This window comes from Musca autumnalis, unplaced genomic scaffold (assembly GCF_047663935.1).
Source record: "Musca autumnalis isolate F117 unplaced genomic scaffold, ASM4766393v1 scaffold_1, whole genome shotgun sequence".
Taxonomy (NCBI): domain Eukaryota; kingdom Metazoa; phylum Arthropoda; class Insecta; order Diptera; family Muscidae; genus Musca; species Musca autumnalis.
Window position 1 is genome coordinate 117,324,969 of NW_027411644.1, and position 72,089 is coordinate 117,397,057.

The 72,089-nt window shown below is 36.1% G+C and overlaps 3 non-coding genes across 3 annotated transcripts; all 3 read right to left on the reverse strand.

The window, feature by feature from the left end:
- Positions 1–1,400: 1,400 nt before the first annotated feature.
- On the reverse strand, positions 1,401–1,473 carry TRNAV-CAC (transfer RNA valine (anticodon CAC)). Its single transcript has one exon. It is a non-coding gene; the product is annotated as a tRNA-Val (tRNA).
- Positions 1,474–16,648: 15,175 nt separating this feature from the next.
- Positions 16,649–16,721, reverse strand: TRNAV-CAC (transfer RNA valine (anticodon CAC)). The gene has a single exon. It is a non-coding gene; the product is annotated as a tRNA-Val (tRNA).
- Positions 16,722–17,309: 588 nt separating this feature from the next.
- Positions 17,310–17,382, reverse strand: TRNAV-CAC (transfer RNA valine (anticodon CAC)). Its single transcript has one exon. It is a non-coding gene; the product is annotated as a tRNA-Val (tRNA).
- Positions 17,383–72,089: the final 54,707 nt, after the last annotated feature.

The following is a 72,089-nucleotide window of genomic DNA, read 5'->3' on the forward strand; positions in this document are numbered from 1 at the left end:
AATTACGTATTTTTAGTACTTTAAACTAAAATTACTCCTCCGGTATAAGCTATGGGCTCTTGATATTGTATGTTAAAATGCGGGGGAAGTCTACGGCTATAGTAAAGTGCAAATAAAATGACATATAGGTCCTTAAATACATGATTTTGGTTTACCTCTAGAAATTTCATGGTGTCTGTGACCCCAGTGTGGAGAAAATTTACTAAATTACAATGGTTAATTTAGTAAATCGAAGTAACTTACAATTATCTAACAGGATTTGTTCCAATCAAATCTGCGTGTTGCGTGTGCGTTCAAAAATACAAAAACAAAATACATGTATTTCAAATTGAAATATTTTATTGGCTCGTCTCTTACCACTAGCAAAACTTACCAACAAGACGTCAACTTTGTTCAATCAGTTTTGAGAAAAAATTTCAAAAAGTCATAACCCTACCCAGCAAAAATTTGGATCCGTTAGTCATTACGTAACCCATTACAAAGTAATGTAAACTAGCTTCTTTTCGCATTACAAGTAATCTGAAAAGTAATGGGTTACTTCTTAAAAAAATTACAAGGCAAACCTACTTACTTTACTCCTCACTAAGTAATGAGGACGGTGGTACAGTGTGTGTGTGTCCGACTATAAATCCTAGGGTTGTGTGTTCAACGTTCACCGTCGGCAAGCGAGTTTTTGTTAATTAAAAAAATAACACATGTGCACATGTGCACTGCACATTTAAGTTCTTAAGCAACCTTTAATATTCGTGTGCGTGGCACAGCGGTAATGTCTTTGGCTAGAAGTCAGAGGGTTCGTGGGTTCAATTCGGGCAGACAGCGAAATAAAATAAAGTAAAAATAAAAGTAAGAAGTGTGATGAAGTTAAAAACAAAGTCCTCTACAACAACTGTTCTAAAAATATAATTTTTTCACCTTACTTTTCAACTTCTAGTGGCCACAGAATAACTAGTTATTCTAGTGGTCATAAAATAACTAGAAACTGAGTGCGACATGCCCTTGTAAAAATAATGGGAAAGAAAGGGGGTTTGTGAGTAGTTACTGCTGCCAAAAATCTCTTACAAAACCCATGATTTTGGGAGGACTTTTTTTGCTGGGTAGTATTCATTTTGTCAAATAATGTAGGAAAATATCTAGTTTTAGGGAAAATGTATGAAAATTTTTAAAATTTTTTTTTTAATGCAAGGATTCCTAGGATTACTAACTCGAATGTTTCCAAAAATGTACAAATAGGGGGAACATCGCCGACGCATTTAGGGTACTTCCCGACGTAAACATTCAAAACGCCGATACACGTGTCTTCTATTTTTCCTGTCCTCTTTCATTGTTTCTTGTAATTTTGAAAAAGGTTGCATTTTGTTGTACAGTGTTTTCTCTGTATTTATAAAAAGATTTGATTTGACTGTTTCCGCCCGGGTTCGAACCGGGGACCTTGTGCGTGTGAAGCACACGTGATAACCACTACACTACGGAAACTCACGTCGTTTATGGTTTTAAGAATATTTGCATGGTTTGAATATGCATATTCTTTATTTTTTTTATTATTTTTATACCCTCAGCCTTTAGGCTAAAGAGGGTATTTACACTTTGATACGACCAAAAATGTGCCTCATCGAAATAATGGTTTTAGACCCCAAGTATGTTTGTACGATATCCGTTTCAGACAATTTTGAGTAGATCTAGCAATGTCCGTCCGTCTGTCTGTCTGTCCGTCTGGCTGGCTGGTGCGCACGATAACTCTCGAACGGATCAATCGATTCGGTTCAAATTTTGGGTATCGAAATATTTTGTCCAGATTCGATTTAAGTTCGAAGATGGGCCATATAGGTCCACTCCTTCAGGTACCTCCCCCACAAATGTTCAAAAATTGTCGCAAAACTTGTGCGCACGATAACTCTTGTAGGGAATAACCGATTTGGTCCATACTTTGCACATCGTGTAATTTCTACCAAACTTAGATGAGGTTCCAATATGGACTCAATCGGTCCACTCCTTCGGGTACCTCCCACACAAAAATTCGGATAAGTTCAGTTTAGGGCCTGGTCTCGAATCGCTTTGATATTTGTTTACGCAAGTTGTATTCGCTGTCCTCTATACGACGCTGTAAGTTTCATTAGGGGCAAGTCCATACTTCTTGAGAAAATAGCCTGAAAGTTACAAAAAACCCTATGACACCGTGTGTAGTGGTTGGAGCGCAAGATAACTCTCGAACGGATCTGCCGATTTGGTCCAAAATTTGGCTTCCGTAATATTTTGCCCAAACTTATTTCAAGTTCAAAGATGGATTATATCGGTCCACTCCTTCCGGTACCTCCCCCACAAAAGTTCGAAAATATTCGGAAAATTTGTGCGTACGATAACTCTTGAAGGAAGTAACCGATTTGGTTCACACTTTGCACATTATGACATTTCTACCAGACTTAGATGAGGTTCCAATATGGACGCAATCGGTAAACTCCTTCGAGTACCTCCCTCACAAAATTTCGGAAAAGTTTAGTTTAGGACATCTTGTATTCGCTGTCCCCATACCAAGGTACAAGTTTCCTCCGGGGCAAGTCCATACTTCCTGAAAAAATAGCCTGAAAGTTGAAAAACAAACCCTATGACACCATGTTTATGGGTGGAAGCGCAAGATAATTCTCGAACGGAAATGCCGATTCCGGCCAAAATTTGGCCTTCGTAATATTGTTTCCAAACTTAATTTAAGTTCGTAGATAAGCCATATCGGTCCACTCCTTCAGGTACCTACCCCACAAAAGTTCAAAAATATTCGGAAAAATTGTGCGCATGATAACGCTTGATGGGAGTGACCGATTGGGTCCATACTTTACACGTTCTCATAATGTCTACCAGATATAGATCAGGTTCGAATATGTACTATATTTGTCCACTCCATCCCGTACCTCCCAAACAAAATTTTGGATAAGTTCACTTTAAGACCTGCTATTGAATCACTTTGATTTTTGTTGAAGCAACTTACATTCGCTGCCCCAATTACGATGGTAAAAGTTGTTTCAGGGGCAAAAAAAAAGTTGAGAAAACAGCCCGAAAGGTGTAAAACCACCCTATGGCACCCCATGGTCTATGTCGGTCCATTCCTTTAAGTACCTATTTCCGCAAAATTTTTGAACTTCAATCCTAATCAACCTTTTTGTCGGTTCATAAGACCAAAATTTTGAAAGTGTTTCAATTTGCACAGGCTGAGGGTATATCTCTATCGGCATAGCCGACTGATACTTTTTTACTTGTTTTTTTATTATTTTTTAATCTACATTTTAAAATTTTTCCTACATTCGACTTGTTTTGGGGGTCGAAAACGGCAAAGTGCGAAAATGGGTTTAAATAAATATTTTTCGGCTGATACTATTTTATAAGACAACAAGCCATATATATTTAAGGATTTTTTCAAACCACAGGAATGACATAGACACAGGAAATGATATTTAAATATTAAATTTTGTAAGATTCATATGTCCTCTCATTGTTTTAATCAACTACAACCCTGACTTTGAAATCGGTCTATTTGGATATAGCTCCCAAGTACAATTTAACATACTCGCACTGGTGTAGGGCTCGGTCGACATGATCCTTTCCTTATTGACTATTTACAGTCTGTCTAACTATGTCGAAACTCGTGTATGATTTTTAAATTTTGTAGTTGTTTTAAAGCAAACACAAAGTCAATATTGCCATGAAAACCAAAGTTTAGGTGTTTTTCGTTCGCAATCATTTTCTTTCGACATACAATAAATTTGGAAATTATAATATAAATAACGGAAAAAATACTCCCCACGGGAATGAAAAAATTTCAATAATATGCACAAAACACACTAAACAATTCAACAGTTCTCAAACAACTGACTGTATTTTTCACTTCTGTCGATTACACTGCTCAACAAAATTGAAAAAGTTGAATGTTTCAGACAAAGTTGCAGTTGTTTCTAGATGAAATCGGCGAGTTATTTTCAAATCCGGTCCCGGTTTTTCTACATCAGCTCTTGTTTTTGAGATATAGCTCACAATCGGTTTTTACGAGTTTAACCCAGACTTTCGTTATTTTCGGATACAAACAAATATTTTTTTGTGGGTTTTTCGACATTAATATATTAAGGAGATGTTGTACGCTCGATACAAATCGTTTTTGAAATAGTTATTGTGAGAATATATCAAAAAAATATTGAAAATATACGACGGTCCTTGTAAAAATTGCTTATTTTGAGTATTTTAAGCTGTAATTACGTTATCGGGGGAAGTCATAGGATATTCATATGGTACTCCGGATATGCTTAGGGTGTCTACTATATAGTCCAGTATTCAAATATATAATATAAAGTTCATAGCGCCCATGATTCGGCCATAACCTAAAAATCATCATGAAGACTGCCATTGAAAAGTAAATGGCTTATGTGGTAATGATATCACTGGTAAATTATTTCCCTTTAGCAGTCTTCATGGCGATTTTTAGGTTATGGCCGAATCATGGGGGCTATGAACTTTATATTATACATTTGAATACTGGATTATATAGTAGACACCCTAAGCATATCCGGAGTACCATATGGAGATCCTATGACTTCCCCCGATGACGTAATTACAGCTTAAAGTACTCAAAATAAGCGATTTTTACAAGGTCCGTCGTATATTTTCTATATTTTTTGATATATACTCACCATAACTATTTCAAAAACGATTTGTATCGAGCGTACAACATCTCCTTAATATATTATTGTCGAAAAACCCACAAAAAATATTTGTTTGTATCCGAAAATAACGAAAGTCTGGGTTAAACTTGTAAAAACCGATTTTGAGCTATATCTCAAAAACAAGAGCTGATGGAGAAAAACGGGGACCGGATTTGAAACTAACTCGCCGATTTCATCTAGAAACAACTGCAACTTCGGTTGAAACAAAAGTCCTGTTGACCAGTGTTATCTTTAAAACTAACGGGAATTGTCGCTACATTGACAGATTAAATGTAACCAAAAACACATTGACCCACGGGAATGACAAAAAATAGGGACACGACTAAAATGTCTCAAAATCATAATTTAAAAAATATATATAATTTTATTTTTTAAATTATGAAATTAATATAGACTTTGTTCATTTTTCTAGAATAACACGGCGTACTTCATTTATATAATGATTTTCGATCCTTGTTTAAGGATATTTTGTTTTACTTATTCCGTTTCTAAGAATTTAATTTTTTTTAATATTTTTAACCCTAAATGCGTCGGGACAAATATGTTACAAACTAAAAAAGGAGATTTTGGACCATAAAAATGTCAAATCGTCATTTTTCAATTTTGTGCCAAAAAATCGTCAAATACGGCAATACTGGATGCATTACGGTACACCACGAACTGAAAGGCCAAGGCTCCGATGAAATAAACAAGTGGAAAACGAGACCGAAAAACACGGTATTTCAAATTGGAGAAGTAAAGCAACAAATAGAGAGGAATGGAAATCTTTACTACGCATATCGCTCATTTACTCAAAGAGTGACACATCTCAAAAAATGCAGTATCGAGAAAAACGCGTTTTAAGTTGGCGATTAAAATTTAACTTCCCAACATAAAAATAATATTACACAAAAACTAAAATAACTACTTGAACCCTGTTTTGTAAACAGCTAGCCAGATATCAATGCTAAATTTCTGTGCATGATCAAGCATGATTTGATGTGTTTTAGTGCTTCATAAACTCAAAAAGCTTTTGTGTTGAATTATGCGAAACTCGTAGTAAATGAGCGTTTACTCGTCGAGTTTTAGAGATATCAGCATGAAAATTTGACACAAGATAAAATGGAAGTCATACTTAGTTCCAATTATGAAAATATTTTCTGTATCAAGGTGACCTCTTGCTTTCTGCTATCGTTCCAATTAGCGTCGCTGACTCCACAGCTGGGTATCATATATTATTATTTTTTAGGGTCTTTACAATGTTTAACAGAACGAATTGTCAAACTAATTGAAAACAATTATGTAATTGCTTGATTATTCCGTGAAGTACCCAATTGCAGACAATAACATGAATATTAATTTTTGTAATGCAATATTATAAATTTTATTTGTTTTTTATGAGCCCTGGTACACATAAAAAACATCTGCATCTTTATTAGCCACTTCATTGTGCGGGTGGCTCTTTGAAGATGTCATCATTTGAGTTATTTTCTTTTTTGCCATTTTTTCTCTCCACACGCTCTATTTAGTCGCTCAAGTTTCCACAGCTACTAGTCTATAAATTGTCTCCCAACTCCTCTAATTACAATTATGTAAGTAATGTTTGTGAAGACATTTTATGGGAACATAACTTTCATATGGCTCGAAACGAATTATTAAAATGGGTTTGGAATTGGAGCACTCATTCCTTCAACCAATACTGTCACAACAATCGCCCGCCCACCAATTATTAAAGCACGAATGTCAAAGTTGTGTTTATTCCCTGTGGCGCCAAGTTATAGTCGGTCGTTATTACCCAATTTGCTTATTATGTATTTGACAGCATCAATAAGTTGATTGGTAAACGGGGTTTGTCAATTTTTGCAAGAATGTTTTGAAATGTTGTGTTAACTAATTTTGGTAATATTCGTTATGTTCTGCCATTAGTTAAACGGGTCAATTAAGGAATTAATAAATTAATGATTTATGTTTAATACATAATTTGTTTGATGACTTTCGTACAAAAAGCATTATTTTATTACATAAACACTAGGGGATATTCTTTCACGATATATGTTTCAATTAGTAAATACAATAAATATTTTGATAGTTGTTATAAGTGATTATCCAGCAAAAATTGTGCAGCGTTCACCAGCCTCAAATTTTATGTGTCCATTACTTTTATTATTGCAGAACATGTATATTCGGTTGCTAAGACTCCCCAATATAATCAGTGGCGCTAACTTATATTTACAATTTTAGTTAATTGATCGTAACAATCCCAAACATCATTCGTAATCGATGCAAGTGAGATGCTCCTGGAATGTTTTTGACATTTTATCTTGCTATTAAATATTATTGAGGGTGACGTAGGGGATGAAAGATACCGAACAACAGCCCTGATCGGCTTTAACATGGTAAAGCCCAGGACTTATCTTTCATCTCAAGTGGACACTGACACCTGTTAAAAGTAGTGAGCTAACATGCGTTTACCCATAAGAACGCTTAAAAATTTGGGATAATAACCCAGAAAAAGAAAAGCAAAGTTGACAAACGCCGCAAATGTTTCAAGGACCATTAACTACGAATCTGCACCTGGAATGTTCGGATTCTTTATAGAGAAGGTGCAGCGTACGGGTTGGCGGTTGTACTTGCAAATTGCAAGGTCGATATTACTGCCATACAGGAAATACGATGGATTGGGAAGGACGTCACAACAACTGAAGAGCACGAACAGACCAAAAACCATTTTACGAGCGCTTTGAAGAAACCAACGCCCATTGACCTGCCCATGCCATTAAAATTATTCTAGGCTTTTTTAATACCAAAATTCGAAAGGAGAATATCCTTGGCCCAACAGTCGGGAAATTCAATATCCACAGTGAAAAGTCTAACAATGGCATGAGGTTGCTAGATCTCGCAGCGGCAAAAATATAACAGGTAGCAGCATTGCCAGGTTTAAGTATCTGGACATTCATAAGGGCAAGAACAAGATAGATGGAAGACATTCGTCGAGCGTGTTCTGAGTTGCAAACACCGACTCACCACTTTGTTGCAGCAACGGTACGTACACGATTAAACGAAGCAAATAAAGTGCAACAGACATAACTCGAATGTAGGTCATAGGTAACCTGCAATTACAACTGACATCCACAGCATATTCCAATAAACTAGCCCAATTGTTTAATGAATGCACTATCGTTCCGATAACATAACAACGCAGTGGCAAAAGCCGCAAAATCCATACTTGGATACCAGAGACCTCCACTACTCTACAATTATTAGCAAGGCGTAATTCATCGGGAGAAAAGGAGATAGGTGAAACGTCTTTTCCGCAGGAAACAGAGAGAGAAGTGGAAAAGAGCGAGTGTGAAAAAATCGAGATGTGCAGAACCCACAATGAAGTTCGAAAATTCTACCGAAGAGTGAAAAATGTAATTAAGAAAGCAGTGAACCCGGTAAAGAATAATATGCCGCAGAAGCCTAAGGCTTGCCAGCCGAGTTGCTCAAGACCGGAGGCGACATACTGATAAGGTGTAAACATCAGCTAGTTAACACCCTCTGGCAGGAAAAAAAAGCGTACCCGACGATTGGAACCTGTAGTGGAATTCTGTAACTCATTTTTCGAGTTACCGACAAATACACTGTGGAACAAAATTGATCTCAAAATCTGGGGGTGGAAAATTCCTTTTGGGGATGAAAGCCCTTGGTGAGGACATACAGAACCCCGAAATACAGATCCGCCGTGAGTCGAACTTCTGAGTTATGGCGTGATGAATATTTTGCTGGAGACCCTATGAGCCGTTTGGAACCAGCGCTATATCTTTGTTCGCTGCTGTTTAAGCCTATTTTTAAGAAGACATGTGTTCAGTCAAATCAAATGAAGATTGTTTTTGTAGAGCATTTCGATCTTCTAACTCGCTTCCTTCAATGTCCTTTTGGTCCTTTATTTCAAGAACCGCAATAAAAGTACCACAAGATGACATTTTACAGCTTGGGAATGTTCTTCAAAAATATCGCTCGGAAGATTTTAGGTACGGTTCCTAACAAAATCGATAACATTTTCTTTAAGCGGTCGTTTTTCACTTTTACCCGAATCTGGCTAAGACAACCCTATATCTATTTATTACAATATATTCTTTTTAACCTACTGATGATCTAGAATTCTCGCAGTCATTACCAATATTGAGCGCAATTGGATCTCGCTTTGCCGAATTCGTTAATATCATTATTTTTTGGAATACACATCCGGATATCCTAATTTTGGAACCTGTTGAAAGCTATTATAATTGTCAATCAGATACGATTAACATGAGTCATACATATTATTCGGTTATGGCGCTGGAACAAGAAACCCGTATTGTTGAAACGCATAAAAGGATACATTTCAGTACGTGAAAAAATTACGATCTGGTTCTGTGGGGTTAACAATTCCTTTTGAGTTTCAGAGATAATCTTGAGTATATTTAAAACCCCGAAGGACTGATCCGCGTGAGTCGAACTTTTGAATTATGGCGGATCTATCTCTGAACCTTAAAAGGAATTGTTTACCATGCGACAAATCCTGGAATAGGCCCAAGATATGCCATCTTTTTGTCAATTTTAGAAAAGCCTCCGGCATTCCCTTACGTTCAAAGGTATTACATGCCATGTTTGATTTTGGCATTCCCGCAAAGCTCATTCGGTTTTAAAAGATGACATTAACTGATATCCCGTCCTCAGTTAAAAGAACCTCTCCGAACAGTTTAGTACTAAAAGAGGTTTCAGGCAAGAGGACAGCATTTCGTGTAACCCATTCAACATTCTGCTGGAGAAGGTTATACGAAATGGCACAATATACACCAACAGCCACATGTTATTTGGTTATGCTGACGATATTGACATCATGGGTCGATCAGAAAAATACGTAACCTTTAAGAAGTTCCAATTAAAATCTCCAAAATGGGTCAAGACAAAGTTGATGGTATCGACGTCCGCAGAAGTCGGAAATTAGTTCCTATAATTTTGAGGTAGTTAAGGACTTCGTCTATCTCGGTACCATCATAAACACAACAAACAACATCAGTTATGAAATAAGAAGAAGAATAGTGTTGTCCACCAGATGCTACTTTGGACTAGGACAGCAGAGGCGACGGGATTAGCAAATCAGCGTGATGAGCTTCGTCGAGACAACCCCAATGACCCCAGAGTCAGAGAGCTGACACTGGAAGTTAACAAGCGGAACAAGTGGATAAATCATCTGAAGAGTTGCAACATTGGTGCCGGCTTAAGTGAATTGTGGGCAACGGTTAAGTCACTCTCGAACCCCGTAAGTAAGGAAGATAGGACCTCAGTCACGTTGACTGACCCGAAGAGGTGCGCAAGTTGTTTCAATCGACAGTTTGTGGAGTACCCTGGTAGTTAGAGGGCGAAGAGAAGAGTACTATGTCGCATCAGACCTCTTCCTGCCGAAGATGAAGCACCACAGTTTACAATGGATGATGTTGCGAATGTCATCAGGAACGCTAAATCATCCAAAGGGTAGGGCCCTGATGGAATCTCCATGGTAATGCTGAAACAACTGGATGAGCCGGGAGTGGAGTATCTCACTAAAGTTCTCTACCTGTCGCTAGCCACCTTCTTTGTTCCCGAAGTCTGGAAAATGGGCAGGGTGTTCCCGCTACTGAAGCCAGGGAAGGATGCCAGCAAAAGTGATCCGTACAGGCCGATTTCGCTTTTGTCGCCTATAGCAAAGACTCTTGAGGCCTTAGTCCTCCCCAACGTCAGAAATAGCTATCTAGTTGTCGATCATCAACATGGATTCCGTAAGCAGCACAGCACGACAACAGCGCTGCACGCCATCTCCACATATATTTGTCGAGGATGTGATGGTGGCGCTTGACTCATCAAAAGACGTTGATACTGTCAGGCACTCCACGCTGTTTAAGGACATTGAGCAGACAACCCTCCGGTCAAGTCTGAAACGTTGGATAATCAATTATATGTGTTGACTCCAGTCGTACGTGGAATTAAGCAACAAGAAGTCCAAACCGTGTAGAGTAAAACAAGGAGTTACCCAAACTGTTTAACCTCTACCTTTCTTGCATTCCGCCCCCTCCAGACGCCATTAATATAGTAACGTATCCGGATGATTGTACGATCCTGGCGTCAGGTACCTACCCTGATGACATCTATGAGAGACTGAACTCCTATTTAGCCGATTTTACCACCTTTTTAAAGCAAGTAATATGCAGATATCCGCAACAGGGTGCCTCCTCAAGGAGGCAAAGATTCTTCCAGTCCAGCAACACAATGAGATGCTTTCGTTGCAGTACTTGCTCGGGTGTTACCAGGCATATCAGGAAGGATATTCATGCTCTAGAGAGGAAGGTCCAACAATATAGGAGAGAACCCCTTGATCACACGGATGCAGTTGCTAAGGCCAAAAGAATAAAGTCCTCGAGTGCATCCCCCATCTACGCAGCTGAGGAGCGTCAGCTGCTACGACAAACCAGAGTAGTTTTGGCTCAACTACGCTCGGGATATTTCAGTCGCCTAAATTCTTATTGGCTGGATATTGGTCGCGCAGTGCATAAAATCTGCCGAGAATGCGGCATGGGCCCGCACGACGCACTGCACCTTTTCAACCTCCCTGCCAAACCTACTCATCTAACTCCAGTGGATCTGTGGTTACATCCCATCGAAGCATCTACTTTCCTGGAACTGGGGTAGATCAAGAGCCAGATTGAGCAGAAGAACGAACACGCAAACACATAATAATAAACAGTGTTACAACAAAAACAAACACTGAATACAATGTTGAATACTGTCAACTAAAAAATGTAAAATAATTCTATCTTATTTAACGACAACCATAAATATTCAAAAATTCGCTCGGAGTAACCACTCCTGCCGCATTTAACACAATTACTGCAAAATGTTGTGACAAAAGAGCAAGAAATTTAGATTATTGCTGCTGTTGTTGCGAAATAGAAAAGAAAACCATAACATGTGCACGAATGCACGGAAGGTACCATTTAGCTGTGGACCTGCTGTGCTCCGTTCGTAAATCACTCAATGGGATTTCGAACAGCACCCCCAAACAGCTTTCAAATGAAATGAATTTATTGATTGCATTTTACGAGTATTTAATTTGCATTGGAAATTTTATCAACAAATATTGAAATGCGATTGCAATAACACTTACATTTCCAATGGCAATATCAATTTCAATTGTATCGGGAACGATTGAAAAATGGATGGATCGAACAAACATTGGCGGCGCTGTGTGCCAAAGAAGATAAATCGCTCGTTGAAAGCGGTTGGGGGGTTCAAACACACACACACCGAGAAAAATGTCACTGTTGCTCAAAGAAAATTGGAACGAACACAGAAATGCCGACACTGGGAGATCATGAACTCGCCCATTAATCAATCGTTGGTGTAAAATAACATTTTACATTTTCCATTTGACCATTTCAATTGCCAATTTTATCGATATTTTTCTTATTTTTGTTTATGAATATGCAAATAATGAATAAATAAATGAGCGCGTACGTCCTTTGTTGTGCATCCCCCCTTTTGGTCACCACCTTACATTAATGCGATTATTTAGAGGCGTCGTTGTAGTGATATCCGATTTAGGTTTCATGGTTACTTTTATCGGGTTATTTATGGAGACATGAATGTTGCCTTTTTATTTTATTTGATTTAAGTTTTGTTTTTATGTTCGTTTAATTTCGCGCAAATATTCGTTGCGTTCAATTAAAGCCGTTGACAGGCGACATGACAGATACTTCTGTTATATAAAACCGCAATAAAAATCAACCATGAACGTTAAACACTTGAAAAAGATATAAACATTTTTGATTAGCGTGACAACAGAGAATGTCATTTTTCGTTTCAGCGGTTATGTTGTGGTCGAATTATTACAGAAGCTACATCTGTTGCGATTTATTGAAGTTAAACACACATTAAAATGAAGGTCATTGGAGTCCTAATATATTTTTAAAATCTTATAGCTTGCATATTTTATAGCTTTCTGTCGGGTTCATCTTCCTTATGAGAATTTATCTGATGTATACACAATGGAATTGACATTTGAAACCCTATTAAATTGTTACCATTGCGGAGGGGGTATAAAATTCAGTTAGTTAACTCCAAACCATTCCATGATCTATTTAATCGTTGACAGTATTTTCATTAAATCCTTCCGTTTTCCAATGATGTAGGGTGTCAAATGACCAGCCATACCAATTGCAGAAGTAAACTGATATGCTAAACCCCTAAAACACACCCTAAACATTTGAATATCAAGGGCAGAGAATTTCTGTACCAGAAGCAGGTGAGTGATAATTAATACTGATATAGATTACAGCCTCTAACCTCCTATCTTAATAAATAATACATTGCAAAACTTATCTTTGGAAGCTATCATTCTGATTTGTTTTATTCGATTGAAACAAGTTGTTACCTACTTATGAATTTATTACGGCCAGCGATACAAAATACTAATAATTCCACTTGAAGGATTATGCACTAGTTGTCATATATCACACGTATGTACATATATAATTTGTCAAATGTTGTCACACGCTCAGAAATATAGACACGCAAATTTTAAAATGTTTTACATTTTTGAATCTGCATAAAGGAGAGGTACTGTCTCTTGTATTGTTGCACACAATCTGACAATATAAAATGTTGTAACAATTCTAAAACTTTTAAAATTTAGAAAGAACCGTGTAAATTCCCTGAAATTTTTAGGGAAATCGGTTCAGTACTTTTGTAGATGTAACATATAAAACAAGTGGGCGTAGTCAATTTTTCTTTCCATAAAAACCTAAGCTGAATATGACGAACATTTTAAAAACAAACAAAAAATAATCAAAATCGGTCCAGCCGTTCTCAACTGATGCAAATATCAACGAACGACATTTGATTTTTATTTATAAACCCTTTCGGAACAGAGAATCCAAATTTCAACCATTTCCGTTGAATAATGGGGATAAAATCATAAAAATGCCGAAAATCGGGCTGTACAGTTCTATGGAGACTATATCATAACGTGGACCTACACCGACGATTCTCTGGATAAACGTATTGGGCTCCAAAGCCTTGTAGCGGCGATGTTGTGCGATTCTCTAACACATTTTTGGAGTTCCCGACAAAAATGGCTAAAATTAAAATTAATTTCGGTAATTAACGATATTATTCCGTAAGTTAGCGACCAATGAAAAGCAGTCGTAAAGTTCTACCGATAGCAACAGTGTTTTCAACTGTTATTTGAACTTTTCATTCATAATTTTTTGTGTTTAGGGCCTGTTTCACTATGTCGAAAGAAAATGAATAGAAAATTTGAAAATCATACACGAGTTAAGTAGTTTTTCTTTCATTTTCGTTCGACATAGTGAAACAGGCTGTTAATGTTACCGATTTTTGTCGGTAACTCAAAAAATGTGTTAAATAATCGCACTGCTGAGTTGAAGTTATGTTTATTGGTGGTTGGGTCTCCTTGACGAACTGACCCTTTTACTGTTCAAACTTAACTAACTAAAATACAAAATATTGAAAATGATTTTGTTATTTCTAATTTTGCAAACGGTACATATGTATTTTAAATTATGTACGTACAAACAAGTGAGCAAAGGCTAGAGTCGGGACGGGCCGACTATGTGATACCCTACACCACTTTTCCTCTGTATAAGCTTTTCACTGATAAAGGGGTGTTTACACTAGCCATCAATGTCATGTGACCTGAAATTTTCCATCATTATACAGTGGCTAATGTGTGCAATATTGGGTATCTTCCTTACGCCATTTACTTTTTACGTCCACACCAGCAAAAATGCAGTGAAATTACGTCTCTACATTGTCTGTGTGGGCAGATATAGAATGTTTTTATTTCAGGTCATATGACATTGATGGCTAGTGTAAATACCTCTTAGACATTTATTTTATGGAGATACGAAAGTTATCAGCCACCCTGGCTTTTATACCAAATGACGTAGGTCTAACTGAACCAAAATAATAAAATTCCACAAACTGGATATTGGGATAGCTAAGCGTCTTTTTCTATATTTCTACCACATTTGGATCAATTTTAAGATCAGAATGTCTTCATTAATAAACGTCACTTTTGTTGAAATGCACACAATATTCGTCAATACAATTCAAATCTAAAAAATGGAAAAGTGGGATGTACACCAACCTAAGTTGCATCATGTAAAGGTTTCTACTTCTTCTATTGATAGACTTTGCTTTTGGAATACCTCTACTAGAAGCGGAGATATTTGCATATAAATAAAACGTTATTTTTTATCCATATATGTAAATTTTTTGCCCATTCCGACCCGTGAATATTATCCGACCATTATCAAAATCAATAGGCCTCTTCCCCTCTGGGACGCCCATCAACACCCAAAATTTCGTGACCATCTGATCAAAATTGTCAACTGTAGCATGATCACAAAAAAATGGGATGTGTTACCGACTATTGTGATACTTCCGTTGTTTGACCACCTACACCAACCTACTTTGCATTGTTGTAAATGTGAAGTTTTCCAATTTCATTATCTTCATTTGAATTTGGAATTCGCATTAGAATAATACCTTGACTATTTCCCCACAGAAGTATTTTGCCCATTCCGACTCCTGAATATTATCCGACATCATGAAAATCAATAGGCTTTTTCCCCTCCCGATCCGGCCAAAATTACGGCAGACGAGACATTCATTTTGGTATATGGGGAAATACTTTTAAAATCGAGTGTTCCATTTTAAAAATATCCAAAAAAATTTTGATGCAACATCAATGATTTTTGGGACATAGATAAAAAAATGGTCATTCCAAATATGTTTTTGTAACTAACCTTGACCGTAGCGGGCAAAAGATATTACAGTTTTAATATTTAGAAAGAAATTCTAAAAAATCGCGGATTTATATAAAAAATCCGTTAGAAGTCATAGCAGTTAACTGGCTTTGTTTCATTTGCGATGATGTCAAAATACTCCTGGAATGTCTCAATGGATTCGTGAAAAATCAAATTTATAACAAAATTGTACGTATTTGCAAATATTTTTGAAATAATAGGTCTGTGTGGTTTCTTTCCCAGCAATAATTGTCCAGTAAGAACATTCTCGGAGAGTAAGGAGTTTTTATTCTCTTTTTCAAGAAAAATGTAAAAAGTAAACCTACACCTTAAAAAAAGAAAATGATCTCAAAAAAAGAATTTGTACCTTCTGCAACTTAGATCTCCAAAAAAAGAAAAAAAAATGATTGCTTATTCCCACAATAAAATTGTTTTCAATTTGCGCAAACACAAAATCATCGAATAATTAAAAACAGCTGATTTATTGTTTGCAAGAAGAAGAAGGGGGTTGTTTTCTCTTTTCTTCATTTTTTTACACAGTAGGTTTTTCAACGCCCAGCCCATGTTTTTTACGTTCTTTTGGGTGAACGCTCGGCACATGTTAACTCACTATCTTTAACGGTAGGGACCTACATATACATAATTTTTGGTACAAATGTTTTTAGCCAAATTAGAACCAATTCGGAGGGCAAATGGTCCTAATACCTTCAAAATTGCTTAAAGCGTCGACGCGTCACTTGTATGGTGGTTATTACAAAATGTGAGCGTATATAGTCCATTTTCAATAAAAAATGTTTTGCGGATCTATTATTCATTTCACCAAAATTGTATTCACCCACTTTAATCCGTTCGGATGCTAGAGTGATTTCCACAGACGGACAGACAAACGGACATGTCTATATCGATGTAGAATTACAGGCTGATCAAGAAAATGTATACATATATAAAGTCGAACCTCGATTATCCGGAAATCGATTATCCGTAAACCTCCATTATCCCGGAAAGAAAAACAAATAATTTTTTGTTCATTTTACACAAGTTAGCCGTGAAAATCTTTATGATCCGAGGTTACAATTAATTCTAATTGTATTTACGAAGCCTTGTTGCCCTAGGTTTATTTATAAAAAGATTTGAATTTACTGTTTCCGCCCGGGTTCGAACCGGGGACCTTGTGCGTGTGAAGCACACGTGATAACCACTACACTACGGAAACTCACGTCGTTACTGGTTTTAAGAATTTTTACATGATTTCAATGAAGAATGTTGGCGATGTCCTGACTTCAAAGTATGCATATCCTTTATTATTTTTTAATAGAATATCTTAAAATGTTCCCTTCATTCAGGCAAAGACAAAATACTGCAAATATGTTAAAACCAAAAAAAAGAAAATTTTATATCAAATTCATGTTTAAATAAAAAAACGACTAATTCATAAATATTTTAAAAGAATAACATGAATTAGAAAATATTTAAAAAGCAAAGATTTGATCCCAACATTGGATTCCATAACAGATTTGATTTGATTGATTATTGTTGTTAACTAAATTAAGTCCATATAATGGACACTTCATACATAAGAATAAGCAGAACTGGAAGGCCAAGGCTTCGATAGAGTAAACATGTGAAAGACGAGATCGAAAAACAAGGTATTTTAAAACAAAACAAGGTATTTAAAACAGCAAATAGAGAGGAATTATTTGCCTTACATTAACTAACGATAGCTAATAATAATAAACATGTATTGCGTTAGTTCGTATTATTAAAAATTTTAAGCAATTCCTTAATTAAAAAAAATTCAGTCTGTTTCCGCCCGGGTTCGAACCGGGGACCTTGTGCGTGTGAAGCACACGTGATAACCACTACACTACGGAAACTCATATCTACCGCTTTCTAATAATATCATTTCTTTTCTTTGTTTATGGCACAGTGGGCATATTGAAATTGTTTTTGTTGTAAGAAATAATCATCTACACGATAATGTGTGGACTTTGCAACGCTTCTAAATAATTCAAATGTTTGCGCCTATTGTAAGCAAGAATCTGACAACACACATAATTAATTTAACAATTAAATGTGGTCATATATGTACCTAATTAAAATAACGAATTTTTGGATTTAAACAGTAGATTTGATGGGTGTGACATAGCAAAAAAAAAAAAAGAAAATAGTTATGTTGTATAACACTGCGCTACAAAAATTGCCCAAAAATTATTAAAGGCTTCTGATGTAAAAATGCTGTCTTAAGGGTATCCATGGAAAACGGAAATTGGTACCTTTGGCTTCTTTGTGGCAGACCGTTTTTACAGTGCTTTATTTAACTTTCTTTGGTGTCCGTTTAGTACAAATCTAGTAATTCATTTTTAACACAGTTGCAGTTGAGCAATCGAACTGAAACTTTGCACATTTTTTAGATTTCGATGACAATACATGAATATGAAACCAAAACCAATATGGGTCCTTTTTTTCCTATAGCCCCCATATAGCGGTACCACCCGATTTCAGGTGTTTTGAGGATTTTGTCTTTATCTTTTGTCCGAATTGGCTGTAACTTGGCATTTGGAGTTACCAATTGTACCGAAACTCCACCACAAAAAATTGTGGACATGGGTCAGATTTTGGTGTAGCCCCATATAACGGTACCACTCGATTTCAGGCAATTTAAAGTTTTTATCTAAATTTTCGGGCTAAATTGACTGTAATTTGATTATGGACTGCTCAGTGGTCAAAAAATGTATTTACTAAAAAGTTAAAAATAATTAAAAAAGCTTCAGTGCTTTATTTATAAATGCACTTAAAACTAGAAAATAATTTGTCGCTTAGCCTCAATAAGTATATTCTTCCACATGATGGAATCTCTAAAATAAAACGCTTGCATTTAAATTAAAAATGGTGGCAAAATTAAACGGCAAGCGTTTTATTTGAGAGATTCCATCATGAGAAAGAATATACTTATTGAGGCTTAGCGGCAATTATTTTCTAGTTTTAAGTGCATTTATAAATAAAACACTGAAACTTTATTATTTTTTATTTGATTTTATAACGGTAAATGTTGACCAAAAACGGGGTTTCTTAAAGTTTTAAATTTGAACGGGCATAACATTTTTTTTTTCACAACGGATTTCTATTATGCGAATAATATTTAAGAAGCCATTAATTTTGTTTAAATCGGTTACCAAATTGCTAAGTTATAGCGGTTTAAATGTTAAATAATATAATTTGACATTTAGGGTTTTTAGTGGTCAAAAAACTTTTCCGCCAAAAGTTATACACATAGACCCACATTGTGGTAATATCCCCCTTATAGCCGTACCGTGCAATTTAAGGTGTTTTCAGTTTTAGATGACCTAATTAGGTATAAATAGGTATTTGGGGTTCCCAGTGGTAAAAAAAAACTTCTCTACCTCAAGTTATGGTACTTTCGTTACAAAAAAGAAAACTGTTTATTCCATATTAATACAAAATATTTCATGGTGGAGGATATAAAAAGTTCGGCCTGGCTGATCTTAACGCTTTTTATTATGTTATAATATATGTTATAATTGTGGTAGAAACTAATAAACCCCACTAAATTTATGATTTTTCCGATGGCTACCTGGAAACCTCTCACGATGATTTTTCACACAACATTTATGAGCGGTCCTACTTAAAACTTTAAATAGAGCAAAACACTAAACTTCCCGCATATATCTAATCAAGTCATTAGTGCAAACTAGCAAAACTTCTGGAAGAGTACGAACGGTGCAAAAAACGTTGATTCATTGGAGGAACTGTTTGACTTCGCCAAGGTAAAAGGCGAATGGATGTGTAAAAAAGGAAAATTACCTCTATAAACTGCAAATCGAGTATAAAGGCCGCATATACCGTTATGCGAATAAATGTCCCTAGAGAAACCACAAATTACTAGTTAATAAAGTTAAGTAAGATGTACGACAGAAAAACAGTGAAAATTTTGTTTTTTTTTTTACAAATTTTTATACCCTCAGCATTTATGCTAACGAGGGTATATACACTTTCAGACGGGCAAAATGTGCCTCATCGAAATAATTTTGGAGTCGATTTAGCCATGTCCGTCCGTCTGTCTGTCTGGCTGGTGCGCGCGATAACTCTCGAACGGATCAACCGATTCGGCCCAAAATTTGACTTTCGTAATATTTTGTCCAAACTTAGTTTAAGTTCGAAGATGGGTTATATCGGCCCATTCCTTCAATATGGTCTCAATCGGTCTCCTCCTTCGGCTACCTCCCACACAAAATTTCGGAAAAGTTCAGTTTAGGACCTGCTCTCGAATCGCTTTGATTTTTGTTGCAGATACTTGTATTACCTGCCCCCCATATGACGGTACAAGTTCCATCCCAATTACGACGGTAAAAGTTTTTTACGGGCAAGTCCATACTTCTACACCGAAAGGTGTAAAAAACCCTATGGAACCATATGTAGTGGCTGGAGAGCAAGATAACTCTCGAACTGATCAACCGATTTGGTCCAAATTTGGCCTTCGTCATATTTTGTCCAAACTTCGAAGATGGGCTATACCGGACCATAACTTCCGGTACTTCCCCCAATATTTAAAAAATTTCACTAGAACGGTATGCATGATATCTCTTGAACGGGGAAACCAATTTGGTCCAAACTTTGGATATCCTAAAGTTTTGTCCAAATTAAGTTCAACTTCTAAAATTGCCCATATCGATCCTCTCCTTAGAGTACCTCGCCCAAAAAAGTTCAACATTTGTGTCTAAGTGCAGTGTGCGCGATATTTATCGAAAAAAATGGCTCCCAAAATAAGATCGACTTCCATAATGGACTATGTCGCCCCATTCGTTGAAGTACCTCCTCGCAACATTTTTGATCTTAAATCCTAATCAACATTGTTGTCGGCAAGTTTAAATGTCCATAAAGGGCAAAAAAAAATCTGAAAAGACTCTAAATACATTCGATATGTCCGTAGATGAAAGTTTCAATTCACATAGGCTGAGAGTATGTCTCTGTTGGCAAAGCCGACTGATACTTTTTTACTTGTTTAATATACATATGAGGTTTTTGAACACATACAACATCCCAATTTGTATCAATGAAAAGACCATAATCAGTTCGCTTCTAGAGGAAATTAGATTTTAAATGTAAATTTTCGTTGCAATATAGAAATTATCAGATTTTTGTTCAAAAGTTTGGTGCATTGGCTCCGCCAAATATCATCCGATTGCCATTATAAGGTGTAAGCTAGTTCTTTGCAATGTACACCAACCATGAATGGCGTTAAACATTACATCTGAACTACATTAGCTGTAGTATTCTTTTAAAGAATAAATTTTTCTGTGGATTTACGACCTTTTCATACTCAAATTTGTACGTTTTGTGGACTTACGACCTTTTCCGACAAGGGCAAAACATATAGAAAAACGCGACGTGTTTTGACTTGTACTATCATTCTGTAACAAAAACGCGATTTCCAAATCTTCATGTACAAGTACAATTTATATGGGAGCAGTTTACAACTTTTACTACTTTTGCCGGTTTTGCCATTTTTAAAAGTAAAGGAACAGACCAAATGATATCTCTAGATTTTCGAACTGAATTGACGATAATTATGCATTCTTTTTGAAATTTCATAAAAACATAAATCTATGGTTAATTGCTTAAATATGTTTTATTTAATAATATTGAAATCTAAAAATTAGTTTGCGAAATTAATGTTACTCGGTCTTATGCTAATGAAATTGATGTTTCATTTTTGATAGTTGCTTAAAGATTAAAAGCTCTGTACACCCTCCTGTACATTTCTCGTAAAGTTATACTTGTTTTGTCTCTCATTGTGAATATGTCTGTTCTTGTTTTTGTAATTTGCATGCAGGGTTGTATTTTTTAATGAATTATTCAATTCGTATCGTCTGTTATTTCTACCAGTCCCTACATTTATACCTTCCACTATAAGATGGAGGCGATACAGTCAATCCATTGTCCTAATTAGAACTTCTATATCTCAATAATGGTAAAAATACGAAGATATAATAAGAGTCAATCTTGTAGAAAATTTTTATAGCTACAATATCTTCTTTAGTCACATTTCGATAGGACTTGTGGTTTCCAAGCAAAATCGTGAAAACCTAAAGAACCCTTAAAAATGTCAACTTGAATCGAGATTTATTTAAGAAGCGCCCCGTTTTTTTTATTTTTTTCTCATCTATAAACATTGTAATTTCAGAATCCGCAAAAACTTCCCAGGTGTAAGCACCTTCTGTTTAAATTTGGTTCAAGAGCACCGTGATTTTGGTATCTTTCCTTTCGACAGTTACTGTGTCCATCAGCCAGTTTAATTGGTCGCCAGGGGTACCAACTGTTCCGAGGTAAAAAAAAAACGCTACAGACCATAGAATTGTCCCTTGATGTTGGCTGGATTTTTAGCCATTATTTCAGGAAGTATGGACTTCCCCACGAAAAACAATTATATCATTGTAATCAGGACAACACACACCTAAAGTGAAATTATTCCGAGGAATCTTCAAAAATGTATAAATTGTGGAAACTCTCCACCCAATTTTAGTCTCGTTTTTTTGGTCAAAATTGACACTGATATTACGTTATTAGGTAATGCAAATAGAGATTTAATTTATTTGTTGACATATAGTGAAATTTAGTTGGGTCTTTGGCATCATTCTTCTCAAATAATGGTTTGTGGGACAATATTGCATAAACTCAGATGAAGCACGACTTCAACTTTAAAATTTATTTTTGATTTTTACATATTTTTGGAGTTTAAATAAGAGATAGAGTTTTGATGTAGTATAGAACCTATAGTAAAATTTAATGGCGAACAAATTTGTAGAATATTTTGATTTGATACGATCACATTTTATAGAAGAAGGGACCAAAAAGCGCCTATAAAATTCCAAAACTGTCGCTGACTTGATAGAATAATACCTGAGTGATTTGAGGGCCGCCAGGTTATCGACGTACACAGTCACCGGTCCATCGATGTCCTTTTACCTATTGTTTATCAATTCTGCAGCCTTATTGATTTGAAAGATTTCGGCTTATGCCACTTCAAATTCCGTACAGCGCTTAAATGCTGTAAACGCCTGCACCTGTTCCATTTTCCATTTTAAGGTCATCGATATAAATAGAGCTTTAGAGTTCAAGTGTTCTGAGTTTGCTCGAAGTTAATTTGAAATGATAAGTAATCACTTAATCTATTGGCACTTCTGTTCGACGTAAAAGTGCAGAGTGTAGTCCGGTCAAAATAGACATTGAAATAGCAAAAATTCCCACAAAGCTGAATTTTGGTGGAGAGCTAGGGTTTGCCATTAGAAGCAACGTCCTAAAAGTCCCCATCGATCCCATGTGTGCAAAAAAAAATTATTCGGGGTCAAAGGTCAAAATTTAAGGGTTTTTAGGTTTTCGGATTTATTTTTTGAAAACGGTTGATCTAATCAAAAAGTGACTAAAGTAAATATTGTAGACAGAAAAATTATCTACAAATTTGAACCTTATAATTTTTTTCTTAGAAGGAACCATTCTTGAGATATAGCTGTTCTAAAAAACACATGATTTTTATGCACTTTTAAGGGAAATATGAACATATTCAGACGAACCGGCTAAAATAAGCGAAGTAATCGGGTCTGTCCCCCAAAAAATATATATTTTCTTGAAGAGCGAAATTATAGCTATCTTCTAAAAAAAATCCAACAAAATCAGAGTGTGTTTAATAGAGTTATTCAATGTTAGAGTCATTTTATGCAAAAATAGCCCATTTAACCCACATGTATAATCGAAAGCCCAACGGGAACGACCCCAACGAAAACTCTCCGATTTTTTTCAAGTTTTGTCCGAAGGTAGGGTTTCTTGCGCTGATTACGGAAATGTATAATTTTTCAACGGTTGCGGATCCGGTTCGAAGGTTATTAGACCCGAAAGGCCAAATTTAAAAACCGGGTTAGACCCGGCTCTACTGAACCGATTACTGCAAAGTGGATATCGTTTGAAAGCTTACGGAAGTATCTAACACATAGTGTCGTTACTTTAACCGATTCGCCTCATAATGTACTTACGCGGCTAATTTTTTATTTGACTTTTAGATCGAGATATCTCGAAAATGGTAAGTCTTTTTTAAGAATCATAAAGAACAATCTTGTAGACAATTATTGAATCTACAACTTTTACTTTAGCGGGCTTTTGCTAAGTATTACCGTTTTTGAGAAAAATTAAAAAAACTGAATAATGCCTCCAAAAATGACCTTTGACCCCGAATAACTTGTTTTGCACACGTGGGATCGATGGGGACTTTTAGGACGTTGCTTCTAATGGCCAACCCTAGCTCTCCACCAAAATTCAGCTTTGTGGGAATTTTTGCTATTTCCCCCTTATACGCATGTCTATTTTGACCGGACTAAGTGGTCGTGTTGAGGGCTGAGCCACAAATTAAGCTCCCTGAGCCTCTATAAGAAGATCTAACGGTTAAAGATCCAGTAAAACGTACAGGACAGCCTGTGAAGTGTCCCTTGTAGCACTGATGATGAGCATTGATGCCGATCAAAGCAGAGCTCCATAGGTAAGAATTGGGCGTACTATAGTTATAAACATCCAGTGTGCAACTTGTGGTCTCAGTCCCCAATTATTGCCTTTGGAGTTCTTGCATGAATACAGTGCTATCAGTTCTGTCTTGGCTTGAACATTTCTTTACCATGTGAGGCGATGGTACAAAGTTGTTCCTACATAATAGACCTCTGAAGAAAGTTCCAAGGTAACACCATCCAGGGTTGATAGATTGTAGTCGTCGATTTCCCGCTTATTCGTTAAGACGACTAACTCTATCTTAGATGGGTTCACCGTCGCTTCGATAAACCCACACCGATATCTTGACAACTTCTTGCATGGGTTACGGTCTGTGGGAATTTTTCGCTGATCTGCAAAACAACATCATCAGAATATTCGAACGTGTATGAAATTCCTTGAGTATTTCGTTGATCACCAGGAGCCACAGTAGTGGTAACAATACTGCACCTTGTGGCATGCCTCTTGTAAAAGACTTCCTAATGAAACTCTTACCAATATGTGAACTTATTATCCTGCTGCTTAGTTTTTGTCAAAGTTTGGATTAAGTGGATTACTCTCTTCGAGAGTTAACGTTTTAACAAGCCAGCCAGACAGGCGGACGAGTGATATGTTTACATCGACCCCAAATTGTCGAACTTTAGCTCTGGTATGGAATGGAATGAACATGTTAACAAAATATAACGAGAAATCAAGGTGGTGGTAAACAATATCTTCATTCAACTTATGAGGCAGAAGCTCCGAAAGGGGGCAATGAAACTACTGTATTAACGGTTCTGCACAAAGAGTTCCTTCCAACCGTATAAGATTGTTCGAGGTCATGCCAGCAAGTGCTGATAAATAAACAAATATGCCGATACTTATTTATGACACGATCTATTATTTGCATTGTTCACTTGAAATTACTTACCTTTCATGATTATGATAATGAAAATCGAATTATAATTCAACATAATTGTCGGGTCATTAGGGGTTCATATGCAAATGGTGAAGAAATAAACAGCTTCAGGCTTCCATGTAATGCACGATTAACGTGTAATATGAAAATCAGTTCAGTTCAGCTACCGTCAGTGCAAAACAAAAGGCGAAGAAGACAGAAAAACAGATTTAATGAACAAATTGTGGCGCATGTGTAGCCCAGATACCATGTGTGTCTGTCAGTCTGTTAGGTGCTCCAGATCAGTTTACTAAAAGAATTACAAAATAACAACAAATTGTCGGATTAAATGAACGTTTACACTTATCAGAGAGCATTGTAATGATGATAATGATACTGGTTAGTGGCGGTCGGGGTGATTACACATACCACCATTACAGGCAGTGAGGCAGCCAACAACCTTGAATTCAAATGGAAGATCAATAAATAAAGAACACACAGCATAAACAGCAACGAAACGGAACCATACGACGAACCCACATGCGCACATGTGAAACCACAAAATATGAGAAAACCGGCAAATGAGATGCCGGTTCACTTTTATTCCAAAGGCGCCAATTGTTTAGATACCACCAAATGACGGTCGAAAAAAAAACAAAGTTCCAGCCTGACCTAAGAATGAACTGCGTGACGTGAACCATCAATGGGTCATCTATCAAATAAAGGTGTAAAATGGGCAATAAAAACAGAAATCCCCTTCAAAAATGAAAGGCTAAAAATGATTTAATGCCAACGCCCCCCAACTCAAACTCAAAAGGGAAGCAAAAAGGTCTACACTCTGAGGATAATTAATAAAAATAAAACTAATAGGGAGAATAGATCAGAATAGAGATATTCAGGTGTCCATTGAGTCATTTACATCTTCCTTCCACTTTCTCAAAAAAAGAAACGAAAATTATATTTGAGTTGAACCTCAAACAAATATTTTGTTTTCCTGTTGATATCTGGACGACATAAAAAAGATAGGTTATGGTTTCCAAACTAATTAAGGCATTTGGTGAATTAATGAATAATCCCCCAAAAAGAGTCAACCAAGTTGACAAAGGTATTTACAAGGATACGCATAATAGGATCTCATTTTTTAATTATGGTCTCCTCCATCCAAGAAAATCTAATTCAAAAAGGGTCAAGTAGGGAAGATAAAGAAAACAAGTGCTCGGATCGAATGAAATGGGCTAATTAAGTCATTAAGGTGGTAGAAACATTAATCAGGCATACATTAGAAACGCACATACACACTCACTCAGCTACGCCATGACACACATTTCAAAGCCTTGAATGCTTTGAATACCTTTTTGTTGGGCAGCAGTACCCTTCGTTAAACAAGCAAAAAGGACAACAATACCTGGTGAATGATTGTAGCCGACCGCAAAATGGTCATGCTGCGTATTTTTGGACAGTAGAAAAAAGTCAAAGCAAAACAAAAGGTGACCGGTGGCCAACAACAGCAGTAGTCACAGTCACAAGCTGCCTGGTTGGTTGGCTGGTCGGTAAATGTTAAAGGTCATCATTTCAACATTCCTCTTCTGAGAATCTTTTATTCCAAAAAACAAAAAATAACAACAATGATCGCATAACTCAGCTACGATGCCAGAAACAAAAGCAGAGAACATCGTAGTTGGCCCTTTTCCATTAATACAATACATTCAATAATTTAGTTTAGCATTCCGAAAGGCTGTTTAAATTTGGCTTGTGTTTAAATTTAGCAGGTGACTAAGTGAGTTACTACCTATCAAAGGTGGTACTCCAAAATGCGGACAGCACTTGTCGTCATTTCAATTGAAAACATGTATTGAGAAAAACAAAAACAACATTTGTCACCGGTTTCGGAACATGAACATCTTAGTTTAGCACTCTATTCATAGATATTAGTTATTCCCCGGTTGCATTTCTGCTGTCTGAACATAACGTTTGTTAGTTTACAACAAATTCTAGATTATTCCTGTAACGATGTAAATAAATATGAGTCAAGCCTTCCAATGACCACATTGACCAAACATGTAGAGAATCGTTGCCTATACAACATTTACTCTACATAGTCTCTTTTTGATAAAACACACAGTTTTTAAGAAAAATTGTGAAAACCTAAAAACCCCTTAAAATTTGTACTTTGATCGAAGACTTTATTTGCACACATTGGATCGATGAGGACCTTTTGCACAAATTGCTTCTATTGGCAAACCGTAGCTCCCCACCAAAATTTAGTTTTGTAGGTATTGAAATGTCTATTTTAACAGTATTACGATGCCATTCGTCACTTCACCGTGAATAGACAACGCTACCGCACCAAGCTCACTTATTATTTTTTGTCTGAATTGGAAGATATGGACCTGGACGTACCACAAGCCACACAGCACACGTTACAATCAATTTGATGAGCGTGTTATCTCAAGAAATGGCGCAGTCGATTGGCTACTTTATTCGTACGATTTGACGCCTCTAGACCACAGCCGACCAAGAAGAGAGCACACAAAATTCTCAATATTTGCAACTTTTGACAGTGTGTTAGTAACGTTGTATGCACGCATGCTGCAAAACAAAAACAAATCAAAACATTTGTGTGCTCTTTCGTTGCGTTCGGGTCATGTGTGTGTGAATTGCCGAAAAACTTCGTAACTTTAACAATATCAAAGCACGACATTGCTCTAGACTATTTTCTTTGGGACTACGTTAAGTCATGGGTCTATGTCAACAAGCCGACGATGTGGGAAGAGCTCAGAGCCAATATTGAAAGGAAAATAGCGACCGTTTCGGCTGAAGTGTGTGGCATAGTTATTGAAAGTTATGTCCAACGTATTGACATATCGTCGGTGTCATGCATAAGTGTTCCATACGCCATTTTTGACTTTTTGAGATACGGGTGGTTTCTAGGGTTTTGCGGTATGCTCTTTCCGAATTTCTTGTCGGCTTCCTCCTATTTGCTCTAGTTTCCGAGATATCCATGCATCGACGCGAAAGCTTAAACTTTTTTCAGTTATGGAATTAATATTTTAAAAATTTACTAGTTTAAAAACACATTTCAAAAACAGAACATGAATATTCGCTTTAGAAGTATTTAATTTATTGAGGTAAAGATGGAAAAAAATTTTGTCACTTTGTTCCATGTGATTTACAATATTTCACATTTGTGTCATAAGTGTGGATATGGAACAAATCGACAAAAATTCTTTTTTTAAAAAAATCTCTGTAACTTTTATATTCCAATATATATTCCTCTATATTTTTGGAAATATGTTCTATATACTATTATTAATATTTTTAGTCAAAAATATAAATATTTTCTTTAGTCAGCTTCACGCAGTTGAGACGCAAAACATAAAAATGCGATCTCAAAACGGGCAAATGGCGTATGGAACACTTAAGCATGACACCGACGATATGCAAACGTTCCCGCGATGGCCATATGAACAAAGTCGGGTTCCATACAAATATGTATTGATTGTACTTCAGGTCGATAATAATGTTTTTGATTTTATGCAAAGGATGTTTTCAACCTGTAAAAATGTTTTGTACCTTCAGCGAAGACTAAATACCAATTTTCAGTTATTCGGTTGAATAATGTGGCTAAAACTTTCAAAATTCCGAAAATCGGGGTACCGTTTTAGTGGGGCAATATGAAGACGTGGACAATTGTATACTCCCAACTAAGATCAACTACCAAATTTCAGCCATTTCGGTGGGATGTTGGAACCAAAATCTTCAAAATACCGAAAATTGGGAGGGATCTTTCTATGAGGGCTATATTAAGATATGGAGCAATACCGGAAAATGTCGGGTGAAAAGATTGAATACCAAAATTCAGCCGTTTCTATGGGAGCATAACTTTAATGAGGCATAACCTTAAAAATACCGAAATTCAGGAGGCATGCTTCTATGGGGGCTATATGAAGACGTGGGCTATTTCGGTGCGATAATGAGGACAAAACCGTCAAAATACCGTAAAATCGGTGGGTACCAAAGTAAAAAGCACTATCTTAAAAATTTCGATCTGTATCTTGATTTTAACAGACGAGCGGACAGACGGACATGGTCATATCGACTTGGAATTTTATGCTGATCAAGAATATATGGGAAATGTTGCCAATTTTTTCACATTCCATTTCCAAAAAAATCAATTTTTTTCGCGCTAAAGAGGTTATGAAAAAATTCCCCAGTAAAAGTCCGCTCGCGAGCAAATTTTTGGTTGCTGCGGACAAAAGTTATCGCGTATTTACTTCTGCTTTTAAGAAATAATTATTATAATATTCGCGGAATTTACAAAAAATTGACAAAATTTTAAATGTAATCCTACTTATTATACCCTCGGCATTTATGCAAACGAGGGTATATACACTTTCATAGGGCAAAATATGCCTCATCCAAATAATGGTTTTAGATCCCAAGTATGTTTGGACGTAATGTGTTTCAGACAATTTGGAGTTGATTTAGCCATGTCCGTCCGTCTGTCTGTCTGGCTGGCTGGAGCGCACGATAACTCTCGAACGGATCAACCGATTCGGTCCAAAATTTGGCTTTCGTAATATTTTGTCCAAACTTAGTTCAAGTTTGAAGATGGGTTATATCGGTCCACTCCTTCCGGTACCTCCACCACAAAAGTTGGGAAATGTCCATACTTTGCATATCGGGAAATTTTTACTAGACTTAGATGAGGTTCCAATATGGACTCAATCGGTCCACTCCTTCGGGTACCTCCCACACAAAATTTCGGAAAAGTTCAGTTTAGGACCTTCTCTCGAATCACACGGTGCTCTTGAAGTAAATTTAAATGGAAGGTGCTTACACCTGGGAAGTTTTTGCAGATTTTGAAACTACAATGTTCGTAGATGAGAAAAATCAAAAAACGAAAAAAATCGCCGGAGCGCTTTTTAAATAAATCGCGATTCAACTTGACATTTTTAGGGGTTGTTTAGGTTTTTGCGATGTTGCTTGGAAATCGCAAGTCCTATAAAAGTGGGAATACAAAAAATGTTGTAGCTATCAAAATTCTCTACAAGATTGACCTTTATGGTATTCTCGTCGGTTTTACCGATTTTGAGATATAGAAGTTCAAATTGGGACAATTAAAATTCAATTCAATTCTGTATCGCCCCTTTATAAAACAATGTCATGAAGGGTGCACGTTAACTAACTTTTAATGAAAAACGCTTACACAGGGGACATTTTTCTGAATTCTGAAACAGCAATGTTCATAGATGAGAAAAATCCAAAAACAAGAAAAAATCGCTGTAGGGATTTTGAAATAAATCGCGGTCAAAATTCACATTTTTAGGTGTTTTTTAGGTTTTCACGATTTTGCTTAAAAACCGCAAGTCCAATCGAAATGGAGCTAAAGAAAATTTTGTAGCTGTGAATATTCTCTAGAGTATTGACGTTTATGATTTGTTCCCAGACTGTACCATTTTTGAGATAAAGAAGCTTAGTTTACATTTTTAGGTTTTTTTGTTAGGGTTTCGCGATTTTGCTTGAATACGGTAAGTCTTATCGATATGGGACTTGAGCAAATCTTAAAGCTGTGAAAATTCTCTACAAGACTGGCTTAAGTAACTTATCGTACGTTGTACCATTTTTTAGATATATAAGTTTAAGTTGGGAATTTGCAGTCATGTCATTGTTTTATAAGGGGGAGATACAGAATTGAATTTAATTTTAATTGTCCCAATTTGAACTTCTATATCTCAAAAACGGTAAAACCGACGAGAATACCATACAGGTCAATCTTGTAGAGAATTTTGATAGCTACAACATTTTCTTTAGTCCCATTTTTATAGGACTTGCGGTTTCCAAGCAACATCGCAAAAACCTAAACAACCCCTAAAAATGTCAACTTGAATCGCGATTTATTTAAAAAGCGCTCCGGCGATTTTTTTTGTTTTTTGATTTTTATCATCTATGAACATTGTAGTTTCAAAATTTGGAAAAACTTCCCAGGTGTAAGCACCTTCCATTTAAATTTGCTTCAAGAGCACCGTGATCACTTTGATTTTTTTTGTGGCAACTAGTGTTTACTACCCCCCATACGACGCTATAAGTTTCATCAGGGGCAAAGCCATACTTCCTGAGAAAATAGCCTGAAATGTACAAAAAGCCCTATGACACCGCGTGTAGTGGTTGGAGCGCAAGATAACTCTCGAACGTATCCGTCGATTCGGTCCAAAATGTGGCCTTCGTAATATTTTGTGCAAACTTAATTTATTTTCGAAGATAAGCCATATCGGTCCACTCCTTCAGGTACCTCCCCCACAAAAGCTCAAAAATGTTCGGAAACATTGTGCGCACGATAACTCTTGATGGGAGTGACCAATTTGGTCCATACTTTACACATCCTAATATATCTACCAGTTATAGGTCATGTTCAAATAGCGTCTATATTTGACCACTCCTTCATGTATCTCCCACACAAAATTTCCGATAAGTTCACTTTAAGACCTGCTCTCGAATCACTTTGATTTTTGTTGAAGCAACTTGCATTCGCTGCCTCAATTACGACAGTAAAAGTTTTTTCAGAGGCAAGTCCATACTTCTTGAGAAAACAGCCCGAAAGTTGTAAAACCCCCTACAGCATCATGTCGCTCATTTACTCAAAGAGTGACACATTTCAAAAAATCAAGTTTCGAGAAAAACGCGTTATAAGTTGGTGATTGAAATTTGAGTTCCCAACTTAAAAAGATTATTACACAAGAACTAAAATAACTACTCGTACTTACACCATATTTTGCTAACGGCTAGCCAAATATCAGTGCTACATTTATGTGCAAGATCAAGCATGATTTGAAGTGTTTTAGTGCTTCATAAACTCAAAAACTTTACTGTTGAATTATGCCAAGCCCGTAGTAAATCAGCTGTAACTCGTCGAATTTTAGAGATATCAGCATGAAAATTTGACACAAGATTAAGTAGAAGTCGTAGAAAGAAGAAGAAGAAGAAGAAGAAGAATAGAAATTGCTAACTCAGAAAACGCATTTTTTTTTTGTGTTATGTATGTAGTTGCTGGAGAGCTCGAACCGAATACTGCGTTCGTCCACACTTTAGATATTATAATATTTCTTCGAATATTATATGAAATTCGAAGGTGGTGCTTATAGGTCCACTCCTTCCGGTACCTCCCACACAAAAGTCCGAAAATATTCGCTAAACTGGTACGCGCGATTTCTTAAAGACGTAGCAACCGATTTGGTCCAAACTTTGGATCTCTAAATATTGTCGACAGTTAGTTTATGTTCAAATTTGAGCCCTATCTGTCCAATCCTTGTGGTATCAACCACACAAATGTTCAAGATTTTTGTGTGGTGAAGGGTCTGTTCGAGACTAGTGTGATAAAATAGGCCTATCTATCGTTATCCCCGCAAATTTCTGAGCTTTAATCCTATCCATATCCTATTCATAAGCCCAAAATGTTGAAAACCCCCCTAAATACATAAGTTTTTTTGGGAAAAAAGTATTTCAATCCACACAGGCTGAGGGTATATCTCTGTCGGCAAAGCCGACTGATACTTTTTTAATTGTTTTAGAAAATATAGGTCAATTACCTGTCAAAATAACAAAGAAATTAGTTTTAAATCAAAACTTCACGGAGAATCAAATGAGATTATAATGATTGGGATAATAGTTTCGATGTTAAAGCCAAAATGAACACATATTTGGGTAACAACAAATAAATTTTGGTTGGAAAAAATCATTTTAACATGCATTGCTGAAAGTACTGGAAAAATCTATAGGAGTACTTCTATTATTTTTCTTTATACTCCCAAGAAATGAGCGAATTTCGCTTTATCCACATTCACATAGAAGGTTTCCCATTGAAGAAAGTTATCAGGACGTTGAGACAAATCATTAGGCTTCTTAAACGGAAGTAGAGTTCAAATAAACCGTTTTGTTTATTCAAAATAGTCTGGCTTAATCCCATTGTTGTTGTTTTAATATTTTAAATTTAAACCGTTTAATTTATATGCATTTTTAAAACACTTTGTCCGCATGTAATTTTCATGTGCAGCAAAACCATACCTTTAAATTTTTATATATTTCTCAAAATTTCATTTGGAGGCTAAGATGTAGCATCGACTGCATCTTAGTATCAATGAATAACCGTGGATATAGCATCGCACACTACATTTGGGATAAAATATGTGTAAATCGCTTAATTATCAAAATCATTTTGTCCGCATATGATTTTCATTTACAGCAAAGTCATACCTTCAAATTTGTACATATTTTTCGAAATTTAATTTGGAGGCCAAGCATCGCTTGCATCTTAGTAGGCAAAAACCTATAAAACAAAAGTGCATACAATTTTTGTCTGCATCCGGTTTCAGTGTCACCATAAAAACCTACATCGATATATCGACGCCTCCAAACAATAGTATGCTAAGTCGACTTAGCATGTTTTCAAGTTCTTTACATTTTTATATTTAACGTCCTTTAACTTAAATTCTGTCAAATTTTGGTATTAATCGGACAATCCGAACAGAAGTTATAAACAAATATTTACCTAGCATAGTACTGAAGGTCAAAGAAATGTCCAAACTTTTAGAGCTTGTCCTGCAAAACTCACTGTTTAGAATTAGCAAACTATTATTTGGAGGTGTCGAACGTCCTTTAACTTAAATTCTGTCAAATTTTGGTAATGATCGGTCAATCCGAACAGAAGTTATAAAGAAATATTGACTTAGCATAGTACTGAAGTTCAAAAAATGTCCACACTTTGAGAGCTTCTCCTGCAAAACTCACTTTTTAGACTTAGCATACTATTATTTGGAGGTGTCGATATATCTATGTGCCGGTCCACACTAGCGTGAATTTCATGAAATTAGGCGTTCTTAGATCGAATTCCCCACTACAGATTCCAAATAAATTATTTTTCAAATAATTCGTGACAAGTATCTCAAAAAACATGTTGTGGACCACAACTTGTGGTGGCCGACGTCAACTTTGTTTTTCGACAGCAATCAACACGATAGTCAGACTATCAATAGTTTGCTAGCTCTACACTACAGTCACTTCATGTTTTTAATCTACTATGGAACTCGATCTACAAACGCATAATTTCATGAAATTTTTTAATGAAATTCACACTAGTGTGGACCGGGAGTATTTCAAGGCGATCAATGAAGAACCGTGGATGTAGCATCACACACTATTTTTGGGATAAAACGAATATAGTTCCCTTATCAGAGAAGTTGTTAAATCTCTGTTTCCGCCAAAACGAAGATACTGTACCAGTTTTTTGCATTGCAGTGGAACGACGCACAAAAAACGCGATAAAAGCGTGATATTTTCAAAAACTTGCGCTTTAGTAGATGGATTTTTAGGAGTAATGATTTATTAGATCCGATAAGTAAAAAATCTAAAATTTGCAATAAAGTACGAAGAAGTCGAATGACTATTGTAAAAATTAGGTCCCAAAAATATGATTTTTAGAAAAATGTTCGCACAAATTTTCCGTATTTTGATACATATTTCTGTGAAGCTGTGTCGACTACATTCACGACACATATATCAAACAATTTAGAATCGCGATTTCTACAATCCTAAAGAAGATTTTAAAAAAAAACTTCTTTGCTTCAAAATGTCAACATTATTTAATGGTCAACCAGATCAAATTTCGAAAAGTTATACATTGCACTATAGGTAATTTGGGCAGGTTTTTAGGCAAAAAAGTCGATTTTTGCACTTTTAATAACGCGAGTTTTCTAATTTGATTCGATGTAAGAACATGTCAAATTCTATGGATGTGCAATTTGTTTTCAAAAAATACTCCACTCAAGCAATCAAAAGTTTTCAAAAATATTAAAAACTCGCGGTATAATTCGAAGTTAAAATCAAAATTTCGAAGACTCATAGCAGAATTTAAACGCAATTTGTAAGAATTCGGTAATAATCAAATACAAAGATATGATATTCAGTTGAATGGTGGCGGCGTGTACCTTCTGTTTTAAGAAATAATTTTCTTCAAAATAATTGTTACAGCAGAAGAAATCGTCATATAGGATATAACCTAAGAATTATTTTTTTTTTACAAATTATAGTTTTATATTATAGACTTTTACAAAATTGTTCAACTTTGTCTGAAATTCCACCACCGGGAATATCTTTAGCAAAGGGTTCTAAATCAACTACATAATTACCCAGGTGCGATTTTTTCACATGTTATTGAAATTTTTTAGTCGTTGTTTTTGATATCCGATAGTATGAAGCATAACGTTTTAAAATGTATTTAGAAGTAATTGTATTTTCTTTAAGTTTTATAGAGTAACGTGATTTGTTTAGGAACCTTTTTAAGTGTATATTTATAGCTAGTCCTTTTTTAATAGGATATAACTAAAAAGTCTCACGATGTGCCACAGTTTCTAATGGTACACAAATTTAGAGGAGCTCTCGAACTATCAATTTCTCAATAAATTAGCTGCGACAACGTGCGACGCCGGGGTACAGACTCTCTATAACGGTACCACCATATTTTAAGGATTTTCAGGATTGTACCTTCAATAATGAACCGATTTAGCTAAAAATTGAAATATAAAATTTTCTATGAGTAGAATATCTCCCTACCAAAAATTTGTCAATATAGGTCCACGTTTTGATATAACCACCATATAACGGTACCTCCCGTTTTAAGGATCTTTAAGATTTCTGACCACCTTTTCGAACCAAATTGGCTGAAAATTTATATTTTGGGATCTTAGTGAGTAAATGGCATCCCTGCAAAAAAAGTTGTTATATAGGTCCACGTTTTGATATAGCCTCCATATAACGGTACCGCCGCTTTGAGGTTATACATTTAAAAATATATGTACAATTTTTTTCTAACTCTGTAAAATAAAAGATCTGATCTAATAAACATTTCCTCCAAATGTCATAGCTTTATCTTTATCCGTTTAGAAAATATAGAATTTTGACACAAAAAACCATTTTGGACACTCTGTGCGATGTGAGCCTAGGCCATCTCGGGTACTCCTTTCGAGAGTTATCGTGCGCACCACATTTGCGAACTTTTTGAACTTACATTGAGTCTAAAATGCTTGGTTCGATGAGACACATTTTGGTCTTATTAAAGTGTACGTATATATACATTTTAGAATGAAAAACCAAAACTATATTAAAGAACTTTAAACACCCATTAAATTTAGGGACTTCCAATACATATGGACTCGAAAACTTTGAATTTTATTTCTGAGCACATTCTTACATTACAAACTGTCACTGTCAATTTATTCAGTGAACTCAACATTTCCATCATGGCGAAGTACACGAACGAACAACATCCGCAAATTATACAAAATTTAATACCGAAATTCAGAGTGGTTGACAGCTACTTTAAGAGCGTTAACTTCAAAGATAATTTTTGACTGACAAAGCTCATTTTTGGCACAATGGGTTCGTCAATAAGCAAAATTCGGGTTATTGATCAGGTGAAAATCCACATTTTCTTAATGAATCAACACTTCACGTTATCGTGAATGGATAACGCTACCTCACAATGCTCACTGAGATTTTTTAGTCTAAGTTGTGGCCGATTGGCCGTATCTTTCGTGAGATTTGACACATCTAGAGTCTACACTATTTTCTTTTGGGCTATGTCAAGTCACCGGTCTTTGCCAACAAGCTGATGATGATGGAAGAGCTCAGATCAATATTGAACGGGAAGTAGCGACAGTGTTGGATGAAATGTGTGGCAGAGTCATCGAAAATTGGGTCCAACGTATTGACAGATGCAAACAAAATTTGCGTAGTGATGAGAACACTATGAATTTGTTCTTGGTTGGTTATAGTTTTCTTCAGACCTACTTTATTTTTCAAGGTTGAAGATATCATTTAATACTTTCCAGCCTGTATCAGAGAATCGTAAACTATTTTAAATTGATCTCGCAAACTCGAACTTAGCTCATTGTCAGCCTTAGATTCAAAAATAATACCAGGTGAGTAGAAAATAATTCGTATTCATTTGGTACAAACTCTGATGAATACCAAAAAAAAAAAAAATCTAGTTTACTATTTTCACATTGAAGATACCTGCTCCGCACTGTGTTAATCATAGCTTTAACAAATAGAAGCCTTTGTAAACACTTTATGCCTAGAGGCGATACATGGCTAGAGAACATTTCACAGTTAAAATCCAAGACAGAAGACAGCAAGCACTTTTGCTGCATGTGCTTTAAACATGGCCAAGAAGTAACGCAAATGCTATTTATGTTGAATCGAAATATTCCAGCAAACTGAAAATCTCACCTCACAACAACAGCAACATTAATCAAACAATTTGACCACATTTAGCTAACAACGTAAAAAGTGTGAATAGCTCTGCAGACATGGACATTCATTCATAGCTCTATGTACGTACATATTTGGCTGTTTGATTCTAGGACATCATCTTAAACACTCATAAAAATATTTTGGGTGGAACAAATTTAAGTTAAACCAGGAAAAGCAGGAGAAGAATACGAGAACCCGCTATGCAGGTGTACGATTTCTAAATGGGTGTTGGATTGGTTATTTTTTTCAGCATTATTCATTGAAACTTCTTAGTATAAAAGAAAGTATCCACCAAATATTTATCTACTATAACGGATTTTCAAATAAAATCACAAACGAATGTGTTCTGAAAATATGAAGAGAACACCAATTGAAAGTCAGCTATAAACTGTCACTGGTCTCGGAGAACTTTGGTTCATCCTGGCGATGTCTTCAGCCCTATTTATAAGTATGTACTCGTATATGTAACCCAAAAAATTAGTTTTTTTTTTGGTAGTTGTCAGTTTTGCAAATTCCTACTAGTTAAATTTCCTTTATTATACCTACTCAGCCTTTTCCTTGAGTGCACCTAGAAATTCGACAATTGCCTTATGCTGAACTTTCAAAATGATGTTAAATATGACATTTTTCTTTTCGTTGCCGCGTTAGACGTTGGAACACCTACAATGAAAGAGATACGTAATAAGTCAAATCAAATTCGTTTTATTTCATTTTCACTTCAAAGAAAAATCCATATTCTACCAATCAGGAATGACCCACAGGTGTGGTTGCAGACCAACTATTTCAGCAATAACAACGACACGTCGACGGACGGGTGATTCTAAGTGAGTAAATATATTGTTTAATGGCATTGCAGAAATCATTTTTTATCGTTTGGCAAGAAAGTATGAAAGGAAATAAAACATTTGTTGTCTATCGGTTAAACGTGTTTTGTTGTGGCCATTTAGCAAGCCGAACTTTGTGGAATGAGAACAGATTCCAGTTGATACTAACCCACAAATGCCTTCCTGAATACAAAATTTGTTAGCAGCACATCTTGGACACGAACAAAAATATAGAATTGTTTGGCAAAAATGGAACACGTGGTTGGAGCTCACCAACAAGACACCCACAGTAGAAAACTTCTTTGGTTTTGTAAAATGTGGTTAACAAAAGAAAAATTAAAAATTTAGTGGAGCATTAGTTGGAAAACGCTGATACATGTCATTTATTACTTTTGTGGAAAATCATTAAAAATTCTAATTTGCATAAATAGAAAATGCGAATCATTAATAATAGGATTGTTAATGGTGTTGACAGGAAATACTTCACACATACGTAGGCAAGAAAATATTTGGTAGTTTTTTTACTAAAACAAATAGTTTAAAATTACGAATCTTGTTACGAGTCTTGTTGTCTTGTGTCTTCTTTTGACTTACATGCTTGCCCGTTTTACAATTCATTAAATTGCAACGAATGAATATTTGACTCAATATGTATTGTCGAATAATGGGCCAATGTAAAACAGTCCGATTTTGGCTTTGAAAACATCAAAATACTTCTGGAAAGCATGGGGATAAAATAGACCCTCAGTGCAGTATTTTGAAACGACCTACAACAGAGCTCTATTTCCTCTCTCAATAGTATTGGAATTACTTCATTTTTATTAAATGGATAGATACTACCCTCAGCTATCATAATGAACCTCAAAAAGCCAAATCCAATAAAACCCATCAAATATGAAAATTAAACAAACCCCTTCTGGAAAAGCTGGAATACTGTATTTTTGGGTAGTATATTCTTTACCAAGTAAAAGAGTATGCGAATTCGGGTTCACGGACACAATAATGATTGGGAAGACATTCCCACTGACATCATTAGGAAATATTTAATGTCATTATACTGAAAATCAGTAAAAGGGATCCAGAAAGCTCAAACAAGTTCAACTACCATCATTACAAAGGCCAGATTATGATATATAAATATTTTTTGTGTAAATCGCTGATGTAATATAACAACACTAAACTAATAAATACCTCGGGCCAAAACCCTGATATCAACCCTTATAAAATCATTGGGTCCATAAAAAACTCGAAAAAGATCCCCGAACCAAAGATCAAGATTTACTACAAATTGGGGAACCAGTACCCTTAGAGTGGAACATGCCGAGCCTTAATTTTGGCTTAACTTATCTCATTAAAGCTCCAATGAATGTCCAATGTGGATAAACAACTTATTGAGGAACACAACTTTGGTAATTCTCCAAGAAACAATAGATTTGGTAAATTTTGTCACCCCACCCTCAAGTAGTAGATAATACTAGTCCGCATTTGTTATAAATCGCAACAAGCATTTGTATATTTTGTCGGAATATTGTTTTGAGGACCAAGAGCAAGAGATTTACACAAAAAACCGTATAGTTCTTACATAATTTGTTGCCATAAACGAACAATTAATATTACATTTTTAACAATGTTTATATTATATCGATGCCTTACTTCCTCAACCTCGTATCTTAAAACCGTTTTTCTCTTAATATTCCAGAATACACCCGAAGCGACACGGGGGACTTCTCTCCTATCAATGAGTGCACGCCAGTTAATATTGACCTACTTCTTTTCGCCGAGCCCGGACTGCGTGTCTTACGACGCCACTTTTAGTGAAGTTTTCATGGCTGAAATATTGGGGAAATGTAAGCCGACATTACATTGAGGAAATTTGCCACCGCCGAAAATTGTGAAGTTCTGGTCAGTGGCGGAACGTCAGTTTGTAACCGTAGATTTATTAGAGCTTTTAGATGTTTATTCCAAAAACATGGATTCTACCACGAAAAAAAAATCCTCGAACAGCCCTTAAACAGTATTTAAAAGAAAATTTTGAACTTTTTTGAAGGAGGTGTCCGAAGATCTTGTCCGATATAGATCTTCTTGGAACTCTCTGCATGTTTGAATGAAATTTTACGATGCTCGAAGTTTTGGACAAATGCGATACTCAAGTCGTACATTGTCGTGTTCCTTAGCAGGTGTTTTGGGTCACTATCTCAGGAAGTTTAGACTAGCACAAAAATAATTGTACCGTCGTAATAAAAGCCACGAGGACAACCTGCTACCAAAAATTTGGAAGCTTTCCGAGGCATGCCTTTCAAAACATTTTTGTGTGAGGAAACCCAAAGGAGTGATTCGATATAGTCCATAATCGAACCTGATCTACATATATCTGGAAGAAATATTTCCCTTCGAGGGTCATCGTGCGCACCATTTTAGTAAAAAATGTGGAACTTTTGCGGGAAGGAAGGCTCATCTTCGAATTTGATCCTAAAATTAGACAAAATATTACGAGGTGCAAAGTTTGGACCAAATCGGTTGATTTCTTCAAAATTTATAGTGCGCACCAACCAGCCAGATGACTCCAAACTGTTTGAAACGTCCAACATACTTGGGGTCTAAAACCATTATTTCGTTGAGACATATTTTTGATCGTATTAAAGTGTTATACCCTTGTTAACCTTATGGCTGAGAGTATAATAAATCAATGGTTTAAAAATGAGGTTTCCAACAGATTTACATGTGGCGCTCAATTTAATGTTAGCGTTTATTATGGCCACAATTGGACAGGTAATTCAGCAAAACTTTCAGCTGAATTTAAATGTCCACTTTTAAATAATTTATTTTGATTAATGATTTCAGTATAAGTGCATTAGAATACATTGCGTCGCACTATCAGGTCTATCAATTGTAAAAAACCTCACTATTTTTCCTAATTATTTTAATTAGAAAAGGAAATCATTGTAAAAAGCAACCTATTTACCTAAGCTATTGTTTGTAAAAAGAAATTTGATTTATTTTCTATTGTCTTTGTTTTAATGAATTATTTGAACTACCTTTAATTCGTAATTACACTTTACTAATGAATGAATTTTTGTATAGAAGATACAGATACATTTTTTCAAATTCATTTAGGGAAATAACTAATGTCAAAAAAAGATGGAGTTCATTATTCACTATCATTATTCTTTCGTTTACAAATACCTGTAGTTTGTTTTTATCACCCACTGTGGTTTGCAAATGCTATTCTCTTCGTATTTCTAGAAATCAATATCCATACATTGGCCGTGACTCATTCAACCATGAAGAATATCCTTTAAGATAATTCTACTCTCCCACAGAGATAATACACCTGTTGTGTATATTCATCTTCTTCTTCTTCTTATCACAAATTGTTTGCCAAATATTTGGAATCCTTGCAAAGCATTTTCCTTTCATTATCGTTGGACTATGACAAATTTTATTTTTAATGGATGCCTTTCTGTTGACCATGAATGGGATGTTATGTTGTAGTAAATGCAATTTTTACAGTAAGATAAGGGAATAGAAAGAGTCAAGGGTAATTACAGTGTTTTGATATAGTTCGAAGATATGTCGTTGTTTTTTTTTTTTTTTTTTTTTTGATTACCTATTGTGTCTGTGAATAATTAAGAAGATAAACATATTGTTTCCTTAGCGCCATTTGATTCTTTATATCAGCCAATGTTTCATTGCAAGGATATTCCATTGTTTGTGACAAACAACAAGGATAAACCATTATAATATACCTGTAAGATACAAATATATTATGCACTGAAACTGAAACCAAGTTGTGAAGTGAATAACTCCATTTTATTTTAATACCCTCAGTCTTTAGGCTTAGAAGGGTATAGCGTCACCAAAAATGTCCAAAGACGTAACTAACAAAACCATAAGTTTACAGGAGAAGCAGAAAACCTTATAAAATGAAAAACTGTTTTACAGAATATCAATCTTATGAGCGCGAGTATTTGGGGTATTATGGATCATGTACGGAAGAGAGTAAGTAATGAAACAAAAACCGTGAAAACGCTTGGTTTTGGGATTCATCATTAGAACAACATCTGCAAAGTTGTCCCATTTTCCGAAATGTAATTTCTTGAATAGCATCGTTATTTTTGAATGTATAGGCTTGAAATTTTGCAGGAGCATGTATTTAAAAAAAACTAATTTTGATTTTTTGGAGATACGTCTTCGGGCATTTATGGTGACGATATACACTTTGTTACGACCAAAATGTGCCTGATCGAAATAATGGTTCTAGACCCAAATATGTTTGGACGTGATCGTCCACCTGCGCACGATAACTCTCGGACGAATCAACCAATTGGTTCCAAATTTTGGATGTAGTAATATTTTGTTCAAGCTTAGTCTAAGTTCGAAGATAGGCCATATCGGTCCACTCCTTCGGGTACTTCTTACACAAAATTTTAAAATTGATGGCACCAGTGCAATTTTTTTCGGTGCCAAGTTCATACTTCCTGAGATAATGACCCAAAAGCTCTAAAAACCCTGCCGGCACCAACTCAAATGACGGATGAGCACGAACACTTACAAAACTTTGCACATCGTAAAATTTCTTCCAAACGTACATCACATTCCAAGTAGATCCATATTGGATTTTTTTCCTCACAAAATTTCAAAATGTTTCCTTAAGTGCAGTTTAAGAGCTGTTCGACAATCGTTTGCAAATTTTTACCGGAAGTACTTCATGTGGCGATACAATATTTTCGTGGACAAGTTCATGCTAACTGAACCAAACGGTAACCAAAAGCTCTAAAAAGTAGTTTTTGAATTTTTACAGCAGGTAGTCCACGCGGCTCGTATAACGACAGTATAATTTTTATTGGGGTACGTCGATACTGACTGAGAAAAAAACCCTAAAACCACCTAACGGTAGTCGATTTGGTCCAATCTTTGCACATCGAAATACAAATCTAAATTCTTCCGGTACTTCCCCCACAAAAGTGAAAACATTTAGGCTTAAGAACATTTAAATGTTAAAGTTTATTTCGGATAGTTCTCGAAGTACTCATTAAACAGTAATGTTTTGAAAAAAAAAACAAGCATACTGGGTTCATTATGTCTCAGACCGAGGGTATATCGGTCGGGTCTGTAACACCGACAGATACGCTTTTACTTGTTTTTGTTAAAATCTATAGGTTCTCGTTTGTAATTTTGAACCCCTCGCTCTCTAAATCACGAAGATCTCTCCTGACGTGCCTGGATGGGGTGTCCACTAGATCGTGACAGAGATGCTCACGGTGATAACACCCAATCAGGTACTGCATTGACTACATCTTGTTGTGTTGATGTATTGGTAAAATCTTCGTCTCCTCATGTCGATGGTCCACTAGGGATATGAGGCTGTCCTCAGAGTGGCAGGTTTCAATTTTCATCCACTGCGTAGCGATAACATTTGCACACCACTCAGACTCCGCATAGTAGTAACATGTGGTTGAATGTTACACCCATTCTCTTGGGACACTAAGTTGTCGGAATCAGGACACTATTGACCACTATGCTCAGAGGGAACCTCATTTTAGACGTCCAGGTGGTGAACAGTATGACAATGAATTTAGCGGCGGATATTTTCATATTCCTCAGACGGAAGAACTGCACTAAGTCAGCTATGTAAATATTTAACCTATAATGTATGTCATCGACCATAAGACCCGACGAAAAGATCGTACAACCATCTGCATACATTACGATTTCTATATCGCCTAAAGGGTGTGGAATTTCAGACAGATACAGATTAAACAGTTCCAGAGATATTACCCCGTCTTGGGATACTCTTTGTTTTACTCTAAGGGTCTTCAGCTTCTTATTTCTAAATTCCACAAAAGACTGGCGACCACACATTTTCCAACGTTTCAAAAACAGCTTTTAATGGTTGACGGTATCGAAGGCCTTCGATAGGTCAAGTGCCACCTTAACTATTCTGCCGCATGGCCTATTCTGGTTTAGTCCCGGTTCTGGTGTGGATATGGCGTGTAGTGTTGTTGTGGTTCTGTGCATTGTTTGGCAACTGGGAAACTGCTTCTCATCAGAATCTTCTCTACAGACGACAGAATAGAATTCGGCCTGTACGATTCACCTTTGCTGTCATCCTAACATTCCAGGTTTCTGGCTAACGACCATTGGGATTCCGGGTGGGCCCAACGTTGTCAATGATTTCGCGTTTCGGATGACATCTGTAACAACGCCAATTGTAAATTGTGACGGTACCTCCTCGGCAGAGAGAGCCCTTATACGGCGTAGCATATTCCTCTTCACCCTATCACTCTCAGGATGATGTATAAACTGCCGGTTAAAACAACACGTCAGCCTTTTCGGATCTGTTACTGTTACGCCGCCGAAAGTAACATTTGGTCTTTCGTTCTTCTTTTCCGGATTCGGGAGTTTTTTCAACCGTTGCCCACAATTCACTAAATCCTGTACCAGTGTTGCATTGCTTCAGGTGGTCTAACCACTTTTCCGCTTATGTTCCTTCTGTTGTTTCCAAAGGCAATTTCCCTAACTTTTGGGTTTGTACGCCGAAACTCACCACGCTCATGTGCTAGTCTAGACCCCTCGTATTCAACCAACAGCTACCCAAGGATCTGAGGCAATGGACAGCACTCTAAAACGGTAAATGGTAAATTCTTTGAACCTTTGTCAATCGTCTATTCCATGGTTCAGGAAGTACGGTTGTCAGAAATTATGAAGCCTGGTGTTTTGTGAACGAAGGCGATGATTGGATGGCTGTCTGAGCCGAGTGAAATGGCAGGTTACCAGGACACATCATTTAACAGATCGGGAGCCACAATGGTGGTGTCTGGCCAGCTGTGGCAATCTCCTCTTATCATTAGCAGTATCTTCACTCAGGCTGCAATATTTATCAATTTGGTTGGCCAACGCTGTACCGCTCTAGTCATTTCCTAAGACGGAATGCCAAAGGTCATACTGAACATTGAAGTCCCCTAGCACTTTCCAAAAGCACTAATTCGATTTTGGAGGGTAATAGGCATATAACTCAGGGCACAACTATTCATCGGCGGTATGCACTCATTAGGTACTTTTACCTCGGTAGTCATCCACTTTACTGCTATGCCAATACATTCCATGTATAGATCATTATAGTCAAGCTCAAGCGAGATAGGTCTATACTGGATAGACTGGTGGCAAGTCCTTATTCTCCGTTTCTTGAAAGAACCTTCCGCAATACGTTGTAACCATCACTATGCATCGCAACGTTGCAAGCTGCTGATGGCGGTCTACAATTGCGCTGACTTTGTTTCGGAGACCGTTGCTAGTGAATTGCAGGAATGTCGGCATTTCCGGGCGCTGAACAACAACATGGGTGTTAAGATTCTTCGTTTGTTGATATTGAGGAGACTGCGCAGGTGTCTCATATTCCGAACATGTTATTTTCAACATCATTTAAGGGGTTATGACTCATTTTAAAGTACAGATAGAAAGATATGTTGCAAAAAAAATTCGAGTCGGTCGGAAAAATTCATAGTGATTTGTATGCAATATCGAAGTTTTAAACGCTGTTTTCTCGAAATGGAATTTTTTGAATGCGTTGGCTACTGTACCTCGAAAACGGATGTTCCGATCTTCATATGTTTTTTTGTGGGATTATTATTCACATAAAAAGCTTGTCCTTAAGCGAGAGACATTCTTAAAATTTTATTTTGACTGATTTATGGTGAAAAAACTATCCATTTTTGTTAAAATCGAAATTTTTACTTTGACAGTTCACTTAAGGACAAGATTATTAGGTTCTTAACGATCCCATAAAAACATATCGAATTATTAATTTTCGAGAGCTGCAAACTGCTTTAATAAAAAGCAACCAAGCAAAAATTCGGATCCATTACCCATTACTCCTCTCGAAGTGGGCTAACCCGACAAAAAACTCTAGTGTAACTGTACTATAAGTTCGTGTGCTCCAATTCGGACGAGGGCGAAATAAAAAAAATAGAATAAAAAAATATGAAGTGTTTTGAAACTGAAAACAAATTCCACCTCTACCGTTCTAAAAATAGAATTTTTCTGTTTAGCTTATATCTTATTTTTAACTTCCATTGGCCACAGAATAACTAGTTATTCTAGTGGTCATGGAAGAACTAGTAATTCAGTGCGTCATGCCCTTGTTAAAATAGCACTGTGCGACAACAAAAAAATTACAAGAAAAATCGAGTAGATTATGAAAGTAGAGCTAAAAATATGAGACACGTGTACCGGCGTTTTTAAAGTTTACGTCGGAAAGTAACAAAAACAGGCGGGGCAAGTTTCGCCCATTTTTAAATTTTTCGAAGTATTCGAGTTTAGATATCTTGGATTCCTTGCATTTCAGGTATATAGTGTCTTTGGCGACTTTACTTAGGAGGGTTTGGGAAATATTTTTGTTAGAAATTTTAACCCTCATGCGGTTCATCAAAGGGGTCTTTTTTGTCCTTTTTTCGAAAGTCTTTCAAAAACTCATTAAAAATGTGATCGTATCAAATCCGAATATTCTACAAAATTGTTCGCCATAAAATTTTACTATAGGTCACAGAATACACCAAATCTGTAACTCTTGTCTAATCGCCAGGAATCTCTAAAAATGAAAAACACGTTTTAGGGTTAAGTCGGACTTCATCTGAGTTTATTCAAAATTGTCCCACAAAACATAATTTTAGAGAGATGATGTCAGAGACAAAAATATTCTTCGTCAAATTTCACCATAGGTCATCACAGAAATGAAATGTATATTTACATTATATAGCATGAAAATATCAGTATCAATTTTGCTGAAAAAACATGAAAGTATTTCCCAATTTTTTTGATGAAAATTGTTTCCTTCTTTTTTATAGTTGATACATGGAAGTAATATAAAACTTGGTTATAGGTGAAAAGTGCCAAAGGATGAAAAATTCTACACAAAATTGAGTTTCAGAATAAACCATAACTCTATGTACACTATTTCCTTAAAAAAATAGATTACAAGTTTATATATATTAGGATGAAATTATATGTTTTAATTTTGGACTGTTAATTTTACATAATTCCATACTGGATCAAAATCTAGCAAAATCCTTTACTTTTTGGGAATATTGTTAAAGAAAGAAATGTTCCAAATAAAATTTCATTATGAGTCTCTGAATAAAAGAAATCTGTAACCATAACATATAGCATTCTTAACAGCACTTGTTTTTGATATGTAGGTTTTAGGGCCATATTTTCCAATTTTCATACAGATTGTTGTTGTGATTGAAAAATATAAATATCTTATTGATGGTTTTTCGTAATAAATTCATACAGAATATGTTGTGCGTTCAATTTAAACAGCTTTAAAAACATTTGTGGTGAATATATATTTGAAAAATATAAAAAAAAATATTCGGATTTGATACGATCACATTTTTAATGAGTTTTTGAAAGATTTTTGGAAAAAAGGACAAAAAAGACCCCTTTGATGAACCGCATGAGGGTTAAAATTTCTAACAAAAATATTTCCCAAACCCTCCTAAGTAAAGTCGCCAAAGACACTATATACCTGAAATGCAAGGATTCCAAGATATCTAAACTCGAATATTTCGAAAAATTTAAAAATGGGCGGAACTTGCCCCCCTATTTTTGTTACTTTCCGACGTAAACTTTAAAAACGCCAGTACACGTGTCTCATATTTTTAGCTCTACTTTCATAATCTACCAATTTTTCCCATCATTTTGAAAAAAATTTAATTTTGTTGCACAGTGTAATGGGTTAGTAGGGGGATTTGTAAGTTGTTACGGCTGCCAAAAATCCCTTATAAAACCCATTATTTTGGGAGGATTTTTTTGCTGGGAGTGTTTCGTAGGCGGGCATTTTTCAGAAAACAGTGTCATATTTTTCAACAAAAAAATTCCGAAAGTAGCTTATGGTGTGACCTTTCAGATAAAACAAAATCTTCTATAAAGATTTGGTAGATTTCTTGCAAAAAAAAATCATAAATAATGGTATTTACGTGCTCAATAGCCCCCTAATTTGCAGCATTTGTTTTCCACAACAAACAACCCTTACATGAGATCGCATGTCCTCAATGTTATTAAGGATCCCTCCATTGATTTGCCTCTCATGACATGACATTGCTCGACTGGGCAAATTTTATACCTTTACTATGTATTTGTTTTCACTTTCTTTGTCATTCAACTATTTCGTTACTAACACACACTTCCATTAATGGCCCATGTTTAAATCACCTGGCATTTTTGTGTTCAAAGTAAAACTTTATTGGAAGCCCTTAAGAGTTTTGAAGCTATTTAATCCTTTGGCCTTTCTTTCCATGGTAGCCACAAATTATAAACGTTCTCAAAAGCAAACGTGTGGCCAATTTATGTTTTACAACCTTGTAATCCCTTTTAACCTGTAAATTTCCTTATAGGAAATCCTTCGTCATTTTCAGGCACTTCTGAGTACAAAAGAAAGTTCTCAAAACTGAAATACCTTTGCAAAAGGGATAATGAAAAATTCATTAAATCCAATTTAATGTTAAGTGTGCGGGAGAAGAACAGTGGACCAGTTAATCCGCCGCACACTTAACAAAGTGTCAACCACATGAAAATGATTCCGCCACTTTATAACTTTCAAAGTTATTACAACATAATTCTGGACACACACACACAAACACTCGCACTCTGATGCGATCTTTTCGCACTGTGGCTATTTTGTGTGGCAAGCTGCAAGATTGTGGTGGCTAGGCAAGATGAAATTATTATGTAACCCAATAGCGGTCTTTGTTGGCGGCAATGAACTGCGGCAAGGCAAGGAATAGCCCTTCATGTCGATAACTCGAACAACAACAAAAACAAATTATATCGTACAGCAAGTAAATGGCGACAATGCTGTGTAACTGGCTGACGATGGTCGGTGGTGTTAACGACGACACAAAGATATCTCCCTCCAGGCTGAATGGAAAATCTCAGGTATGCAAAGTGGACAATGCAACGGCACCCAACAAATATCTTGGCTATGTAGAACTGGTTACCCGCTTGTGGCATATCTAAAGACTCGATGTTTGTCAGTCTGCCAGGCCGTATGCATCTTTGACCATGCCACAGAAAAAAACGGGAGAAGAAAATGCGGAAAAAGATTTATGAGCTCGTGTGACATTTTTACACTACATGAGGTCGCCTCGAATTGATTTCAAAGCCAAAAACGCACGTCTGATGTGGTTAACTGTGCATAGCAGCAGTAGTGCAGATAGATAGAACCGCTCTGGGTGTCTCTCTCACTCTGTGTCCAACGTGACTGGACCAAATACCTTGTCGACAACGACTAGAAAAACAGAGCGCACAGTGTGCAACAAATAAATAAAAATGATAAAAATCTCCAGGTTTCGATTTGACAAATTACGAATTGGACTTAGCGCCTGGTAATATTAAAAAGGTTTCAAAAATCTTCTGTTTTAAATCTCTTCGAATTATGAAATTATGATAAGTTCTTGGAAAATAAACAGCAGACACCACAAAACGGCGAACATAAAAGTATGCCGCTTTTCATATGTAGTGATGATGCTACGGTCTCTACAACAATAGATATGTAATCATGTGTACCTCATTTATTGGCAAACATACAGTGGTTGCAATTGAAATGTTGTGGGAGAAGTGTATGCCTAGATTTGGGTTTAAACACATTTTATGTCAAAACCAGTTAAAAGTTTTGGAAATTTGGCAATGATATGATGACATATGCCGCCTTTTTAGTTGTCATACGAACTCGATATTATCCTTCACGACTTCATTGTAAGACATCAACAAGGTTTCTTTGTCAGCATCCCAAGTACTGCCAACCAGCGACTCGAGGACCTTGTTCTTACTTCCGTTCTTGTCGCAAATAGTAGTGGTTTGCACGAGCGTCTCTAGCATGCTTTCGAAAATGACACCCAATATCATAGAGTAGTTAGTGGTACGAATCTGCACACAATCGACACAATATGTTCAGTGGTAGCCTCATTTCACCCGTCCAAGTGGTGAACTGTGTGACTGTAGACTTTGCGGCTGATATTTTCATGTTCCTAAGGTGGAAGAACTGCACTCAGTCAGATAGGTAGATATTTAACTTATCAAATATGGTATCGACGATAGGTCTTGACGTCAAAATCGTACAATCACCCGCATACATTACAATGTCTATACTGTCTGGAGGGTGTGGAATTTCCGAAAGGTAGAAGTTAAACATTTCCGGATATATCACCCCTGCTTGGGGAACTCTCGATTTCACTCTGCGGCCCTTCGACTTTTTATACACTCAGCATTTTAAGCTAACGAGGGTATATACACTTTCATACGGCCAAAATGTGCCTCACCGAAATAATGGTTTTAGACCCCAAGTATGTTTGGATGAAATCAAATTCAGACAATTTGGAGTCGATTTAGCAATGTCCGTCTGGTCCTCTGGAGCAGAAAATGACCGGAAAGCTACAAAAACGTCTATTGCACCATGAGTAGTGGCTGGAACACACAAAAATTCTCGAACGGATCATCCGATTTGTTCCAAAATTTGGTCTTCGAAATATTTTCTCCAAACTTAGTTTTAGTTCGAAGATGGGCAATATCGGTCCACACCTTTCGGTACCTCCCCCAAAAGTTCAAAACGTTTCTCTAAAATGGTACGCGCTCATAAACGGACCAACCGATTTGGCCCAAACTTTGAATCTTCCAATATTTTGTCCAAATGTAGTTTATCTTCGAGGATGGTCCATATGGGTCTTCTCCTCCCCCATAAAAGATTACTATTTTTGTTTTAACTGCAGTTTAGGATCTGTTCGAAGATCCTTTGGAAAATTATATCGATGCTACTCCCTGTGGTCCTGTTTATAGCGATATTACATTTTTCATGGACATGCCCATGGTTCCTGATGTAATGGTCCAAAAGCTCTAAATTATACTGTGACCATCTGAAATGACTGGTGGGCGTGATAACTATCGAAAGGGATGTCTCACAAAATAAGATCCAGTTCCAAAATGGACAATGCAATCCATTCCTTCAAGTACCTCCTCCGGAACACCTTTGAGCTTTAAGCCAATTCCATATTTTTGTCGGCAAGTCCATTCATGCAGCTGTGATGATGTCTCTCAGCTACCCGATTATCTGAGGGACTTAGTGGACGTTTTAAACCGAATTAAGTCACATATTCCAAAATTCATCGAAATCAGATATATATAGCGTTTTTGGTGCAACAAATACGTGAAATCGGCCAAAAATATATGTATATGGGAGCTATATCCTGATCTGAACCGACTTCGATATAATTTGGCACACTTATGTCTAGGCCGAATTTAGTTATACTTTCCAAATTTCATCAAAATCGAAAGTCTATAGCGTGCTTGGTAAAGAAAATACGTAAAATCGGCCGAAAATAACATTCATATTTATATTATTTCTACTGAATTTTATATTGAAAAATACAACATAGAAAGTTTTTGTCAGTTTTACCTTTTTTCCCGAGTATATTCCGGAAGGAACTTTTCCCCGTGCGAAAATCTTTACGCTTTCAAAATATGTGAATATGAAGGGCAATATAAATCAAAAAACTGCATTCCGTCAAAATTATTCTTCTTCTTTATTTACTCATCCGTTATTCGGATATTGGTGATCGTACAATAATATTTCAATGATACATATATGATACCAAGTATATATTTATAATTATTTGTTGTTACACAATGATGTTCAGCTCCCTGTTCTTAGCGGCTTGTAAAAGTGTGTATTCATCATTATAGCCGGTCCATGTCTGGATATTTTTGAGCCAGGTTGTTTCTTTTCTACCTCTTCCGCGCTTTCCGTCGATTTTTGCCTTAAGGATTGTTTGTAGAATCTTGTATTTATTATTTCTAAGTATGTGTCCAAGGTATGAGACTTTACGCTTTTTTATTGTTGAGATTAGCTGTCGGTTCACATTCATCCTTCTAAGTACTTCGTCATTTGATATTTTTGAAGTCCAGGGTATTTTCAGTACTCGTCGGAATGTCCACATTTCAAAAGCTGCCAATTTTCTTTCATCGGACATTTTAAGTGTCCAGACTTCGGAAGCATATAAGAGGACTGACCAAACATAGCACTTGATAAATCTTATTTTTGTTGTCACATTTATGTCGTGACTTGTTAATACTTTTTTGTGTTTAAAAAAGGCATCTCTCGCTATTTCTATTCGGCTGTTAATTTCTTTTGAGTAGTCCCAACGGTCATTTATTAGTACTCCCAGATATTTAAATGTGTGTACCCTCTCGATTTCCGTTTCCTTTATAGTAAGCTTCACGTTGCGATGGTCGTTTTTTCTGCTTACTATCATGTATTTAGTTTTTTTCATATTAATTTTTAACCCATACTTTTCACTTGTGAGTGCCAATTTTTCTATAAGTTTCTGTAGACCTGATATGCTCTCAGCCAGTAGTGTGGTGTCGTCTGCATATCTTATATTATTCACAATATGTCCATTTATTTTTATTCCAATATTTCCTCCATCTAGCGTTTCTTGAAATATTTTTTCCGAGTACACGTTGAATAGTAATGGGGACAGTATGCATCCCTGTCTAACTCCTTTTGAGATAATAACTTCATCACTTTGTTCACCATTGACGTCGATTCGTGCTTTTTGGTTCCAATACAAATTTTTAATACATCGTAATTCTTTTCCTTGTACTCCGATAGATGTCAAAATGTTCATTAATTTATCATGGTTAACCGTATAGAAGGCTTTCTCATAATCGATGAAGCAGATGAAAACATCTTTTTGGGCTTCTCTGCATTTCTGGACTAAGACTTGTAAACAGAATAGAGCTTCTCGGGTACCCATCCCTTCCTTAAACCCAAACTGCGTTTTTCCCATAGCATGTTCGCACTTGCTATATATTCGTTGATGTATTATTTTTAGGAATACTTTCAGTACGTGACTCATTAAACTTATTAATCTGAATTCACAACATCGTTTTGCATTGTTTTTCTTGGGAATGGCTATGAAAGTAGATTTGAGCCAATCTTCTGGATATTGTCCAGTGTCGTATACATGGTTGAAAAGGGTGATGAGGAGTTCTTTATTGCTGGAATCTATTAGCTTTAAGACTTCAGAGGGTATTTCATCAGGTCCTGTGGCTTTTTTATCTTTTAGAGTTTGTACGGCGCGTTCTACTTCTAATCTTGTTATTGATGATCCAACTAGATAATTGCTTAAATTATTCTCAAGAGGTGCTCGCTGCTCATCCGTGAAAAGTTTTTCTATATAATCTTTCCATATAGTCTTTCTTCCCTCCATATCAAACACTGCTTCATTATTATCATTAAATATAATTGCACTTGTCTTTCTTCCATACGTCCCCGCAGATTCCTTTATCTTTTTATGCAGGTTAAAGTCGTCATGTACGGACTGTAGAAATTCAATTTCTTGACATTTTCTATCTAGTTGGTCATTTTTTGCTGCGCGGATTGCCGATCTTATTTCTTTGTTTATTTCCCAGTACCTTTCATAATTTTTATTTTTATGTCTACTTCGTTCTTCCCGAAGTTCTCGAATTTCGTCTGTTAGCCAGTCTTCAGTTCTTGCCATTGATCGGTTTCCCAGGATGCTTTTAGTTACTGTGTTTATAGTAGTTTTTAGGTTGTTCCACAGTAGATCCGGATTGTCTTCCTTGATGTTTTCTAATTCTCCATTGATTTGATGTTGCAGTTGGTTTTTTATGGTAGGATCGCTAAGTTTTCCGATATCGATTTTTGGCTGGGTTTTCTTTTTCCGTATAAGCGCGAGTTTGAGGCGCAGTTTTGAGACCAATAGATTGTGGTCTGTTGGAACATCTGCACCTGGATATGTTGTACACTTGGAAACACAGGAGTTATATCTTTTGTTTATCAATATATAGTCTATTTGATTTCTTACTATATGTCCATGGTTGTCTTGCGGTGATTTCCATGTGTATAATCTCCTGGGGTGTAGACGATAAAATGTGTTCATGATCTTCATATTGTTTTCTTGGCAGAATTGGATAAGTCGGTCACCTCTTTCGTTTCGGTCTCCAAGACCATATTTCCCAGTGATGTCTTTAACTTCATCGTTACCAACCTTCGCATTAAAATACCTAGTATAATATTTATATCATGACTTTTTGTCATTCTTAATAGTTGCAAAATGTTGTTATAGAATTCCTCGATGTCATTGGCATTTGCATCGCATGTGGGAGCATAAATTTGGATTATGTTGATGTTTATTGGTTTTGCCATTATTTTGAGTAGGATGACTCTATCTGATAGTGGAACATACCCAGTTACGCATGAGGCTATGTGGTTTTTTACAATGATACATACTCCATTTCTATGAAGGCCGCGCTGATTTCCTGAGTGGTAAACAGTGACATTTTCTGATCTAAAATCACAACTGTCCTTCCACCATGTTTCGCTAACACCTAATATGTCTATTTTAAGACGATTCATTTCACTGATGGTGTTGTTCAGTTTTCCAGTTTCATAAAGACTTCGGACATTCCATGTCCCAATTGTTAATTTTTGTTTGGTTTTACCTCCGGGGATTCTTAGCACCCTCTCTTGGCCGGAGACTGAGGGCCGTGTATTTTGCGTTGTATTGTTCATGTTGTACGATTTTCAAGGGATGTTACTTCAGTGGTTTCCCGTTGCCTTCTGAAGGGTTTATAGTTATCCGTCTACATATTCAGCCGCTCCAATGGAGTACAGACGCTGTTTGCTGCCGCCGAATCTCGATCAGACGCTGCCTTTTTTCCTTTTATTTTTGGTTCGCCCCACATATTTTATTTTTGCGGTACCCGTCATATCTGATGAGCTTTCCCCTATCCACCACCTGGGGAGGCGTCCGATGGGAGAAAAAAGAGAAAAAAAAAACTCCGCACGGAGTCAAAATTATAATTTTTTAAATTTAATTTATTTGACAAATACAGTCCCAAAACAGCTATACAATATCTACTCTCAAAAGCAATTCATGACCAGGTTTTAAAATGGATGTAAGCCAAAAATTTACAGTGCTTCTAGAGCCTTAATGATGACCAAAGTTGAAAAGCCATTTTTCGTGGAACTTGCGAAACTTTTTTTGGTAGATTTTTTCTTCACTTGAAAGAGTATAACTTAATATGCTTTCTGAATTTTTTGATGAAAAATACCTATGTATATGCGAAATTTTTTGACAAATCGCCGTCTATGATCGCCGTTTGTCATATATTTTGTGGGCTTATCAAGGACATGCAAATCTAGTACTAGTAGATTTTACTGAAATGGTAGACAGAAAAAGTCAACATTTAAATTTTTGGTTTAAAAACTGACGTTTTTGATCATAAAGCGGGCAAAAAAATTTGAAAAATAAACTCGATCGGCGAGTTTCTAGATTTTAATGGCCTTACTAGATTTTTATGGAATCAAAAGATTTTATATAATCTTATGTAAAAGCTCTTCAAACTATGATACAGGAATATCTGGTTGTAAAAAAATCATATTAATAATAATCACCCGTATTTCATACATAGGTAATAACTTATAACGTGTAAAACTGATAAAGCACAATAAAAACGCGACAATATCGATTTTTTGGAATCTACATAAAATTCTGGGTGGAACATTTTTGTAGAATTTTTTCATGTAAAAAATCCCGTCTAGTTTTTATTTTTCAGTTCAAGAACAAAACGGATATGGAAGGAACTGAGATATAAGGTCAAAATATTCTACAAAAAAAATTCCTCATTCTATTTAACTGAAAACATGTCATCGCATTTTTTCAGGCGTTATTGGGGGTCAATCAAAAAAATCATTACGTCATAACTCATAAATATCAGCTATGGGATCCTTTGGGTTACTTAATATACTATATATTGGCTTTCATTCTCAGAGGGAATTTTTCATCCCTAGACCTTGACTTCCATTTAGTGTCACAGTGTAATCAGTAGGATATCAGAAGAGACCACAATGTCTTTCGACGGAGTCCAACAGGTCCTTTAATAGAACACAAGGATGATTTCTCACAAAAGACAATATGAAAAAACCAGTAGACCTTTGTGAGAAGACCAGAAGGTCTTCTGACAGAAGACTTGTAGGACTTATATAGAAGACGTAAAATGTTCAATTAAAACTCAATTGTTATAGAACTTTACTTTTGCTTGCAAAAAATTAAAGTATTAATTGGACCAAAAAATATTTTCCATATGAATTTTGTAATCAAAATAGAGTTGAAAAAGACTTCAAAGAATAGTAAATATCCAGTGAATCGTCCTCTAACTACCGTTTTCTTATATGTTTTCTTAAAGAGTTGTTTTCAAATAAATAATGTTTTTGAAAAAAATTGGTGTGCCGAATTTAGTGTTATATTTCTTTAGTGTAGAAAAAAACTGCCCGGAGTCGGATTCGAGTTATTTTTTTCGACTCAGACTCCGACTCCAGCAAAAGTGCTCGACTCCGCCTGCCCCTTACTAAAGTGTGGTGTAGGGTATAAAAAGAAATCATGGGGAACTATTTTCAAAATACATATGTGACCGTTTCACAAAATATAAAGGACATGATTTACATGCGCAAGCGTGCCTTTACATATGTGCAAAGTACTGCCAATTTGGGGGGAAAATATATTATAGCCCCATGGAAGACTAAATGCAAAATTTCAGCTATTTCTGTAGGATATTGCGGCTAAAACCCTAAAAACCCCTAATATCCGGAGGTACTGTTTTACGGAGGCTATATAAAATGTGGAGCTGTATTGACTAATTTTGGGAGGAAAGTTTAGTAGCGCAAAAAAATGATAAAATAAATCAATAAAACAGCAAATAAATCAATTTTTTACTTCTATACATATAGGATAAGCGCCAATGTTTGAAAATTCGAACACAATTTTCCGGGAAAACGAAAAATTCCAAAATTTTTTAAGTAGATTTTTGACATTGGTGGGTCCTGACTACCCTAAAAAAGTATTTTTCTTAAAAAATAAATAAAAAATTTGTCTCGGGACGATATCGGTTAACGAAGAAGATGACAGGAAGGTCATTTATAAGACCGTTTGTCATAATGTCCGATGGGCTAAGGAATTGTTAGGCCTATATTAGAATATGGGTCGGTAAAATGGGATCCTCACTATGAAATTTATGCCGATAAAATAGAATCCGTTCAAAAACAGTTTTTACTCTTTGCCTTGAGAAGTTTTCATTGAATAGTGACTTTGTCCTTCCTTCATACACTAACAGGCTAAAATTAATTCGATTACCCACGTCTTCGTTTACTGTGCAAAATGTGAGGCCATCAATTCGCAGGGCTGCCAAAGTTGATGCTGAGCGGAGAAGTCCCATAGAATGAATGAATTGGTTATTCTGCCGCTGAGCTTCTGAACAATGCATAAAATCTCCTTCAATTTAAAGGATGGCTGATAACGTGAAATTTTAACCAATAATATTGCTCTCGGTGAGACCTATAACTTCCTGCAAAGTTATTTCAACTGATTATCCGTTTGTGTGGTCATGTTGAGGGTGAGGTAGGGGATGAAAAATGCTCCTTAAGGTGGTGAACTAACATGTGCAGCGCGTTAACCCCTAAGAACGGTTGGGCGAAAAAAGAAAAACAAACCCTCTACAGTTTACCAGCCCCGCAAACGTTTTAACTGAAGTCAAGTACCAACTGGCCAGAGATATATTCCTCGAACGCTTAGAACAAACATATGACTGTTGTCCTGCGCAATTCCTGGAGAAGAACCAAGAGATGCAGATCGACACTTATCACCTTTTTGTGGACTTCAACAGTCCCTTGATCAAATGTATTCCAAGCCATATCTGAATACGGTATCCCCCCAAAGCACATTCGGATTTGTTAAAATAGGAAAGAACATCTCCGAACAGTTTAGTACCAAAACAGATTTCATACAAGGAGATAGCCCTTCGAGTGATCTCTTTAACATCCTACTGGAAAAGGATGCAAACGTCAAAAGAAATGGCGCAATATACACCAATAGCCACATGTTACTTGCTTATGCTGACGATATAGACATCATGGGTCGATCAGTAAAGGAAGTAACTGCTACCTTTAAGAAGGTTGAAAGGAGAATCTGACTCTGTGTCTGGCGGTAAATGGCGACCAGACAAAGTTGATGGTATCGACGCGAAATGCGTCCATAGAACTCAGACCAACTGTGGAAGTTGGCTCCAATAATTTTGAGTTAGTTAAAGACATCGTCTACCTCGATACCGCCATGAACACAAAAACATCATTTGTGAAATAAGAAGGTGAATGTTATTGCCCAATAGATACTACTTTGGCCTTATTAAGCAGTTTAAAAACAAAGCCAAATCTCAATATACAAAACATAACACTTTACAAAATGCTGATACTACCCGTACTAATGTATGGTTCCGAAGCATGGGTATTTGTGCAATCAGATAGGGCAGTGCTTGTTGTGTTTGAGAGGAAAATTTTTCAAAAAATCTAGAGGCCAATATGCGTTTATCGTGAATATCAACGTCGTATGAACCACGAGCTGGCTGTATCGGCTATACAACGACATCAATATAGTTAAGCGTATCGAGGTACAATGATTGTGTTGGCTAGACCATGCTATAAGAGTGAGCTATGAAGAACCCGCTAAAAGACGTATAAATACGGGCCACAAGCCAGTAGACGCAGAATTGGTAGGTCATGGCTTTGAAATAACTTAGGTGTGCCAAAGGATCGTCCCGTCTATCTTCTGCGCCTTTATGCTAATGTGGATATAAGCACTTTGATACGATCAAGGAAAAAATATTGATTTTAGACACCAAGTATGTTTAGGCTATATCTTTTCCAAAAATTTTGAGATTATTTTCATTTGTCCGTCCGAATATCTGGATGTTTTACGCGCACAATAAATGTCGAAAGTAACATTTTGTACGAAATTAGATCAAGTTCGAAAATAGGCCATATCGGTACATTTCTTTGGAAACCTCCCACATATGTTCATGTGCAATGGTGCACACGATAATCCACGTAAAGAGTAAACGATCTGGTCCAATCTTTACACATCGTAATATTTCTACCATACATAGATAAAGTTGGAATACGGAATATATCGGCACATTAGATCCAGTTGTAAGAGGTATTATGCCGGTGCATTCATTCAGGTATCTTCTCTGTAAAATTGCAACATTTTTGGAGTTTACTCCGTGTTGAAATAACGGGTAGTCGTTGTGATCATGATCGTTTTTTGCTAGGGGAAGCCTAGCCACCTAATATATTTGCCCGAAAATGTCCGAATATTTACAGCCATTTCTTCATACAACTCTCGCATTAAAGAGTAGTCTTTGTGGTCTTTGCTACAGGAATATAATTTTATTGTCCATTATTGATAAGGGACCGAATGTTCCAAAAGAGTGGTATTCTTGTTTTTTCCCATTGAAATGGAATAAATTGTGAATTCGAATGAAATAAAGAAGATTCCGTAAACTGCGCAAATATATGTACTTTAAGGGGATCTTATTGAATTTTTCGATCTTTCAAAAGGCAATATGCTTAAGTGAATCGAAATTTACTTTTTTTTAATTGTGAAAATCAAAACAATTCAAATAACTTTAAGCGATTCTTGTAGATAACATAACAAGGAAATCCCAGCGAAAGTTTTTCTCATCAAACAATAAGTGTTCTTCTTCTTCATCGAGACAAATTCTGACTTCAAGTGCTTAGTGCCGAATGAACGAAAAAAATATTAATTATTATTTTATAACGGTAATTTCTTAAGAAATTATTGATACTGCTTAATCACGGCATTCTTTATTGAAGAGATCATCTTTCGTTTTGTCATCTCAACAAGAACAACAGCAACAAAACAGTACTCCACCGCACCCATTATCCCACAACAAACATGTCACAAATGATTAAAATGCAATCGACCAACAGGTGGTGATGGTGCCGGTGATGCTTTTTTGTGGTGGAATGGGATCGACGACCACCCAAGAATAGAAAATTGAAACAAATTAAACACAAATATTGATAATTTTGTTGTATGTCAAATGTTGGAGATGTTAGTTGAATGTTCTTCTTAATCGAAGAACCGGTTTAGGTTCGAATCGTTGAACAAATTCTTACAAATAGAACAAAACATCTTAATGGAGCGAATACAAAGGATGGTACATACATATGTATGTTTGTACATAGTTTATAGCATTTTGATACGATTGTGTTTTACAAATGTTAACAAATATTTATAATAGCATAAAAATCTAAACTTGGGGAACCAAAGCCATTAGGCTTAGTCTACAAAGCCGAGATGTCATTTCGGTGGAGTAACTCTACCGGCCAACAAGGTTCCCACAATTTCCAACCACATCATCAATCAGTTGGCTAATTATTGCGCGGTTTATCGCTTTAGAGAGTCGGTAGACCGAATTGTGTCAGATTCTTTCAAAGGAACTAAAATCGATCATGAGGAATTACAAAATCCGGCAGTGAAACTCTCGATTTTCTCAGCTTAATCTCAGTTTTATTTTTTTAAATTTTAAAAACAACAGGTTAAATTGATTTTCCTTTGGTAACGACATAGAAGACTATAGTAGAATAATAAAGAAGTCACACAAAAACCACATGAAATTATAATTTTGTACAAAATATGTTTTTCTTTTTTTAATCATATAAAAGTTTCAGTCAATAAATCATCATCTATGAACAAAATGAAACATTGATCATAAAAATCTATTTACATCGAATTTAGGGGTATTTTTTATTAATGTTTGTTTTTATATTGGCTAACTGTTAGGAAAGTTTTTTTTTACAGAAACCACATTTACGAGCTATAATTATTTAAAGCTTCAAGTACTATGGAGGAAAACATTGATCTTGCCGCATATTTGTGCAAAACTAACAAAACTTCTGGAAGAGTACGAGTGGTGCAGAAAACAAGTAAGTTATAGAAAGGCGTGGGCCTACACCGACAAAATTCTGGGGAAGAGTTTTATACCCCCGACGAAGACTAAGTACCAAATTTCAACCATTTCGGTGTGATAATGAAGCTAAAACCTTCAAAATACCGAAAATCGGGTGGTACCGTTCTATGAGGGCTACATCAAAACGTGGACCGATATAGCCCATTTGCAATGCCAAACATCCTAGGAGTAATAGACACTTCTATACCAAATTATAAAGCTCTAGCTTAAAAAGTGCGAGTTGTATATTGCTTTCAACAGACGGACGGACGTCTTTTCGACTTGGTTATATCGACTGCAAGACGAAAGAAACCTCCTGAATGCTGCCAAGAATCGAAACCTATCTATAATGGAATAAAAAATATAATTAAATTGTTAACAATGTAAAACAATTGTATGATCGCCAACACCCGAATACGGGTTGGCAAATAAAGAAGAAGAATATCGACTTAGTTTTAAACCCTGATCAAGAATATCTTTACTTTATTACAAACGGAATGACAAATTTCATTATACGCTCCATATTATGGTGGAGGGTATAAAAACAAAATGTTGATTTATTGAAGGAACTGTATGGCATCACCAAGGCAAAAGGAAGTGCAAAGAGGATAAGAATCTCTACAAACTGCATATTGAGCGCAAAGGCAGCATTGGTTACTCCAGAAGTCAACTTGCCCATCCAAGCGAAAGAGGACAATGGAAGCGGACTTATCCGACAATGCAGCACCAACGAGCGAAAGGAAGCATAACCCAAAAGCCATTACAAGACGCCTTGTTATAACCCCACAATTCAGCTTTCCGCTGATAGCATTGAAATCCAACCTCATGTCAGTCAGGAATTCGCAAGGCTCGAGTGAAGGAGTACTAGATAAGCACGCTTTATCTGGAGAAGTGGAGCATGTACTGTGACCGCAAACACCTTGAGAGTTTTGAATGTCAGACCGTGGTCATTCGAGAATAGGTTTATAGAATTTAAGTTGGCTGCTCTCAAATTATAAAATGGGAAAGCTCAAGCTTGCGAATCTATAATCCACCAGATATTCAACTAACGTCAATTCATGGAGATTACATAAGAAAAGCAGACCGATACGTATCAGTTTTGTATCAATGGATGCTTTTCAGGAGGTTTCCAAGCCATGTCTGATTCCGGCATCACCGGAGAGCCCAAGCGATTTCGTATGATAACAATAACTGATACGCTGTGCTCAGTTAAAATAGGACAAGGACATCAATATGTGATCCCGACAAGCATTGGAATTGGAAATGTTCCGTACTCCTTGATAATGAAATGCAAGACTTTCAGCCGGAGGTAAGGTTACCATCACATATTCTGAAATAAGACCAAAACTTCGATTATTAATGAATCTCATCCTTAGAATAAGATAACATTTAAAGAGTTGAGGTAAAAATTCCGCCATTATGGTTCAACCAAGTCGAATGTCTCTTCATAATATCTGACATTAAGGTCGAGACCCATAAGCAGTATGGCAATATTGCATATTTCTGGTAATTATGTCGAAGTTTGAATTATAGTTCGTTTAATAAATCCGCTGGATTTCCAATGTCAATTCCATTTGCAATAAATGCTCATAAAGAAGGTTAACCCGGCCAAGTTCTATATCGACTTTTGATACATTGAAACTAATATTCTTCTAGTATTTAACATCCTCCTAAATTTAATATGAACAAAAAATTTATGGATTCAGAAAAAAAACCGATTACGACGCCTATTATGCGAAGTAGTAATTTCCTTTTCATAGAAAAAATTTTGGAACTCGTACCTCCTAATTTTGTTCCGTTTGATCCAAAAACTATATATGTAATTTTATGGCGATCTGTTAACGTTAACCCGCGCAACAATTCAATAGTTATTTGTATGGGCCAAAGGTGAATTTTTACGAAAATCTCTAAAGGCCGTAATTATGGCCCAATCCCAATGAAAAAAACTTTACCAGTTCATTGTTGTGGCTAAAATACGAATTCTACAAAAATATGTGAAAATTGGATTGGATTTAGATATAGCTATATAGGGGTCAATATACCCAAAATCTGCCAAATATGCATATTGAAGAAGGATTCAACCTAAAAATTGCACTGCCAGATCGAAATAGGTTCAGCGATTAATTTTCCAATTTGTTACATGAGGAAAACCTCCCTTTTTTGATTGATTGGTGTAGGTTTGATAGGTTTTTGTTGGCCCTTATATCAGGAATCACGAGCAGTTCGAATACAAAAATATACAGTGGTCGACATTAAAATTGGTCACGAAAATATATGATGTATTAAAACATATTATGAAGAATTGAGGACAATTTCCTAAGCAATATACAGAAATTCCGCAAACATAAACTAATTTTGCACACTATAGCGACTTGTTGATCATTACATGAACTTTTACTGGGGTTTTAAGGATAACAATACCCATTATATGGCCAAAATTTCAATGTAACACATGTTTATAAAATACAAAAAACTGAAAAGAATGGAGTTATCAAAATCAAAGGTCATATGACTTTGATAAAATAAAAAGGTAAAGCTTTAGCATGTTTAAAGCCTTAAAAGTCATACTTCCGCGATTTAAGTAAAAATAAATTAATTAAATTCTTTTTATTATTTTGGGATAGTTTGCAATGGCTTGCATTTTTATTGCATCTTTCAACTGCATAAAAAGACATTCCGAAGAGTGCCTTTAAATTCAATCCAAAGCACTGCATCAAACACGTGCTTTGGATGCAAATTGGACTGCATCCTATTCTACCTTAAAGGGTTAGTTAAAATGGGATTCCAAAGGGTTAGCTAAAATGCAGTGCCGAAGGGTTAGTTAAAATGCAGTGCTAATGGAGTGCATCTTTCTGTATTCACGCTCTTGCAAAAATCTTGAGTGAAAATGCATAATTTGATGCACTTCCAGATCACTTGTACATATGATTTAACTGCATCTTTGGAGGCAAACATTTTGCTGGGACGCTCTTAGCCAGACCTTTTTCACTGCCCCAACTCCTATGTTCCGTGCCGGGAGAGAAGAAACCCGGGCCATGGATCTGCTTGCTAGATCTGCATCCACCATATGAAATGTAATAGATGTAGGGAATGTGTGCACTTCAGAAGCCGCTCAGGTCTTAGTCGCTACTGCGATAGGTTATGTTGCTGCTTCCTCCGCCATAGCATCTCCCAGCGTGTCACCAACTTCGTCGTCAGAACACGAGACGCCCCCGCAGTCCCCCCAACAACAACCACAGCATCTAAAACCCTAAGTTGTTGTTCAGTGCCCCGCAAATTCAACATTCCTGCAATTGAATTGCAACGGTCTCCGCAACAAAGTCAGCGATATAGTAGACTTTATGAGTCGGAGGAACATCATGGTCGCCATGATTCAAGGCGTGCCCTGGAAATAAAGCTCACTTGTAGCTTGCAACATAACGATGGTTACAAAGTTTTGCGGCAGGAACGTACAAGAAGCGGAGGAGGAGAACTTGCCCTCCTTACTAGACACCAGTCTGTTCAGTACATACCTATCTCGCTTGAGGTAGCATCTAGTGACCCATATATGGAATGTATCGGGGTAGCAGTAAAGCTGGACTGCCGAGGTAGTGTTGTTAAATGTGTACATACCGCCAATGAATAGCTGTGCCTTGCGTTATATTTCTGGCATTAGATCGCAATTGGAGGGCAATAACCGTCTAGTGTTAGAAGACTTCAATGCTCATCTTAGCTTTGGCATAAGAGGAGATTGCCAAAGCTCGCCAGACATCCCCATTGTGGCACCCGGTCTAATAAATGACGTGTCGTGGCAACCACCCGTCATTTCCCTTTGCTCAGACCATCTCCCGATCATCTTCTAAGAATGGCGCGACTAGCAAATGAGCTTGATGAGCTTCGTCGTATGAACCCTGAAGACTCAAGAGTTAGAGAACTTACTCTTGAAACAGGCTAGACCACCAGAAGCTATGCAACATTGGCACTAAATAAATTGTGGACAACGGTTAAACCACTCTCGAATCCGGGAAATAGGGATGATAGAACAGTTTATAGAACACCCCGAGGGTGATAGTCGAGGTGGTACCACCACAATTGGCCGAGGTTCCAGACTTCATGTTGGCCTATGTTGCAGACGCCCGCCAAATCATTCAAAGCGTTGGTTCCACACGAAATTTCAATGGTAATGCTTAAGCAACTGGATCAACCCATGGTTGGGTATTTAACAAGTGTCCTCAATCTATCGTTTGCAACCCATATTGTACTAGAAGCCTGGAAAGGTGGTGCCGCTACTGAAGCCAGACAAGGAACTCTATCTTGTCGCCAGCAGCAAAGATACTAGAGGCACTACACCTCCCCAAGATGAGAAACAGTTTCCCCAGTTGTCCAACATCAGCATTGATTGCGGAAAATGTTCGAAGGCCGCACAGTTATGGTGGCTCTTGATCTGTCGGAAGCTTTCGATACCCGCAACCATGCCAAGCGGTTCGAGGATATAGAGAAAACATCTTTTCGGCCGTGTTTGAAACGTTGGATAATCAACCGTAGAGTTTCCCAAGGCGGGGTGATATCTCCGGTACGGTTTAACCTTTACACTTCTGGAAATCCAAACCCTCCTCCCATTTTCAAAACATGGACCAATATATCCTATTTTCAACACAAAACACCCTATAAGTAATACAAACTTTTGTACCAGATAGTCTCATGTTAAATATTGCAATCTCCATCTTGATTTCAACATATAGACCGACTTTGTTATATCGACTTAGAATCGTATGCTAATAAAGAATATATACACATTATAGGGATTCCGAAAAATATTTTGATGTGTTACAAACGAAATAAGAGTTTAAAAACAATTGTAATATCTTCCGACTATAGTGCAGTAGGGTAGAGAAATCGGGTGTACTATTTAATGAAGTATACGTCGCACAGTGGCACGTAAAATAAACATAACAAACAAATCGACATCTATCTGCTTGCAATTGGAATCTATAACTAGGTTATCGATCTAATAACAAATTAATAATGTGAGAGTATTCGGTTCAACGGTTTTCAAGAAATTTCATACTTATTCCCTATAAGCTTTGATCTACGTGAAGGAATGTTGCCGCTATCCGTAAAGTGTGGATTATTGAATTCCATCTATTGAAAACTTTTTTTGATTTTAGATACACTTGACATAATATCCCATTGTCCGTTATTTTCCCGAAAAAAAAAGAGAATCTGACTTAAATGACAGGGCATCGTTGTGGTTGCTGTTGTTGTTGTGATTCAGATGAAAATTGTCCCGCGTTGCATCTTCTCCAAACACCAACAATATCAACAAGACCTTCTTCGAATTTCACTCAATATTTATTCAATCGATCAATTGGTAGATCAATTCTCTGCTTGCCAGTTTTGTGAAGTGACTTTGACATTGAACTTTTTTTATCAAACTTGGAATTTCTCTCCACTCGTCAACTTCGTCGTAGCTTTGGCCTGCCACCTTTTGCTGGTTTGGATTTGGTTGTTGTGTATTGTCATTTATTGTTGTTGGTTGTTGTTGCTGGCGTTGGTGGTGTTCCATGTAAACATTTTGTTAGCATTAAGTTACCAAATTCGATGACATCCTCCGATAATGTTCGCTCAAATAAAACTCAAATTATTTCTTAAATCAATTTATCAATATCAGTTATGTTGTTAGTTATTATTGTTGTTGCCTGTTGATGACTGGTAACAACAATCTTTTTTTTCTTAAATTTCGATCTTCTTGTATTTGAACTAAGTAGAAAGATTCCCATGCATGAAATCATATTTCAGTTGGTGTTGCTTTTATAAGACGGCGCTTTGAGACAAAAGCTGTACTCTGTTATCTCCGAAAAAACACACACAAAAGCGGTAAAGATAAAATTTGTTTAGAGTTGAATGTCGATGTTTTTTAACTTTTGTTTCCTTTTATTATTGTTTTGAAAAGTTCACATGAATCATCTCAAGTTAAGGGAATCGCATGCGTATGTCAAATGTCTGACAATTTGTTATCATGCTGAGATGGATAACAAACGGAACTCTATGTCACTGTCATTTGATTATTTGCTTGCTTGCTTTTCATTTGGCTCACCACTTTTCGAGAGAGATGGGTAATTTTTCATGAAATTATATCACTTTCATGGATATTTGTTTACCGCGACATCATGCTAAGGTTTGTTATTTCGAAGCATTGTTCGCATAGATTTTTACCACATATGTATGTATGTACATATTTCATATGAAGAATTAGTTAAAAAGCCCTGCTGTAAATTACAAAAAAAGTTTGAATGGACAATTTTCACACGTACACAATTTAAAAATTACCAAATATTTACATGACTTCCGTACAATTTAAATTTGTTTCGAACATTGGTTGTTTGGAATCTTCCAAAATGTATTGCGTGTTCATACCTAGCCACTCACCATAACAAGGTTTTATTTTATGGCTGTATTCCCAAAATACACAAGATCCATATTTCTATAATGAACAATCAAACACACAGGAAAGAAATTTGAACATGGCTCGAATTGTTCGAGAGAAAATTCACAAAACAATATGTAAAAACATCCACACAGCTGATCTTGAAAATGTTGACATGTTAGAGAACTTACGGATGCAGCAAATTGGTATGTGCAATAAATTGAAAATTCAGTCAACGGTTTGCATGTCCGTGTATTGTGAAAATTCAGTCGAGGGTTATGATGCTCTGTTTTGTGTCCCAAATACTTCCCACAGGTAGGTATAGTTGGATCAATCAAATCCTGTGAACCAAATAGAGTAATTTAAATATGTGAAAATAAGTGTTGTTGCTTCAACCATATACATATTTATATTTGTGTCACTCGCAATAGTAACACAACAAAATATGGTGTTGCCCCCAATGCAGAATTAAACACTGAATCAAAGAAGGTAAATAACACTGGGCAACACTGAAGATGCAAATAACTTCTAGTGGGCATTTTCTGAAAGTACATATTGAGACTACAAAACCCCTAGTTGGGTTTTGTGTTTTTAAATCGGGTTTGGATTTTATGGCCTCATCTACCGAGCTAAAACGACCCTTTCTTTCCAATGAATTTTGCTTTGCGGTCTTCAGCAATATTGTAGTCCTAAAGTAGTAGAACTTAACATAATTTCTGGAATTATGATCAGTAACCGCCAAACTATTGAGAGTTGAACCAACCAGCAAAATTTGAAGGAAGGGGTTCCATGCGATGACGTGATTACATGGCATCTTTTGCATTGGTTCAAACGAAGTTGTGGAAGATCCGATCTTTTCATCAACATTTGAACCCATTGCATCAATCCAATAGAGATGAATTTTTGTGTTTTTATTTATACACATTTTTCTAAATATATAAGATTAATTATTTACAATAGGCTTGATGTTGTCGGAGACTCGAAATCACAACCATTGCAAAGGGTTGGTGAAGATTACATGACAAAGTATTGGTGGAAATGAAATGTCAAAGCATTAGTGTGTGACATGAATGGCATCGTTGACCTCGAACATTCTGCTGGGAAGTAACGTTTCGCAAAAAAATTCCAAATAATGTGCTCAGCAATTCTTTAGAACATTGTAAAACACTTATTTCATGTTGCTTAGGCGGTATTTCATATCATACTTTCTACAAAATATATTTCAAACAACGTTCACACAGGCTACTTATTCTCATATTTGAAATTGCAATGCATTATCGATATATTTATAAAACTGTCATTAAAAATATGCTAGCAACAACACGATAGAGGAATTTTACAACAATGATATGTTCTGAAGAGTTGTGAATTACATTCCAGCGAATATTTTTCCCAAAGATAACATTAAGAAAAATGTAACCGTTTGGCTTTGGGCGAAATTAAAACATAGCGGGGGAAAAGTCCGAAAACTAACCAAGAGCTAAGTAAAAATTATTTCTGCAGTATTATTTCAAACATACTGAGATCGGACCAACTGTTGAAGTTGGTTCCTATAATTTTGAGGTAATAAAAGACTTCGTATACATCGGCACCGCCGTAAACACAACAAACGACATCAGTTGTGAAATAAAAAGAAGAATTGTATTGGCCAACAGATGCTACTTTGGCTTAAGTAAGCACTTCAAAAACAAAGCCACAACTCGCCAAACAAAAATAACGCTTTACAAAACACTGATACTACCCAAGCAGATAAGGCAGTGCTTGGCGTGTTTAAGAGAAAAATTCTTCGAAAGATCTACGGACCAATCTGCGTTGACGGTGAATATCGACATCGCATGAACCACGATTGTATCTGCTATACAACGACATGAATATAGTTAAACGTATCGAGATGCAGCGATTGCGTTGGCTAGGCCATATCATAAGAATGAGCGATGATGAACCCGCTAAAAAGGCGTAGAAATTCGAGCCACATTGCGGTGCACGCAGAATTGGCAGGCCAAAGAATAGATCACGGTGTGCCTTAACCAATTTTAAATGGAAGGTGCTTATAGATGAGAAATATCAAGAAACAAAAAAAATGGCCGGAGGGATTTTCAAATAAATCGCGATTTAAGTTCACATTTTTATGGGTTCTTTAGGTTTTCACGATTTTGCTGGGAAACCGCGGGTTCTATGTCAATGGACCTAAAGAAAATGTTGTAGCTGTGAAAATTATTCACAAGATAGACCTTTATGATATTTTCGTAGGTTTTACCGTTTTTGAGATATAGAAGTTCAAATTGAGACAATGCACTGACTGTTTCATGCCCTTACAAAACAATATCATGCTCAGTGCTCCTTAACTAACTTTTGATGAAAACCGCTTACACATGGGAAGATTTCGCGGATTCTGAAACAGCAATGTTCGTAGATAAGAAAAATTACAAAATCAGAAAAAATCGATGGAGGTATTTTTAAATAAATCGCGAACAAAATTCACAATTTTAGGGTTTTTTTAAGTTTTCACGATTTTGCTTGGAAACCGCAAGTCGTATCGAAGTGAGTCTAAAAAAATTTTGTAGCTGTGAAAATTCTCTACAAGACTGACTTTTAGGTTTTTTCGTAAGTTTTACCATTTTTGAGATATAGAGGTTCTGTTCAAATTGTTAGATTTTTATCTTAAGTCTTCAAGATTTTGCTTGGAAACCGCAAGTCATATCAAAATGTGACTAAAGAAAATGTTGAAGCTGTGAAAATTCTCTGCAAGATTTGATGATTTAATTTCTCCTAGGTTGTACCATTTTAAAGATATATAAGTTTAATTTGGGAAATTGCAGTAATGACATTGTTTTATAAGGAGGCGATACAGTCCGTGCATTGTCTCAATTTGAACTTCTATATCTCAATAACGGTAAAACCTATGAAAATATTGTAAAGGTCAATCTTGTGGAGAATTTTCACAGCTACAACATTTTCTTTAGGCCCATTCACATAGGGCTCGCGGTTTTCAAGCAAAGTCGTGAAAACCTAAAGAACCCCTAAAAATGTGAACTTAAATCGCGATTTATTTAAAAATCCCTCCGGCGATTTTTTTGTTTCTTGATATTTCTCATCTATGAGCATTGTATTTTCAGAATCTCCAAAAACTTCCCAGGTGTAAGCACCTTCCATTTAAAATAAGTTAAGGCGCACCGTGAGATGGCGCACCGGGCGCAAGGCCCGGTATCCCAGAAAGTGAAGCACCAAACAGAGAGTATAACAGATCTTTTCTTAGTTCGGTCTATGGAAAAAATGTTCTGTAATGGGCCAGCTAATTAAGCAAGTGATGTTTTGTCTATTAAAAAGCCGAAAACCGAATTTTCTGCCATTTCCGTTGGAAAATGTTGCTAAAACTTTCTTAATTTTGGAAATCAGGAAATACCTATATATGGGCACTATATCAAAACGTGGATCTACGTGAACATTTTTGGTACGGAGGTTGTGTGTATACTTAGAACCCGAAATATCAAATTACAGCCAATTTAGTTGCAAAATGTGAAGAATACCGTCAAAATAACTAAAATTTCGGGGCTAGACCAAAAAGTAGACCGATGGACCCCATAATTGGAAATAATGTTATATACCACCAGAAGGCCCTAAATACCAAAATAGAGCAAAATGAACAGTGAAATGTGGTCCATATACCCAAAATACCTTATATGGTACCGTAACGAGGACGATATGCTTTAACGGTAAGCCATATTCGCCATACTCAGTGTAATCATACCTATAGATATAAATAACATATGTATCAAATTATAGCCGCATACATCAGTAAGTTTAGGAGTTATTAATTTTTCTCCGCTTGATTTGAATTTCACCCACAGTGCGTTTTGAAGATACCCTGCGAAATATATACAAATCACGGTATTTTTAGATATATTATAAAATTTGAGGCAATAAATGAGGTTATTCGAGTTCATTATTTTTCCAAATATTTTCTTCTTGTTCTTATCTACCAGTTTGCTGCGGATGTCATGGAAATATTCGTATTGGTTTCAAATATATAGCCCCGATTTGCTTTAAAATATTTAACCATGTTTAGATAGGGCCACACAATCGGGACCTGATCTAACAAAACAAAACACAAAAATGGTTTTTGTCCATTCGTCTGTACTTTCATAAAAACGGCATCAGAAGTTGTTTGCATAAAATAACCTTGAAAATGTTGCACAGTGTAATAATTCGAACCAATTTGCATTTGAATCGTTTTAGAAGTACTTTACACTATCTATCAATGTCATATGACCCGAAATAAAACATTCCATCCATATTTACCCATGCAAGCGTAATTTCACTGCTTTTTTAAGTATGTAACAATTGATATAATATCGCCCCAGCGCCACTTGGACATTATTGGGGCATTCTAAAACTTTGTTGTCTTTTTAGATAAGCTTGGCAAAACTTGGCCATGTGTTGTGTTTGTTAATACTCATAATATTATACGTGACATTTTTACCAAAATTATGTGGAAAGTGTATATGAGAATTATATACAATCAAATCGAAAAATTCAGTAACAGGTTTTTTAGGCTGACAATAGTTTTTGTAAAAATTCTATATTATGATAGTCCCTACCATTGGTATTGTTAATGATTTTTACAATATTGCGGAATTTCGAAAGTTGTTCTTGTTTTTTATGTTTGGAGCAAAGATGGTATTTTTGGATTTGCAATAAAAATGCTTGAACAAAACAAATAATGTGTTGGAACAAAAATAG